The sequence below is a fragment of the Bolinopsis microptera genome, chromosome 6, assembly GCF_026151205.1.
Source record: "Bolinopsis microptera isolate Bmic1 chromosome 6, MBARI_Bmic_1.0, whole genome shotgun sequence".
Classification (NCBI taxonomy): domain Eukaryota; kingdom Metazoa; phylum Ctenophora; class Tentaculata; order Lobata; family Bolinopsidae; genus Bolinopsis; species Bolinopsis microptera.
The window spans coordinates 5885214-5950566 of NC_087077.1; the positions used below are offsets into that span (position 1 = coordinate 5885214).

Below are 65353 nucleotides of genomic sequence, written 5' to 3' on the forward strand. Positions count from 1 at the left end.
TTAGCTGTAACATAATGTCTGAAGGTTGGATATGCTTTAAATTTTTGGGACACTTTCCTTGTAAGTCTATGAGTAAGTTTACCAATTTTTGTTGCAATTTGAGGTCGGGAAGGATACTTAATATCTATTTGTTTGAAGAAAATTGTGCTGGCCGAAATTAGCGCTAAAAAACCATCCTACAGTCGGCACGCGCAGCTCACTGTCGATGGCGCACTACCTACTGTTAACAAACAAGTTTCTGTACGATTTAAAGTTTTTCAAATTTTATAGCAACTTCATTTGCAATTTGACTGAAATAATAACTTATGCAAAACTTCTGTGAAGTGTCACTTCTTCTCAAAGTTCTCAAGAATTCACCCCACTCAGAATCCAAAGTCCTCAGGTATGTCTTCTTCTATCTCCTCATCTATTCCAGAAGTATCGGCAGCTCCGTCCAGAGCCGGCTCATCCAGTCCCACATTCCTCTTGATCTGCTCCAGCACAGTATTGTTGACGTAGTACGCCAGAGAAGCGTTTGGTAGTCGCTGCTTCAGCTCTTGTACCAAGTGGTACGCCTGGGAAGATACGTCTTTATTGAATTTTCATTATATTATAATTATAAACTCTCTTTCCTTTGTCGATAAAAATTAAATTAAATTTTAATATCCAATATTTATTTTTTGTAGATATTTTAGGTTGGTTTGGCAGGGATTGATTAGCATACAGAAATCAAATTCAAATGAAAGGGAAAATTTCCGCTCGAAAACTATTTTCCTTATAAGCAAGTTGGCTCCCTGTTATTGTTAAAGAGAGATTTAGAGCACTTACTCCAAAATTGTCGGAGTTTAAGTTAAAGTGAAAGTGAAAGCTAACCTTCTGAAAATCGGCAGTGCTAGCGTAGTGCTCGATCATAAAGCCGTATATGTCCCCTGACCTAACCCCAGTGTCCAGGTCAGTCTCTTCCAGCAGCACCATACACTGTCTCATTGCTTCCTCAGTGTCTTCTTCGTACGATCTGGAAGGGTGCCAGCATTAGCTGATTATCTTTATATTGAATTTGATTCGGGTAAAGGAAGTGAGAGTCTCTAGTCTCCACTCAGTCAAAATTCGTCAGATATCAGAATAATTAATACTCAAAAATTATTATATTGTTTGGTTAATGTTAGTAATACAGTGTACAACAGGTTCAAACCTCCTAGCCTGAACAAATTTCTTCAGTAGAGATATTCTCCTCTTCAGGAAGTTAATCTTAGCCTCTTGAGTGGAAACGTCCTGCATTTTCGCTTTGTTCATACATTTCAGGGCTTCAGAAAGTGCCCCCAAAGCTTTCTCGTAGTTCTGATACTCGTCAATCTCCACCTGATTGTGTTTGATAATTTAGCTACATAAACATCTCATCAACGGTCAGCTTCATCTTTCAAATTACACAATACTCGGCTGATAAAATTATAAGCAAAACCAAATAAAAAAGTTAATCCATAAACTGCTTCACTAAACACTCACAATCAACAATCGTCAAGAAAAAATGGTGGTGCTGTTCAACTTCAACTAATTAAATATAATATCAATTAAATATATACTTGATTCTAACGTAATTAAATAGATATCTATTATCTATTAACCTGAGCACAAGCATCGTAGAAACCAGACAATGACTCCAGGGCTTTGCCTTTAGTGTAGAAAGTTATGATGTTCTTCATGATCTCGGGATCTTTTCTCCAATCCAATCTCTGAAATGGAGTTGCCGGTAAAATTGAAGTAATTGTTTAAATTTCATTGAAGCAATTAGCAGCGCTGGTCGCTTTTTGGCGCGCAACGAATAAGAATATTTCTAACTCTAAGGAGTACTCTCGATTCAGGTAGTTCACCAAAAAGTTCAGTTTCAGCTTCAATTCAGTACACACTTTCGAAATTTGTATAGTTTTATAATCTCAACAAAGTTATTTTTGCTGTGGTAAACCCGTGCATGTAACGTATTATATGTGACATGTGTCACAATAATTGTATTATACAAGGTGGTCTAAATTTTGACTATAATTATGTGTGAGTACAACACACTAAACTAGGTTGTATGTAGTATTAGTATTATATGACTATTAGATTTTAAGAATAACGCAATTTATAAATCTTGTTTAGTAATAGTTTTCATTTCGAGTACATTGACAAAGCAGAGCCAGAACTGTTTTGTTATGAATATCATAGAAAACACAATAGATGAACCGAACCTTGTGAAAAAAGAATCGTGTAAATACAGCAAATATGAAACGTACTACATTAAAATTATTATCCCTAATATTAGAAAGTAAATATTCACATGAAATATGCATCAAAATAAAATATATAAGTCTCATGAATTCAATGCATTGTTGTATTAGCTCAGTGATAACCGATACCAGTGTAACTGTAAGTGTCCCTAATAATATCATTAGTGACCATCAATATCAGTTTAGGCTCACAGTTCACACACTCAGTACATGCGATTGAGAAATGTCACAGAGACTCTCAAATTGTCACAGAGACTCTCAAAGTTCCACATAGACTATCACAGTCCTATTTGAATTAATGACAACGCAGCCGACCTCACAGCTTGAGATATAACCTCGTGGTTTGGGGCGTCTTTAGAGGTACAGTGTGTGATAATCACACAACTATTTGTTGCGTGCATATGCACATATTCTTCCTCCTGAAATCCTACAAACACATCACCCCCGTCCCCAATAGGAAGGTAAACTGTTCCGTTCACTTGCAGACCACCCTCCTTCATGCTAAAATCCTGGTTTGCGAGCTCACGTCCTATTCTCTTGGCCTCGTCCCCTGTTATCTTAAGAGCGTTTTCGTGATCCGTCGAGCACCACATAGCCCCGTCTTTACCAAATATCATCCCTGAATCACAGAGCCCGTTAGTGGACGCCAGCAGAGATTCCAGATCCTTGTCCCAGGGATTTTTCGGCATAGCGGGAGGGTGCAGCTAGGGAGGAGTTAGGGTGCAGTTAGGGTGCAGCTAGGGAGGGGAGTTACTATTTGATTATACCACTAATTTTAGTGCGTTACTAATTGTGAAATCACATTACAAAGCTAGTATTTGCTAGAACTAATAATGTTAAAGTAAAGTAAATCTATATCAAGTTATAGAAAACACATGATACACAACCAGGAGCAACGTTTGACGTTTCATAAAGTAATAAGCATAACAGTCCAAGTTATTAAGGTTGCAGAGAAGCAACAAATTATAATAATCATATCATGGTTAGACTGTTAAGAAGCTACATTCCTACAGAGAGAGAGAGAGAGAGTGAGAGAGAGTGAGGAGTACCACATCTGCATTCCTACAGAGAGAGAGAGAGGAGCCCCAAATCTACACAGTGGTAGTGTATATATATATAGATATTATATATATAGAGATCTACTCTAGCTTGGCAAAGGGGGTTATGTAGGGATTCAATCTGGTGTAGTGGGGATTCAGTGGGTACAATTTACATGGCCAACTATTTACGAGAATTCGTAAATAGCGTTTTAAACTAATTACAATAAGTTACAAATCTATTGAATATTATATAATAATTATATTAATATTATATAATATTTTGAGTTCTAGTGGATAGATTACTGAGAGTACATGACACTGACAGTGTAAGGTGATATAGATGGGTACCCCGGACCCCCCCCCCCCCATCACCTCGACCATCTATACAATTAAGGCTTCATTTATTTTCACTTTCATTACAATAACCGCCGTATCTTTATTTACTACAAGCATTACAGTATCAATATTAAGTTTGATAACTGTTTTATTAAACAAACAACCTGACAGTTTATAGTAGTTGAACTGAAAGGTCTTCCCAGCCGGTTATTAAGAAGAATTACAATGTGAACTGTGAAGGAAATCTGGGTTGAATAGCGCGTGGAGAAATTATATTCAAAAGAGCGACACAAACGGAACACAAACGGAACACAAACGGAACAAAATTACATCACAAGAACAACATCAAACACTTCAAAAGGACAACACCGGGGTTATAGCTCCTGTACCGCACAGGAATATAATTAGCCATGAAGTCACACTGTTCTGAATATCTGACATATTTAATATACGTGACACATTTAACGAGCGGAACGGTACTGTAATCGCTCACTTCATTCGTCAGGATTTCCATAATGACTCTAAATTACACTTGAAAGCGTTCCTAACACTGAAGATTAACATTTTTTCTGATACGAAGCCCCCCTGTTTTGTAAATGTGTGTTAACTGTTAATTCTTACATTTCTGACTATTAGATATTAGAGACAAAATATAAAAGCGTCCAACTCCCGAACGTTTCAGCGAAGACCGAGAACACACTGCTCAAGTGTTGAGAATTGAGATAATATAACTCTCAATCTTGTGAAATATAAATGTGATCCGAATTCGGGCAATTTTGGATTAATTGAAACCAGCTATAGTAAATGTGTTCCAGTTGGACTACAAATCGATAATTAACCTCCCATATAATCTGTATTCAACACGGATTGTTACTTGGAGCGCTCTATAGGGCCGTAAAGTCACATCGGGCCTTACAACACACATAACCCCGGCATGCGCAGGGATTATATTTCAATTTTTCCCGCGACGCGCGGGAAAAGTTTATAATAATTTCGAGTGCGAAGCACGAGGGATTATTATGAAAATAACCCCGACGTGCTTTAGCACGAGGGGTTATTTTAATATAACTTAAGCGTGCCGGTGTTATGTGTTATAAACCCCTCCGGGTTAGTGCTAGGACCAACAAATTTGACATTTTACTCTTAAATATAGCTATATGAGATCATTATGGAAAATATGAAATGGAATTGGGGACTACCAAATAAATACAACTAAGGTACTATGACTTTTGAAATTGGCGTTATATCTAAACATTATTCCTCAGTCAGAACGTTGAATGAATATGAATATCGATAAGGGGCGTCGAGTTAAGCCTGGCAAGCGATAAAAGCTAATAATGATATCGTGTCATGAAGTTTATCAAAGTAGACGACTATAATACATGGCTTATATCAAACACGACAAAATTAACCGAACCGGACAAAATCAAATGTAACCGTCGAGACAAGTTTTGGAACTGGTCCAATTAATGTAAGAGTTTAAGTAATGTAAGCAGTGTGCTGGAGTTTTGCCAGCGCCTGCAATTAGACCGATACGTAGATCGAGTGTATTTATAGTTCTTACGTTAAGCCATAGGTCACGTGACATTTTTTACCAATGCGCGTCGTAGTAGTTAGTCACGTGATACACGTCATCAAAACACGTGACAGTACGCGGTTGAAATTCTCATGGAATGTCAAAACAAAACAAATCTTGTTGAGCCAAATTAGCGGGGCGGGATTATAAAAGCTGTGCCGGGGTTATTTATTCAGCGGGAAAAAACTAACAGCGGGAGCCGGGATTATCAGAATCTATTTAGCGGGAGCCGGGATTATCAGAATCTTATTCTATCCCGGAGGGGTTTATAACCCCATAATATGATGGTCGCAAAAAGCTGCCAAAATATGCAAGTATTTCGGTCAAACAGCACACTGATTACTGAGCGTACATCTCTAAAATAAGCGGTAAATTAGATAGCCCGTTTTCATGACAACTAGCCCGTTTACAAAGGCAAAGGAGCTGTTCTCGAATCAATTTGTCAAGAAAACAAATAGGAATCAGCCAAAACAGCATGTTAGTGGTCAGTAAAGCAATCCTTTTCGTGATAATAGGAAAGATCTGATCAATTCCCATTTGCTGATTCATCAAATACCCACCACACCCAAAGATATGGCTTTTTAAAATACAATCATTAAAAACTTAGAAGTTTGTTGTCATCGATAAATTAAACTCGAGACAGGGTCCACGGTGGTGCTATTTGATGTGGAAAAATTAGGAAATTACTGATTTTGAAATTCCTCGAACATATTTTGACAAAGGGTTTCTACTTTCTAGCTTTTATATATGAAATCCCTCGGTGTCAAATTATAACGTGAGTTTCAGGAAAATGGAGAAAGTGTAGTTCTCTAACAAGCCCGATTGAATTAATATTTGTAGAAATACAGTTAGTAGAAGTTTAGAACCTCTATTTAAGTATTTACTGGACGTATAGGGGGAAAAGTACAGTACACACGGTACATAGACAACATGAAATGCGGTCGGATTCATTGTGTGGACGGCCGCTCAATTTCCTGATCTATGATCTTATGATGGCGTCTTATTCCGTATTGATATGCAAATCATTTCTATTTCTATGCAACCCTAAGCTTGTTGCTTATGCAAGCTGACACGGATCTGTGCATAATACTGACTCTAAATAAAGTGCAAAATATTTACATATCCGCCATTACACTGTATCTTCCACAAATAAGTAGGATCTGTGCAGTGTGCATGGTGAAAATGGACAATTTGCTTGACAATATTTTACTACACTGTCCTTCCCTTAGCTTCTTTGGAACCCTGTTAGAGTAAAACCAAATTATTGAGAACCTTACATAATACTATTGTATTAGTCCCGGCCGTAGGTACTAGTTTACTAGTGTGACCCGTACCTACGGCCGGGACTCCGCTATCGCAGTTGAAATACAAAAGTGACAGACAGACAGACAGACAGACAGACAGACAGACAAACAGACAGACATACATACAGACAGACAGACAGACAGACAGACAGACAGACAGACAGACAGACAGACAGACAGACAGACAGACAGACAGACAGACAGACAGACAGGCAGACAGACAGGCAGGCAGGCAGACAGACAGACAGACAGACAGACAGACAGACAGACAGACAGACAGACAGACAGACAGACAGACAGACAGACAGACAGACAGACAGACAGACAGACAGACAGACAGACAGACAGACAGACAGACAGACAGACAGACAGACAGGCAGACAGACAGACAGACAGACAGACAGACAGACAGACACCCTGGGATTATTAGTATTGATTGTTGTGTGATGTATCTGCAGGGTCTAAATTCGAAAGCTCAGTAATATTGCTCAGTAATTGCTCAGTAATTGCTAGTTCATCGACTACTGATAACACAAGGATTGGATACACCTCAATATTCCAATCAAAGTTTATCTCCTCATCTCCGCCTAGATAAATTCGAGCAGCATAAAAGCTCATTACATCGGCTTATCCGAAATGAATGAGTTAACAGGCAGGCAGGCCAGGTCACCAAGCTGTGATTGGTACAGGATTTATCCTGGTAATTATGCTCGGAGGATATCAGTGACGCGATTCCCACTTCAGTGTAAGCTGCAGTGTAGCTGTAATAGTCTACCGCCATTCGGAATGAGTGTTAACTTGCTTACCAGGCAATCATGATTTCCGCTTGGTACTCATCAGGTCTCTAAGAAAGCCAACAGTGTGCTGATATGCACTGTCATATGTACTTCCTAGAAGCAGCACACGGCCCATTTCGGACTTGCACGAGTTATAATTATATATTTAACGCTTATATAAACAGAAAATATAATACTCAACCGTCGTCAAATTGTACTGTATTAACTTTATAACAAAAATCACAGAATTAAAAGAGAATATCGCGCCTTAAATACCAGTTTGTCCACAGTCCATATAGTTCATAGGACAGTACACTGCAAGCCATCGAGGAATCTGGGAATCAGCATAGACCGTATAATATAACTGAGCATAGCATGGCATGACCGAGAAAAAAATACTTTTGTTACTCTTTTGTTTCCTTTAAAATTGATTTTTATACGTCCAGAATCTCATAATAAAGTATATAGTTTGATAAAATCAGTTCAAACTGGGTGCATCTAGCGGTCAGCCTGCCATAAATTTATCAAATTTAAAAATTACATCGAACGCTGTAAGAAGATGACGATCAGACCTCATTATATAAAATTATATGCTTGAATGATTGAAATTGTACTGTGCGTGAGACCTCGAGCGCGCGCGCCGGCCGCGCGGCAAACCATGCCACACTGACTTATGAAAAAATATATTTTCACGCAGAAAAACACGCCGCGTGTTACAAAATACAATATTTATACTGTGACCGACATCTTACCTGTAAATAGTTCGCTGCCATAACATATATTTCTTTTTGTCTGGACACACCAGCGAAGAATATGATCTTTTCAGTGTCCCCTGATTTGAGCAACGCTCGCATGGCTTTGACTCTGTTCCCAGCTTGTGTGAACTTCTTGGTTGCAAGATGGTATGCTCCTTGCAGCATACAACATTCTCCGATACGTTCGAATAGCACTTTCCTAAAAGATTATGTATCTAAGTAATAAGAAAGGTTTATTTTAACGTTTGAATCGTATCTAGAGAACTGAATATCCCGAAATCAATAACATCACGGCAGGTTAATCTATAACAGACTGATTGCAGCAAACAAACTTTAAGTTTGTTTTAAAATCGAAATTGCAAGATCGTAAAAGCCAATAAAATATTGATAACTAACTTGTACTCGGGTTCTGCATCCTTATCAGGACTTATCTGCTCAGCCAAATCCTCTGTTATCGAGATATGCTTATCTATACAGATATCTAGAGCTTCTAGATACTTCTTAGCAAGTAAAAGCAGATCTACAGCTTTGCTGTATTGTTGGTGTTCCAAGAAGAATTGAGCGCAAGTGTGTAGTGTTTCTGGCTCGACACTGTGATATATAATGGGTTATGTGTCTTTTTTAAAGATTGAAACCAAACAATTAATAAAGACCCGATCGAATGTAAGAAAACGTATCACATTTTATAAAATGTTGCCTAAATATAATGCTAGTATTAAATGAACACACCGTGGATATTGTAATGAAAGTGAAAATGAAGCTTTCACATTGGAGACGGTCGACTGGGATGCATTCATATCACCTAATATATCATGATATCCGATCATTTCCACTTTAACATAAAATTAACCAACTTCACCAACCTATCATCCAGATTGCTAGTGATGTGTTGCAGGGCAGTGAACTGCTGGTGCTCAAAGGCCAGCTCCAGGGCCTTGCCAACCTGGCCTGCTTTGTGATACAACATTATCGCTTTATCCCAGTTAGAGCCTGTTTCTTCGTAGTAATGTGCACATATCGTCATGTCGTCTTCCGTGCTGTGATACAGCATGTTTTACCATACACGGGGGTGAATAAAATAATTGAGATGGACTGACTTCTCGTTTTTCAGATAACACTATATTTTGATATATCCTTTTTGGCTGCTTTTATGGCCTTTTGACAAGAAAAATTATTCAAACAATATACACATAATATAACAATTACCCTATATAAAAATTCAATATAAATTCAATAGAAAACTAAATAAAATTTATAAACACCCTTTAAGTACATAGTATAAGTAAGCCAGTTTAAAGAACTGGCTCCAAATTTATATCTAATTCTGCTATTTTTACTGCACTACTACCTTTCAACCCTCTCTCTCCTCTAAGAGCTATGACTGTTGTTCTCAATAGGTCAAATCTTACGCTCTTCCTAATAAATGTCATTTTGATATATTGATGGAACTTTTATTTAAAGTCGTGATAATTGAGTTATAAAAATATGAGCCTAATAGAGAAGAGTGGTTACTTACGGTGGTAACTAGTAACTAACCTGTACAGTATGTTTCTGAGTGGTTACTTACGGCGGAAACTAGTAAATAACCTGTACATAGCGTAGCTGGGTGGTTACTTACGGTGGAAACTAGTAACTAACATGTACAGTATGTAGCTGAGTGGTTACTTACGGCGGAAACTAGTAAATAACCTGTACATAGCGTAGCTGGGTGGTTACTTACGGTGGAAACTAGTAACTAACATGTACAGTATGTAGCTGAGTGGTTACTTACGGTGGTAACTAGTAACTAACATGTACATGGCGTATCTGAGCCGTTACTTACGGTGGTAACTAGTAACTAGCATGTACATAGCGTAGCTGAGTGGTTACTTACGGTGTTAACTAGTAACTAACCTGTACATAGCTTAGCTGAGTGGTTACTTACGGTGGTAACTAGTAACTAACCTGTACATAGCGTAGCTGAGTGGTTACTTACGGTGGTAACTAGTAACTAACCTGTACAGTATATATAGCTGAGTGGTTACTTACGGTGGTAACTAGTTACTAACCTGTACATAGCGTAGCTGAGTGGTTACTTAAGGTGGTAACTAGTAACTAACTTGTACAGTATATATAGCTGAGTGGTTACTTACGGTGGTAACTAGTTACTAACCTGTACATAGCGTAGCTGAGTGGTTACAAACCAAGGGTATTCCTATGGGTGGAAATTCAAGTTCCCCTATAGCTGATCTCACTGTTGGCAAAAAGGAATTTAATTATATGAAACGTTTACTTCAGGAAAAGAAAATGGGATTAGCAAAGATATTATCCAATAATAAACGATATGTTGACGATTTATCTATTATTAACTACCTTTACTTTCATAAATTGATTAAAGATATTTATCCTAATTCATTGGAGATGGAGCGAGCTGGTTCCAATAATAAAATCATTAACTACCTTGATTTAAATATTAATATTTCCACAGAAGGACTAGAAATATCAGTGTATAACAAAACTGATGATTTTAATTTTCATGTTGTATCCCTTACATTTCCTCACAGTAACATCCCAACCGAGGTTGGCTACAACGTTTTTTCAAGTCAAGTTCTTAGATATGGTAATGTTTGCACTAGATTGGATATCTTTACCTCCCATCTTCACAAAATATTCAAAATTCTAATTGATAGAGGATATAGCCGTGATAGACTGATTAAAGGCATTAAACGTTGTCTGAGGAAATATGATAACGTTTTCAGGAAGTTCGGTATTCTAGATGACCGTAACATTATTAAAGAACTCCCCTGATATCTTTTGATTTATTGAAACACGGGTACTAACTCTGCTAAACTGAACAAATTCTGAAACTTAGGTGAATAAGTGTACAACGTGCTAAACCGAAGTTCAGACTGACCAGTGAAAATGGGCGAGCGTACCAAGTGTCATTTTAATTAGAAGTTTTAGTCAGTGATTTATTATTGAAGCTTGTAATTACAATATCTAATGCTCCTATAAATACTTTAATTAATTGTTTGTCCCGTTATTCTTTTTCCTTCCTCTTTTCCTTGTCATCCCCTTTAGTTTTAAGATTCTTGCTATAAATGGCTACAGCTAACATTATTAATGCTAAGTACCAAACAACAAGTGGGAGGTGGATCGTTGGTACCATTAAATCGATTTAACACCGCAATTCCAGTCGCAAGCCTGGGACCACTACTAGCATATAGTCTCAACATCTACAAAGCTGCCATATAGCCTGACTGACAATTTTCTCGACTGACTGACAATGTTTCTTCTTTTTCCCCATTTAGAATACAAAGATTAGTACATTTTAGCTTATGATTAATATTATATTTTTACCTATAGTTTACTTAGATTACGGTGGTAACTAGTTACTAACCTGTACATGGCGTATCTGAGTGGTTACTTACGGTGGTAACTAGTTACTAACCTGTACATGGCGTAGCTGAGTGGTTACTTACGGTGGTAACTAGTAACTAACCTGTACATGGCGTAGCTGAGTGGTTACTTACGGTGGTAACTAGTAACTAACTTGTACAGTATATATAGCTGAGTGGTTACTTACGGTGGTAACTAGTTACTAACCTGTACATAGCGTAGCTAATAAGTTCGCTGTCCAGCTGATTAGCTCTACATATTCTGGTAGCGTTAGTGTAAGCCTGAGCTTTGCCGTAAAACTGCACTGCTTCAGCAAATCTCTCCTGGTTCTCCAGCTGTCTTGCTAAGTGGTAACACGCCGCCCTGAACAAAACCACTAGTAATATTATCTAACATTTTGTAATGAATTTGAAATTTATGTTGTATAATAACCAAGCTCTTTATAAAGTTAATAAGTCAATAAGTTAAAATAAGTTAATAAGTTAATGAGTTAATAAGTTAACCTGTCGTTAGTATTAGAAGCGATGGAGATGGCCTCGTCAAACCTCCCACAGTAGCACCATATCCTTACAAACGACATTATATCTTCAGCTGCCTGTAAATAATGATTAAGCTATATTACAGATTAATACAGATTAAAACAGATTATCAATGTGCGTTTTCGTGCTATATAATACGTCATTATTAGCTCACATTTACGACTGGATTTTCTTTGAAATTAATATTAATGGCTACGCTTTAAAATTGATTCAACGTAAATTCTGTAATACTACTAAATACTAATACATCTTATAGTTCTTATCATAAACACGTTGCTCAGCCCAAAAAGTATAATTGCATACAATCAATTTGTAATACCTAATTAACCATTTTCCGGGACACTAATTGAGGAAAAGGGAGTTCACGACGCGACTGGAGTAACACTTACTGAATGTACTGAATGTACTGAAGTAACTCCAAGCGGACGGTTTTCATTGCTTAACTTGCCAGTAATCAACTTTGTTTTAAACGATAAACTCCTTTCACAAGACGCTCCCATCGCACTGATCCAGAATATTTCCCAACGCTTGAGACCGCACAACTACCGCACAACTACCGCACAACTACCGCACAACTACCGCACAACTACCGCACAACTACCGCACAACTACCGGGAAAATGCTGGCTAGTTATGAAGTGGAACGGGAGATCTTCACTTACAATAAACAAGAGTTTATCACCACTGGTAATTCAAGAGTAGAATGTTATACCAATTATACATGTGGATTCTGGTGGGGAGGTGAAGCATATTTTTTGACACGTCATCATCTTTTTCGATCATCGTTTGTGATGCTGAATGTAATAGTTTGTTCGATGTTGACTTTCTTACGATTTTCTAAGCGAGCGGTAATAAAGTATCAAGACGGAGTGTTCTCTGTGGATCTCAGAATATTGTCATCAATGGGAAGACTATCATCAAGGCTGGTAGTGTACTGCTAACTTGCTAATTTATTATTTCTATTCGTTTCACATGAGTCGAATTAGTAAATGAATTACTTCGGGAATTAGAAATGAATTGATTTTGAACCTGTCAAGAGTCAGTGCTTGGCGTTTGAAGGTTTTTGTTTTCAGGTTGCATGATACGTGGGGATTTAGCAAATATCAAGCTTGGTAAATACTGTACTCTAGAGGAAGGAGTAGTCATTAGACCGCCCTTCAAAAAGTTTATTAAAGGTTTTTATCTTTTATTTCTTGTCCTGCAGCCGATTTAATTTCGTTTAAATACATAAAATAGAAAAATTATAATTTCAAACTTGGACAAGAGTCTTAAAACACCCTGTATATAGAAAAAATATCAATATTTGAGTTCATTTTAACTAACTACTCTCCAAAAATTAAAAACTAACTATGTTTAACTAAAATATGATAAGAATGTTGATACTGTGATTCACCACACAACCCCCCAGGGTGTGCATTCTTCCCGATACAACTAGGAGACTGCTGTCTTGTGGGGGAAGGGACCGTGGTACATGCTGCTACCGTTGGAAACTTCATCAGATTCGGCAAAAACTGCTACATCGGTCAGTTTCCGCTTTTAATTTTATCAGAGTATCAGAGAATGCTCTAAAGATACAATGTTCATAGTGGAAGTCTGCAATCTAGCGCTCTACTTTAACTAGTTTGCTGCAATCTAGCACTCTACTTTAAGTAGTTTGCTGCAATCTAGCACTCTACTTTGAGTAGTTTGCTGAAATCTAGCACTCTACTTTAATTACTAGTTTGCTGGAATACACGATATCAGTTCAGATAGAACCGTTTGAGCGTTTGAGAGCTCCAGAGGCACATATTAGGTGCGATGGGTGCGGGATCGCACAATTTACCGTTTTCCGCACATTTCCGCATAATTTATTGTTTTCCGCACACTTTGTAATTTTCTGCATATTTCCGCATAATCTAGCATTTTCCACGTAATTTCGCATAATTTTGAAATTTTCGCGTCAATATTTTCGAGTGTAAAAACCAAAACATGTTAAAAGTCGGGCCCTTTTAGGACCGTGACTCAGGCCCTTTTAGGACCGTGACTCAGGCCCTTTTGGGACCCTGACCCAGGCCCTTTTGAAACTCATACCTAGGCCACGTGACCCAGTTACCACGTGACCGGTGACCCAGGCCCTTTCGGGACCCTGACCCAGGCCCTTTCGGGACCGTGACCCAGGCCCTTTCGGGACCGTTACCCAGGCCCTTTCGGGACCGTGACCCAGGCCCGTTTGGAATTCATACCTCGGCCACGTGACCCAGTTACCACGTCACCCAGGCCCTTTCGGGACCCTGACCCAGGCCCTGTCGGGACCGTGACCTAGGCCACGTGACCCAGTTACCACGTGACCCATGCCCTTTCGGGACCATGACCCAGGCCCTTTCGGGAACGTGACCGAGGCCCTTTCGGGACCGTGACCCAGACCGTTATGGAACCCTCGTCGTTACCGTACTTCGATCATACTTGCAGCCCTTTTATCGGGTAATGAGCTCTATTCGTTGTAGCGTTGGCTTTATATAGTGGGCTTAATGGATCTTGGATCGAATGGTTTACAAGTACTGACGATCAATGCCAACAAGCGTGTCACATATTTGCGATCACGTATGGGATCTGATCGACTCTATCAAGAGGCGTCTTCAAATAACTGTCTCCTGATCTCTACCAGATCAAGTCACTGTTCTCAGATAATTGAATCTCAATATAGGTTCAATCATGGTCTTAGTAAAGAACTACACCCTCAGTAACACATAAACAGACCTATTTTTGATAAGAGCGGCGGTTATACGTTTAGAATTTCCAAAGTCCTTCAGAAAATGCAAAAGAAAACCGCACAATTCCCGCACAAATTTCGAAAAAATCGTCGCACATTTGCCGCATAATTGGTAAACATTTACCGCACCTTACCGCACATTTTACCTTTATAGTCGGGTGCGGTACCGCATAATTTCGATTTTCTACCGCACCTAATACGTGCCTCTGGAGAGCTCTGTCAACGCTCACTCTCATGAAAATGGTTTTTTCCACTTCAAATTCTCCGCTTTACCAATACCTTGTAGGAAGGCGATGTATAGTTAAAGACTGTGTGGTAGTTGATGAAGGAGCAATAGTGAAGGACGATACAGTCATGCCACCATTCACCAGGTGGGCTGGGTCTCCCGCTAAAATAATTGAGGAGCTTCCTGAATCCATGGCATACGTTAGTTTGGAATTGTCAACTACTTAACTGCATTGGTGCTCTTATCAGAAAAAATGCAGTGTTTTGATGAGTATCAGTTTTCGATAGATATCAGCAATTTAAGATTGAAATGTCCTATTATTCTATTTAATTTGACATTTTTCATAGTAGAATCTATTGTTCAATAAGTTTTACGAAATTTTCCAAGTAAATATTTGAACACAGGTGCTTGGAGAAGACTCGCAGGAGTACTATGAAAAGTTCGTGCCAGGAGCGGACGTAGGACCTGGATGGGGCTCCGCTGTGAGGAGGATATCCGCTGTTAGGCTTTTATCTGGCGTTAAAAAACCAGAACCTGTCAGTCAACTTCCAGGTTAGAATTTACTTTCAATATTATTATTGTGAGGAACAACTTGTTGCTTTATTTAATTTTATTTGCTTCTTTTAGTAAATTTATGTCAGCGAATTCGTGAATAAGTGAACATATTTTCAGGAGAGAAGGCGGTGCAAGAGGATGGTTAGTGACATTTAGTGAACATCAATCACTGAAGTAAGAACTTGAAGTTATGTACGCCGACATCTCCACCATAGCCAGAACAATTTTACGGGAAATTTGACGTTATGAATTTGAATTTTGGCAATTATTAGAAACGATTATTATATACCATGAAACGATTCGTCTACCCGCCTATTTTGATTGTTTAACTTGTTTGATGTATTATTATTATTACAAGCATTAAAATATAAGTTATCAATTAATATCGAGTTATTAACCTGATTAAACTAATGAACCTGATTAACTATTTAAGTTACTAACCTGATAAAACTGGAGAGCAGAGTTATTTAATTAGTTAATTAGTTATGAACTAATTAAGTTACTAACCTGATAAAACTGAAGAGCAGAGTTAGTTAATTATTTAATTAATTATTAACTAATTAAGTTACTAACCTGGTAGAACTGGAGAGCAGAGTCCATCTCCCCGTTACTCTCCAAATACTGTGCCCACCATCCCAGTAACTTCTTATCTTTACTCTTTATAACGTACGCCTCAAGCTCCTGCACGTTTTCAAACAGCATGCGCGGCACTTCAAACCTGTGTGTCTCGCTTTTTTCGTATCTGGGGGGAGTAGTTAGATTCTAACAACTGTCTAAGTTAGAGCTACTTAGTATTTATTAATAGTTTGTAGTTAGATTCAAGTTGTTGTAATGTTAGCCGGGGGATTTCCAGTTATTAGATAAGAAAGTCCCAGGACGTTCTGTATCCAGGGGCTAGATTTGGTTAGTTCTTCAGGGGTTTGTTACAGATTTGGGGTGAGGAATGAGGGTTAGCGCTTTGGAAGTTTAGAGAGAGTCAGGGTTATCAATCTGTATTCTGTAGCAGGTCGCGCTAAGATAACCAAGTTATCAAGATAACAATAATAAACCCGTTGATAGCAGCCCCGATATCGCCGCTGAGTTCACAGTGACGCGCAAAGTTGTAGTAGGTAGAGCGGAGGTGGATCCTGTCGTGTCTCTCCGCAACTGCTATTGCTTTGCTCCACTGGTTGTTTGCTTGGTACAGTTTGTTGAGCAGGTCGTATCTTCCACACGATGTGTACAGTTGTTCTGCCTCTTCCTGGTAAAGTTGGTTATTTTAATTACTACTATATTAAGCGAAAAAACCATTCCCTTGAGCATTACACTAAGTACGAAAATGGAATGATTTTTTATTTTATCTCAGAAATTAGAGCCATTTAAAATCCAAACATTATTTTCAACTCACCCTGTACTGTGTACATTACATATTTTAACAAGAATTTCGCCGCGGTTAAACCACGCACGATCAATTTTCCCTACCATGCACTTGTACCATTAATTCTTTTGAGTGAAAAATGTGACTGGAAAAAAGTGCACCATATTTACATACTATGTTTTTTATAAATGAGTGGGATTCGTGCATGGTAAAAATTGACAATTTATTTGACCAATGCAGCGCCGCGCATCAACAATAAATGAATCCAGAAAATTGCGGAAAATAACTTTGCGAAGGAGGAATTTCACTGTAATTAATTAACACATGGCTAGCGTCGCGCGCAGCATAACAGACGCTTCCTATACACTTAATTATAGGGGAGTGGTCTATATTTCGAAGGAGCAGACTTTTGTCATCATCGCAGGTCCATCGGGCCACCTCATATATCCAAACCCGATTACTTATTCCCTACGATCTTTTTGCCTTCGGCAAGAGCAGGGAAAAAAATTGATTGCGGGAAAAACGAGTGAATGAGGTAATATCATATTATCGATCTCTCGTTAACATATCTACTAAGCAATTAAACACCTCCCCGCCAGTATCCACCTTATTTAATGGGGCCGGGGACCTTATTTAAAGCTCTTACCAACATTCCCAGTTGTATAGCCAGCATTGCGACACGTGCATTAAGTTCTGTCTCGTGCGCACAGTCACGTAGCGCTTGCGCTCCTCTGGCGTGGCCCATGTGTCCCAGACAAAGTGCGGCTACGTCTAGTCTTCTAGTCTTCACGCACATCTTAGCCATGTTCTCCCACACCGTCTCACTGGAGGGTGGTTATCAGTCAGGTGGTTGACAGTCACGTGGTTGACTGTCACGTGGTTGACTGTCACGTGGTTGACTGTCACGTGGTTGACTGTCACGTGGTTGACTGTCACGTGGTTGACTGTCACGTGGTTGACTGTCACGTGGTTGACTGTCACGTGGTTGACTGTCACGTGGTTGACTGTCACGTGTTTGACTGTCACGTGTTTGACTGTCACGTGGTTGACTGTCACGTGTTTGACAGTCAGGTGGTTGACAGTCAGGTGGTTGACAGTCAGGTGGTTGACAGTCACGTGGTTGACAGTCACGGTGGTTGACTGTCACGTGGTTGACTGTCACGTGGTTGACTGTCACGTGGTTGACTGTCACGTGTTTGACAGTCAGGTGGTTGACAGTCACGCGGTTGACAGTCACGTGGTTGACTGTGACAGTCACGTGGTTGACTGTCACGTGGTTGACAGTCAAGTCACAAGTTAAGGGTGTTCATTGAACATTGTTTACAGATTAAATTATTATATGAGTTCAGTGAACACTATTTAATATATTTTGTTATTTGCTATTTATTGACATAATATTACCTTTTGATGAGTTTGATGGCTTTAAAAGCTTCGTCCAGGTTTCCTATTGTCAAATGATAAGCGAAATCCAACATTGCCTGCCTCACCTGCAAGAACAAATAATGGAGTTATTATTAGAATTGATATTAAATTTATCTTAATTTATAGGTATCAGCTAAATTTATGCAGGATTATTCTAAAATTTTAAAACTAAAGGAAAACTGTTTGTAAACAAATTTAGATCTCACTGAAGGAGAGATAAATTAATATAAGTGATTGGCAGCTAGGAGAAATAATATACCTCAAGGTTAGACTTCTCAAGTCCGACAAAGTTTCTCATCGTAACAGCAGACACTCTCTCCTTCAGCCCTTCTGTCCGCGTCTGAGGGCATCACAGTTTAACAATGTTAGTTTATTGTGATTTTATCGTAATTATGTAATTATGTAATTATGTAATTATGTAATTATGTAATTATCGTATCTTAGCAATTAATGCTTTTAGATCTAAAACACGATCTTTTGATATCTCGAAAAGAACTTCATTTCTATGACGTGGGACAAATGTAAGTTTTTTGAATAAAAATAAAAATTGGAACGTATTATCTAATGTAATTGTCTAATGTAATTATCTAATGTAATTATCTAATGTAATTATCTAATGTAATTGTCTGATGTATCTAATGTAATTATCTGATGTAAGTATCTAATGTAATTACGTAATTATCTAATCATCTAAACCCACCTCCCCTGTTGTTTCCCCATTGGACACTGTACTGACCGTGCCATCTGCTTTCTGTATATCTTCGGGCTATACATACATTCATTAATAGAGAAATATTCAACACAACATTCAATAATCTAAGTTAACAAATGTAACAAGATTATGGTGCTGGCAATCAGCGCGAACGTGCAGTTTCTGTGAAACACGTGCCAAGACACGTGCAGTTTCTGTGAAACACGCGCCAAGACACGTGCAGTTTCTGTGAAACACGCGCCAAGACCCGTGCAGTTTCTGTGAAACACGCGCCAAGACACGTGCAGTTTCTGTGAAACACGCGCCAAGACCCGTGCAGTTTCTGTGAAACACGCGCCAAGACCCGTGCAGTTTCTGTGAAACACGCGCCAAGACATCAAAACAGTGAAATAAATACACGTGTGTCTGGAAAACTAACATCGAGGAGCTTAAGAAATATGCACCGTGCGCAGCTAAGAGAATCATGCCACATGTTGCATAAAGAAGGAATGTGCATTGCACGTGCAGCGTGAGAAGATGCATGCAAAAGGGTTGAGAGAGGTTGATGATATCATGACAGTACCGCTTTATGAAGATAACCATGATGAACGAAAAAGCATATCATTATTGAGAACTATTTTTATGAACGTTGGACAAAGTCGAAGAAAGGTCAGCAGAAATCGAAAGAAACAATCGAGGGTAATATTCGAAGGTAATCATCCGCAACATAAACATTTAACATATTAATGTTAAACATATAATATGTGGACATCATTTTACGACTAGTGCTAGTGTTTATGTTGCAGATGATTAAGCAAACTATTAACTTAGAAATTTGAAACATCTCACCTGCAATATAAAGTAAAACGAAGGTACGCTTACACCCAACAACTCTGAAAAATATTATTATGATAACCTAGCAACGTAATCAACATTTCAATTATCTCGTTATTATGTGATGTCGCAAGTTGAATAGTAAATTATTTTACTAAAAAGGTTACAGGTATTGCCGGTTACTAGCCAGGTTACTAGCCAGGTTACTAGCCAGGTTACTAACCAGGTTACTAACCAGGTTACTAACCAGGTTACTAACCAGGTTACTAACCAGGTTACTAACCAGGTTACTAACCAGATTACTAACCAGGTTACTAACCAGGTTACTAACCAGGTTACTAACCAGGTTACTAACCAGGTTACTAACCAGGTTACTAACCAGGTTACTAACCAGGTTACTAACCAGGTTACCAAACTATAAGGAACCGGGTTACTAACTGTAAAAGCCAGGCTCCATGGGAAAGCTGTCATGAAGGAGCACTCCGTTATCGGAGGTAGCGAACAGGGAAACAATCCTATCATCCAACTCTGGCGTCTTCTCCGCGGAGGACTTGGTCCGGAACACACCTGTTATTGTTACAAAAGTGTCACGTGACATATTATAGTATATATGGTGTTATCCTTCGTTTTATCACTGAGAGTTCAGCGAATAGAAAGGGAATTTAGAAACAATGATAACTTCATATTATGTTGTGTTGTTAGTTCTTGGTACATCGGTACTAATCTTAAAATGCTCTAAAATCGTTAGAATCAGTGCTAAAACTTTGATATTTAATATTTTATACGAGACGTGACAAGAAATAGGTTAAAATATAATAAACAATATGTTACCAGAAGGGGTGGGTTTCTTGATGTGAGTTTTCTCATTAATCTCCACTGACAGAGGAGAAGCCTGTACCACAAGTAGCCGGGGGTCTAGAGGGTCCCAGAGCACTTCCTTGGGGTACCGCCTGGAGACGTCCTCCGAGTTGCTCTGCTCTACTGCTGCTGCTTCCACTCCTGAACAAACAGTCATGTGAACAGTGAAGGTGAAAACGACACGGTTACTATAGTCACACAATAGGTAATATGGTAGGTTATAAATTTTAACAGCCGTTATGGTTAACATTTACATTCCCCGAGTCTTTAAACCGATGATAGATTAATTACACCAGGTATATCAGCTAAATAAACTGGAGAAAACTGGCAACTACACTGACACAGCAAAAGTTCGACAATTTTCTATCAGACGACGGCAGAGTTCCATGTATATAGTACATACGACAATATCACATGTTACATGGTACATTAACAGGCACAACAACGGAATATAAGACGTCACCATGGTCTCACCAGTTTTCTCATCGGGATTTACAAAACACCCGGTAATGAGATCCTCGTAGTCCATGTCTGTTTTAAACAAAAGTTATTTCATTTTTACTAAAAAACTACGCTTGATGGTGATTGGTGAAGAATAAACAGCCTTTCAAAATTCGGATGTTATCATAACTACATACCATAAAATATGAGAAGATAACCACAGAATGCAAAATTGAAACTATGCTACTAGCAGCAACAATTATTTAAAGTTTTCAATGCTAACAAATGTGAACTAACCAGCGCTGCCGTTGTCGCTGATAGGCTGAATAGTTTGTCCCGCGGAAAAGTCGTACCCCAACAAGATATCTTGCTCTACATACCAGATTAACAGCCTAGAATCAGGCTCTTCGTTCACCTGCAGAGCGGAACTTAGTCAACATTCATCATATCTTTTAGTTTACCAAGTTTAAGTATCTTTTAGTTTACCTAGTTACTTTAATATCTACAGCCATTATAGAGTAAACATAAACTTTACCAGTCAACATTCCAACAATTCCATTAAAGTGATAGCATTTCAGTACACCACTAAGTGATAGCATTTCAGCACACTACTAAGTGATAGCATTTCAGCACACTACAATCTAAGATTCTCCCCAACAAAACCCTGACTCCCAGCTAAACATGGAACCAATCCTCTTACCTTTTTGAGTTGTATTGCTATCTTGGTCCCGTTACAGTTCACCTTTACATCCGTGACTAAGCTGGTATCGGGCAGACTCTCCGATATGTTCTTTGGGGAGATGTACTGTCTGGATTCTCTGAAAGTATTGAGATTTGTAGTGAGGACTCTATTTACCCACATTTAAATTAAATATTTGTGTGCCACCCTCAAGTATTTATGGTAGCAGTATTGATATTGATAGATAGCACCTATAAGTACAGTCTACTATACGTACCTACGAGAGATGTCCCAACCCTTCACAAAGCCGTTGTCAGTAGCAACTACCAGGTAATGTCCACATATGTCTATACTGATGGGGATACCCTCCTGTTCTGCTAGGTTCATTGTCTGCTTTATCGTACCCTGTTAGAATGTCACAGTGTTACAGTATTATAATGTTACAGTGTTACAGTATTATAATGTTACAGTATTATAATGTTACAGTATTATAATGTTACAGTGTTACAGTGTTACAGTGTTACAGTGTTACAGTGTTACAGTGTTACAGTGCTACAGTGTTATAGTATTACAATATTATATTGTTACAGTGGTACAATTTTACTTTATTGCATTGTTACATTTCTTTAGTGTAACACTGTTCCAGTTCTTTAGTGTAACAGTGTTACAGTGCGATACGAACAGATTCTAGATTAATATAGAAATTGAAAGCTAAGACGATATAATATATGAACCTGGAAGTTCCTAGCAGTAATAGTGGTGGTCTCAGCAGTGAAGATGGTCTGCTGGTAGATTGCAGTGAGGGGTGAGTCTATATCAAACGTGCCTGATAACAGTTAATAATAGTTAATATAGGGGTCGGTTAAGAGTTGCAGCGTTTGCAAAATCGTACAATTTTCCTCTCCTGCATTTGTAATATCAAGTAACCATGACCCATGTACAAATTTGTAATAGATATATCAGAAAAGTGGCAGGAACTCAGGAACTAACCAGCAAGTCTAGCAAAGTTCTTCTCCTCGTTAATCTCATACACAACAATCTTCTTGCTGTTCCACAATACCACGTGGTCCTCACTGTTACACACGCCCCGTATGTGAACATCAGTGCGGATAGAGAGGATGTTGGGTGGATCTAGTGTCTCTAGTTGCACGTGGTAAGGACTGATCTGTACTACCGCGCTCTGCACAAAAGGGAGGTGTGTTACAATTGCCATTGTTAGTATGGTTACTATGGTTACTGATTTTGTGGTTACTGTTTCCACGTTTGTCACGATACAATATTATGAAAATAACAAGTTCTCACCCCAAATAAATATTAAATTTGACATCCAGATTTAGTGAGGAATAAACCACTTAAAACTAAAGTAAATGTCACTGTAACCTGAACACTGATGCTAGTGCTGATAGGCTGCTCGTTAAGTATCACAACATCACTGATATTATTAGCAGCCAGCAAGCTGTGAGCAGGACTCCACTGTATCTGAATGAAACTGTCACTCAGGTCAATTGTAGGCAGGACTATCCAGTGCTCCTGGGCAAATGTACCGGGTCTGTGCTGCCACATTGCTATCTTACCGTTCACTAGTCCTCCTGTGTGACTTAGTGATTAGAACTACCTTACTCGGGATTATTATGACCGGGATAAAGTGGTGGGTTTAGGGTAACTTCGCCATATTTTTCCCGAACCACATTTTCACCGGTCGTTAATAAGCCCGCCTACTCAGCTTTTAGGGTTCCCAAGGGGTATGGGTGCTCATATTTTAATCGTTGTCTTATATTCACTAAAGAAGACTATTGGGACACTTGTCATATTGTAGGTTTTTCGACTTCATTTGGCTAAAATTGCAAAAAATTCACCTTTTTGCCCAATTCTTGTCATATATCCTTATTGTCAAATTTGATTTAAATAGGCCAATTTTTAATTTCTTAGGTATTGACTATCTCTACATAATGAAATAGGACTCAAAGTAAAAGTAACAGTTAAATTAAAACTTGAATTAATTAAAACTGATGAAAGGGATGATCCAGATGAAGATAACGAAGATGATTACAACTTATTGGAAGACTAAACAGCTCTCCCTTTATCTTAATATCGATCTGGTTGTTACGCTTCAAATGTTAAAAATTATTTTCCATCTAGTTTGATTAACCACGAGTCATTATTTCTGTCTACTTTCAACAATTATTGATAATTCGACTTGTTTCACAAGTTTTAGCAATTCGAAAATTTCTAAACTTGCTTATCTTTAATAAGGAAATTTACATCTGAGACAAAATTTTTGAATCTATAATTGAAAGGTTGGACACCGGTAAAATGGCGACCGGGAAAATGTGGTGGGTTTTGAGCAATTTCGCCATATTTTTCCCGAACCATATTTTAACCGGTCGTTAATAAACCCGTCGTAATAATCCCGAGTAAGGTAATTATGTAATTAGTAATAGTTAGGTTATTAGTAAACAGCGCTGTGGGCAGTAAATACAGTGTTTTAGTTGAGTATAAATTGTGTGGTTTTGCAATTGTCGTTTGTATAACTAACATGTTCCCCCTGACAGCCAATAATCTTAAGTATTAGGACACTTAAAAATACAACTTACCAGCTAATATTCTCTTGCTAGCACTGTAACTGAGACAGTTGATCTGATCAAGTGCTCCCCCCAGAGAGAAGTTGTTGTCCTTATCCAGATCCCACAGCCTGACAACATCCTCCCCAGCTACTGTAGCCATCAGACCTGGTCCTGTCCACACTACGCACGTGATAGAGCTCTTACCACTCAGCTTCACCTGTCAGGGGAGATATTGTTCAGGGAATCATTCGTTGTGATGCCGATTTGCTAGTTCAGGAATTATTAAAATTTATTCTATTTATTACAATTTATTCGATTTATTTTATTTTATTGTGATGCCGATTTGTAAACAATATTTTTAAGAACTACGAAAGATAACGAAGGTCACGTTGCTAAAATCAGAGTATATACTACACTGTTACCATGGTTACTATACTATTATACTACTCACCTTCATCAGTTCAGTGAGTGACCCATCAGCAGCACAACTAAATTGAATTAACATCATGGTCGTAGTTACCACCACCAGGATGTTCTTAGCCTCGTATATCAACATGGCTTTTATCATAGTTTCCACGTTAGAACACTCTCTCAACACCAGTTTCTCATCTATGTGGAAGATGACCCCGTCCTCAGACCCTATGTAACAACTCAGTGACTCCGCCGCGTACATCTGACCAGGCTACACAGTTACCACGTTAACAATTTATTAACATATTAATTTTTCTAATTAACAATTAATTAAATCATTAACTTTCTTAATTAACTAATTAATTAACTGATTAACTTGCCTAATTAACGATTAATTAACAAATTAATGTACAGACGATGGAGCTAGAAACTTTTCAAATCAGATTTGAAAAATATTTAAATTAACGTTAGAATAACATAATGTTATGTAGTACTTATAGTAGAAGTCAAAATGACAGTTTACCTGAGACAATAAGGAATTACCCATCCCACTTTTGTTCCAAGTTCCGAACATGTCTAAAGCAGTCTCATCTCCCTCCACGGCAGCGCGTGCTAGCGCGGTGTAGTTACTGAAATAATACACAGTGCAGTAGTGCAGTAAAGGTAGCGCATGCTAGCGCGGTGTAGTTACTGAAATAATACACAGTGCAGCAATGAAGTAAAGGTAGCGCGTGCTAGCGCGTGCTAGTGCGGTGTAGTTACTGAAATAATATACAGTGCAGTAGTGCAGTAAAGGTAGCACGTGCTAGCGCGGTGTAGTTACTGAAATAATGAACAGTGCAGCAGTGAAGTAAAGGTAGCACGTGCTAGCACCGTGTAGTTACTGAAATAATATACAGTGCAGTAGTGAAGTAAAGGCAGTGCGTGCTAGTGCGGTGTACCTTACAAGACATATTTATAACGTACGAAATGTGGCGGTTTTCCGAAAATTTCGCCATATTTTCGGACCGTCAAAATTTCGGTCGTCGTAATAGAATCCGTCGCATTATCTTTTAGCTTATTTCAATGACTGTGCCTTCACTGCTTTATTTTGTTTCTAAAAAGTAATATCAAGTAAAATAAATAAATAAATTCTGGCATCTTGGGACAAATTATCACCACACCAATGACGAATTGAATGTCAAGCAATACAGTTTAAATTTGCATTAAAATACATGTATGTGCTAACATGAAAGTCTTACAGTCTTAATACAGACTAAGTTTGAATATGATTTTACCGCATTTCAGAAATTTCCTTACTGCTTACTGTCACAAAAAATGATGAAAAATACCCTTATTTTCTGTGACGTCCGAAATGTGACGGTTTTTGTTCAATTTCGCCATATAATCAGACCGCCAAAATTTCGGTCGTCGCAAATTGGTCCGCCACAAAAAAGTCTTGTAAGGTAGTTACTGAAATAATATACAGTGCAGTAGTGAAGTAAAGGCAGCGCGTGCTAGTGCGGTGTAGTTACTGAAATAATATACAGTGCAGCAGTGAAATAAAGGCAGCGCGTGCTAGCGCGGTGTAGTTACTGAAATAATATACAGTGCAGCAGTGAAGTTAAGGCAGCACGTGCTAGTGCGGTGTAGTTACTGAAATAAATACAGTGCAGTAGTGAAGTAAAGGCAGCGCGTGCTAGTGCGGTGTAGTTACTGAAATAATATACAGTGCAGCAGTGAAGTAAAGGCACAGTGAACTACTTATAGTATACTTCTAGTAAAGTAAACTATAGACATAGTACAGTGAAATGTTTACTTTTTTATTTCAAAGAAAAGCCATCTACATAATACATATATGACGACGAATTTGCAACTCTAATTCATAAATTCTGTTAAATCTGAATTTGTTTATTATTTATAAAAGTAAAAGTGAAAGTGTAAGTGAAGACAACAAACTTGTAAAAGGGATCCTGTCCTCCGGGGACAGGTCTAAAGGTACAGTGAGTGTAGCTGCTTCTCTTCTGGTAGTTTTGTAGCTGGTGTAGTTGTCCTTTAGAGTCGCATCGCCACGCAATCATAACACCGCGCTGGGGGAGGGTAATATTGTTGGGGGGGGGGGGAGGGGGATACTTTAATATACTTTAATATACTTTAATATACTTTAATATACTTTAATATACTTTAATATACTTTAATATACTTTAATATACTTTAATATACTTTAATATACTTTAATATACTTTAATATACTTTAATATACTTTAATATACTTTAATATACTTTAATATACTTTAATATACTTTAATATACTTTAATATACTTTAATATACTTTAATATACTTTAATATAATTTAATATACTTTAATATTCTTTAATATACTTTAATATACCTATCTTTTTGCAAGCCTAAATCAAAAATTGCTGCACACAATAAGCTTGAAATGCAATTTTAATCAATTCCGAAAATTCTATGCAAAAATATTGAAAACTGAAGGAGTTATTTAAAAGTCATTTTGGCTAGTATCCCGAACCGAGATTTGTGCAATTTTGTTCATGGAGGTCTTTTTACTTAGTATCCACTATTCAACAGATATTGAACTATATCTTTCACTTAAAGTTAGTCTTCTTCAAAAATATTGAAATTTGATAGAATTTTGGACAAAAGCTTTCAAATTTGGTGCTTTTGTTATCGATTATCGCGACAATTTTCGAGAATTATCGCGATAATCAACTAATTTTTATTATGGTAATTTTTATTGATGTCTCTATAGCGCAGACGGGAGAGGTATATCATCCCGATGATGTGGAAGATTCTCCATAATATGGTACCAAACTGCTGTGATATCAAGTTCAAGGTGACCCCAAGACAAGGTGATGTAGCTGTCATACCCTCATTGTCAAAGTCAATGAGAGTGACCCCAGTCACTGTACAACAGGTCTTTTGCAGTTCAAGGACCGAAGCTGTGGAACAAAGTGCCTCACACAGTAAAGGCTGATTCATCCTTTGACATGTTTAAGTGTAGTTTGTCGAATTTTCTTGCTTTGATACCGGACAACGCTCCGGTCGCCGGCTACAGCTGCAGTTGGTCAAACTCACTGGTTGACTACTTGCCATCCATGTGGTCAGATATCTGATGACCCTTCCGGCTCCACGGATGAACTCAACGAAGTAACGAAATATGTAAGTAAGTAAAATGGCTAACATTTAACATATTTTTCGAATCTATTTCTCTGTTTGTAAAGTTAAAACCCAGTTCAGAACGACAGAACTTCTAAAACTTTTCCATCTGATGTTGGGCTACCTCGCTTTTCAGAATAATTTCAAGAGAGAGAGAGAGAGAGTGTGTGTGTGTCTCATTAGGGGATTTCATATTTTGAAGGTGATAGCAAGTTTACAGTTACACCTTCTGTAGCTCAGCCTTGGATACCGTTTCTTGATATGACTCTTGTTACAAACAAACAGACAAAAACAGTAAAATAGTGCCACATATCCTGAAATGAGTCGTATTACAAACACATAAAAGTGAAAGTGAAAGTGAAAGTACCTCATCTCCTGATATGAGTCGTGTACCGTTGCTGCTCCAAGACAAGATATTAACAGGTGCCTTGTGTCCATCACTTGCGCAGCTACCTTCATGCTCATGTTCGTTCCATAGAGTGATGTCACCTGTAACGTGCAATGTTTCACGTGATCATACACGTCAATTGTGTCATGTTAAAACTAGTAGTCACGTGGCATGATAGTGAATTATAATGTCAATGTACATATTACGATGCATGTAAATGTTTGTAATGTATACAACTTGTTTTCAGGGACCTTTACTGATAGTTGAAATCCGACATATGACGTCATCTAGCGTCATCTGGCGTCATCTAGCGTGAAATATCGCCAGATGATGATAGATGACGCTAGATGACGCTAGATGACGCTAGATGACGCCAATTAGCGACATTGTCGCTAAGTGCACGGCACCTTTCGAATGTCGCTATCTAGCGCCATCTAGCGCTATCTAGCGCTATCTAGCGCTATCTAGCGCTATATGACGCTATATGACGCTAGATGACGCTAGATGACGCTAGATGACGCTAAGCACGCAGCACTGACGCCAGGCGACAGATAGCGCTATTTTCATAAAATTTCCGCCCTTTTTTTTGCGACATCTAGCGGTATCTAGCGCTATCTAACGCTATATGTCGCAACGACATCTGACGCAGCGCTATCTAGCGCTATCTGGCGATATCTGGCGCTATCTAACGGAGAATGTCGGTTTGTGACAGTTTACGCTAGATAGCGCTAGATAGCGCTATCTAGCGCTAGATATCGCGGCGACAGCTAGCGCTAGATAGCGCTATCTAGCGTAAACTGTCACAAACCGACATTCTCCGCTAGATAACGCTAGATAGCGCTAGATAGCGCTATCTAGCGTAGAATATCGGTTTTTGACAGTTAACGCTAGATAGCGCTAGATAGCGCTAGATAGCGCTATCTAGCGCTAGATATCGCGGCGACAGCTATAGCTATGGCTATAGTTGTTAAACGTTAAATATCTAACGTTGGTTATAGGTTTTATTTTTAACGTTGCAAAACGTTTATTATTTGACGTCAGATCAAGGTTACCTTACTAACTAAGTAACTATAAGCAGAGTTTAAAATTCAACTACATTTGAACGTTGTATGTAGGTTACATATAAAACGTTGTTAAATGTTAAATATCTAACGTTGGTTATAGGTTTTATTTTTAACGTTGCAAAACGATTATTATTTTACGTTAGATCAAGGTTACCTTAGTGGTAAGCTTACTCATAGACTTACAAGGAAAGTGTCCGAAAAGTTTAAAGCATATCCAACCATCAGACATTATGTTACGGCTAAAAGCAGCGTATTTTGCCCCATTTTGATCACTATATCAACTCCGATATCCACCAAATTTTTCGGACAGTTGTGAAAGCTCTATTGGAAGGTCGTCGCCAATTTTCAGAATGATCTTATTCAAGGAACTGAAGATATATCCAAATAATACGACAAAAATCAACGAATTTGGTCAAATTTGGTCAAATTACGCGACTTTTACAGCTAATTTTGCTCCAAAAGCCGCGCACCATCAAATATGGCACCTAGCTGCGAAACTCACTGATCTTTCCAAAAAGGTATGACAAATTTTTCTATAGACTGTGAGAATTTTCGGTATTGCGAAAATTCTCACAGTCTATAGAAAACAATGGTACAAAAATTTTTAAAATCCGAGCAAGTTTATTTTTATGGTGCACCCCCTAGTATAGTAGTACGCTTAGACACATGGCTATGTGAAAGAAGATGATGTAAAGATCTTAATGTTAAATTAGCATTTGCAAATTAATAGTATTGAAATCTCGCACAGCAAGTTATTAAAAGAATGTAATGAGAGTCGAGCCGAATTTATTGTTCAGTAATCACATTTACAATGGGTTTACACATTACATAACCGTTTAAATTTCAAATTAATGTTCCTGCACGAATGAAAAGGCCTCATAATCATATATCGTACCCACGAGTTTTCAGTTTACGAACTACGCGCAAGTGTGAAGTGCAAGCGCGAAAGCTTTATGACAGGCTGAGCGCGGCCCAGTAACAATCCTCGGGATTGGAATTATTTTGGATAAATACTTTACAGCTTTGAGCTTCGAGTAATCTATTTGACGATGTTTGTTGTAGCGCGATGCACTACTGGGCCGCAGCCAATAATGCTTCTTGCAACCACTAGTGCTTTACTAAACATAGTTGGTCAGTACGTTACTGTACGAACTTTTAAAAGGTGTCGAACTGTACAAATTTTAAAAAGCTGTCGAGGAATTTTTACCGAATTTTTTAAACAAAATTTTGTTTTTTAATCACTTCAGTCCGAAAAATTTGTTATTTTTGTCCGGGAGGTTACACTTCAGATTTAAAATATTAACATGCATCCGCACGTCATCGTTTTCCGCCATTTTAACACAAATTTTCGCACTTAGCTTTTCGAAAATTTATGAGGCGAATTTTTCCCAAAATAATCCCGAACTGAAAAAACGTGCCGAACTGTACGAATTTTTTACGACTTTTGTACGAACTGACCAACTATGTTACTAAATTGGCGACGCGATATGCACCATGACTGGGCCTCGCCAAGCTGTGAACAGTGAAGGATTGACATCGTGAATCAACGCGATGCGTTACCAGTTACTGTGAGTGTGTCGTTGCTCTAACCAGAGCCCTCTCGCTTGCAGTAGCGCGCGACCGCCGTGAAACAAGCGCGTCACGCAGTACGCGTAGGCACATGGCTATGTGAAAGTGTGTCGCGCCGCGCATCCAAAAATGCTTCTCGGTATCCAATAATGCTTTTCGGCGAAATGCACCACTGAGCTGTGAAAGATTGGCATCATGAATCAACGATGTTAGTAACTTGTATAAATTTTGTCGAAATAGTACGTGCCGCTTTCTTCCGATCCCGAAATGTTAAGGGTCGACGGTCGTTTACATATTAGTATTACGTCATCAGCTGAGGAGGTTGGGGTTTTCAAATGATTATTGATTACGCTAGTGTAATATTGACATAAATATATTAGCTATGGTAAAACTGATTACGGGGTATGTGAACGACCCCTCATTGTTAGTAATCAGTTCCATACATAGCTATTAAGCTATTAGTATCATGTCACAATCACACTAGCGAGCGTAATACATTGGAAAACCCCGGCCGGCGGCATCAGGCCCCTTATATAATTATAATATGTAAACGACCCCTTGATTAAGTGATATTTAATATTTTGTTCCACTCAGCCGAATATTTGATAAATCGAGTGTAATAGTTGGGTGACTTCGACGAGCCGCGCAAGCTTATAGTTATAGTTATATCATTCTCATTTAAATTATAATTAATTTTCATACACAGTAAAAATTAATTTTCATATAAAATAAAAATAACAGAAAAGATTGGGTGGCACACACACACACACACACACACACACACACACACACACACACACACACACACACACACACACACACACACACACACACACACACACACACACACACACACACACACACACACACACACACACACACACACACACACACACACACACACACACACACACACACACACACACACACACACACACACACACACACACACACACACACACACACACACACACACACACACACACACACACACACACACACACACACACACACACACACACACACACACACACACACACACACACACACACACACACACACACACACACCCACCCACACCCACCCAGATAGCGACATCTAGCGCTAAATAGCCTGGACTGTCACGACCCAAAATTCTTCGCTATTTAGCGCTATCTAACGCTATTTAGCGCTATCTAACGCTATCTAGCGCTATATGTCGCAACGACATCTGACGCTATATAGCGCTATCTGGCGCTATATAGCGCTAGATAGCGTGAACTGTCGTAAACTGACTTATCCCGCTATCCAGCGCTTGATGTCGCCTGCGTCAGATGTCGTCGCGACAGATGTCGTCAGATGTCGTCAGATGTCGCTAGATGGCGTCAGATAGCGTCAGATGTCGCGGCAACATATGACGCTAGATGACGCTAGATGTCGTCCCTAGAATTTTGATGAAAATAGCGCTATCTGTCGCCTGGCGTCAGTGCTGCGTGCTTAGCGTCATCTAGCGTCATCTAGCGTCATCTAGCGTCATATAGCGTCATATAGCGCTAGATAGCGCTAGATAGCGCTAGATAGCGCTAGATAGCGCTAGATGGCGCTAGATAGCGACATTCGAAAGGTGCCGTGCACTTAGCGACAATGTCGCTAATTGGCGTCATCTAGCGTCATCTAGCGTCATCTAGCGTCATCTATCATCATCTGGCGATATTTCACGCTAGATGACGCTAGATGACGCTAGATGACGTCATATGTCGAATTTCAACTATCAGTAAAGGTCCGTTTTCAGGCCCTACATAATATCACCAGTCACCAGTCACCAGTCACCAGTCACCAGTCACCAGTCACCAGTCACCAGTCACCAGTCACCAGTCACCAGTCAACAGTCACCAGTCACCAGTCACCAGTTACCAGTCACCAGTCACCAGTCACCAGTCACCAGTCACCAGTCACCAGTCACCAGTCACCAGTCACCAGTCACCAGTCACCAGTCACCAGTCACCAGTCACCAGTCACCAGTCACCAGTCACAAGTCACCAGTCACCAGTCACCAGTCACCAGTCACCAGTACACAACCATTTCTACTGACCATTTTCCCAACCGACTGACAGTATTTTTCTGGTTGGGTGCCACGACATAGTTGTTGGAGCACAATTCTTTTCTATATTGATTTCTTCGACAGGCTCTCCCTGTGCAGTTGAATATTAAGCTTATTGTGGAAAAGTAAATTATCCCTACCACACAATTATAACAGGAAATGAAAAGATTTAGGTAAGAATCTACCAAGTAATGAGATTTTCTGTTTTAATCATTAGAAAATTAAAATTTATGATGTAATACTTGTCTATAAAAGTAGTTACCTCATCGAAGAACAAAGAAACAGCTCCTTGAGCCTCGTTGTCAGCATCATCTATTTTAGTAGCGACAGCTAGAAGAGCAAATGTAGGGTGCCATTGAATATCAGTATGAACGCTGTTAGTGTTTGTCCCTGCTCTGTGGTCAAAGAACACTGACATAACCTAAACAATTTACAAAAGTTGAAATTATGAAAATTACTTGTATTGTAAATTAAAATGCGTGAGTTTCTCAAGTTGAACACATCTCTCGATATTGTTATCAATAGTAATTGCAAAGCACTCGAATCAGCAAGTCCGGTAGTGACCTATCGGCCCTAATTAAATGAGGAGATAGCTGCTCTGTTGTCTGCTGGCTGTGATCTTGACGAAGCAGGCTCTTAAATTCTGAGAGTCTGACCATTATGAGCATGGTTGACAGGAATTCGACCCCCATATTGTGCCATTCAGTTTTCGTACTCAAAACAAAATTCAATATTGAATTCGCTAAATTTCAAGTTTGGATCATTTTTGATGTAACTTTGAGACATCATTTCTATAATAGTTAAATCTTAACTTATTCTTGAAAATATAGTTGTGCACTAAATAAGAATACTGCTGCTCCACCCAGTAAACGACCGGGGGTAGGATTTGGCCGGGGCCGGGAATGTCCAAATTTTGCCAGGGCCGGGAATTGGCCGTTCTGGAATTTGGCCGGGGCCGGGGCCGAGGCCGTGAATTTAATAAATCCACGGCCAAGTTAGAACTTTTCAGGACTTAGGATATGAACTTATTTGTAAAAACTATCAGAGGTTACAAAAACAAAGGACTGCTCTTGAAAGTTGGCACTCTGGACATCATCCTTTCAAAATTGAAAATCAATTTTAAGATTTATATGAAAGTTTTAGGCCGATTTCGATCAAAAATTCCCGGCCAAATTCCCGGCAAAAATTGAAAATCGGCCGGGGCCGGGAAGAAATAGCTCCCCCGGTGCCGGGATTTCACGGCGCCGGGAATCCCGGTTGATTACTGGCTCCACCTTACACATGGGTTTAATCAAATTTCACCACTTTTGTAAATTACCAAGGTGTAAAATATCATACAAATATAACACCTTTCTTTTCTTGACAATAAATAGCCATCTGTCACTGTCTAATTTTACTGACATACAATTTTTAGACACCCCCTAAATATAACATTTAAAGAAAAATAGGTAATTTCTTAGCTTTACAAATTGCACTCGTTCCAACTCCTGCCAATATGAAACTTTTCGGTTGTCTGTTGACAATGATACTAGTTTACCCAGCTCTTTTGAGTGAATTGAAGATTTTGAGCACTCCTGACACCAATCCTACACCCTGTGCCTTGACATGCTCCGGAGTTGCAAGATACAACGAATATGGTGACTTTGCATGTAATAGCAGAGTGCTGGTAAAAGGGCATACAAACTTACTGACATGGTCGGTATATAACTGTTGAAACAAGGGATGATTTATATCGAATTTTACATGTAAATTGTCAGGATTTGTATTTCAGGTGCTAATTGTTTTTCTTAACTCTGCTTGAATAAGTATCCATTGGGGAAAATCATAACTTTCAAACTCACTTTAAAATAGAGTTGTTCAAAAAAATCTTCCCTGAAAATTTTAAAATAGTCTTCATCACGTAAGAGTAAGTCACCACCATGGTTCGGTTACCAATCGCCCTTTATCTGAAGACCAAGCTTAAAACTTCAAAACTTTAAAACATTAATCAACTTTTTTTGCGAGGCTGGCGCTTTCCAGTAAGTAACTTGTCGAAGAAAAATGACAATTGTGCATTGACAAATACAACACATGAAAAGAGAAAATAAAATACATGTTTTTGGTGCTTGACGACTGTTCATGTTACAAAGGTTTCCATCTGGTTACAATATTATCTAATTCATCAATTTAGCGTACTAGTCTTCTGAGTGGATCAATCATCAATATAAGTGTTATTTTTATGAAACAAGCTCAATGAATTACCGAATGATCAAATTCAGCAATTCAAAACAAATAAAATTATGATATCAGCTGATAAACTCACAGCTGATTATTTAATAGTTTGACACCGAATACATAGTTGAAAACAGATGGTACTTTACATTAGTAAAACAAAGTATTATAGTAAAACAAAGTATTTTATTTATTAGCAGTGCAATCAATTCATATGATATAATTATAAGAATATAATAGTATGTCACACCTATTTAACTGTTACGTTTGAGTAGTCGTGCCATGGCTAAATCTAACTAGGACCAGTGGTGTCGATTAACATTTAATAGGTGAGTCTAAGTGACACAAATGGAAAATTTTAAGAGAAGACGGATCAAAACACAGATCCAATGACAAGGAGACCCCACTGCAGGACCATACATGCTATTGGCTTGTGCATGGCCCAAAAGGTTCCAGTTGTCCAGGAAACTGTACGTAGCTGGTCAACTATAGTTTTGAATTAAGACTAGGCTTGATAAGTTCTGGGGTTTTTAGAGGTAAGATTTGATGGTGCCAAGTTTGTTCAGGCGGACATGGAAATTATGCGATGAATATATAGGTATATAAAAATCTTATCAATATAAAATATATCCATTAATAGATCCAAAGATTCACACGGCAGTCAGGGAACTTCCAGACAGGATGCTTTTGAAACAGGTATAATTAGCTCGTTTGTAATTAATTGTAATTAATTGTATGCAAGGGATGGGATGCTGGTCATTTACATTCAATAAGCAAGTAAGAGTGCGTTGTATCACGTGGTGACCCCCACGGTCGCTTCACTATAGTAGAGTTTCGACGATACAGGGGGAGCCGCGCACTCGTGCGCGGCGGGTCATACAACGTATGACAAAGAGTGCGGCATGCTTTTAAAGTATCTTTTTATCAAATCAAAAGTTCGATAGTCGATGGTGCTGTAGATGTGTTGAGTAAACATCAAAATTTATTAATTTATAACTAATAACTAAGATGTTGGAGGACTTCCGCGACGCGCCGCGCAAACTAGCATTGTTGCTTCGCAGAGCAACGATCTGGAAGGGTTGAAATCGTCAATACTATTAAGATTTGGAAGACTTCGCCTCTTCGACGCGCAAATTAGCATTTTTGCTTCGCATCGAAGGGCCAGGGAAGCAATATAAATAATAACTTTTTCTACAATAAAAATTTGGTTGTAAATCCAATATATAATATGGACGATTTGCTGTGCCGCGCGCCGATTTACTTGGCATATCGCTGTTGCATCGTTTTAAATTAAATAAATGACATCCAATTTATTATAATTTGTATGTAAAATATCAATGTACAAATGTAAAATATATAATATAATATGATGATGATGAAAATCTTAAAATAACTGGCTACAATGAGCATTTTATTAACAATAAATAGTAAAGATCAAAACTTCAATTTCCAAAAGACTAATAATTTTAATTACCTACCTAACAAAATTACACCCCGTTAAAACGTTATAAAACATCAGTAATTTAGTACAAAATTAAAGATCTTAACAATTTCTACACTTCAAAATACTAGAATAAATGTTCATAAAACAGAATATTTGACTTTACCAGTCACTTGACGTTTCAAAGTGAAACTGAGGTTAAAGATGCAGTTACAAAAGGCCACTGGTTCTCAATGGTTACTGAAACAAACTTTTTCCAAAATAAAAGTTTTAAAGCAGTCCATATCTGCTTTTCTTTGAACTAAACAGCTCAAATAGAAAAACTCATTCCATTGTTATTAAAACAATATTTAATTTAAAGGTGTTTGTTATCAAATAAGCAAAGTCCAATAACACTTTACTACACTTCAATATACATGGTATTTCATTCTTTATCATAGTAGTAGCAAGATTAGCAAAATTGGATGCTATAATAAATCCTTATCTTTTCGAAAGATTAATCTTTCGCTTAAGATGTAGCCCCTCGCTTTCTACAATTTCAACACACACACACTTATAAACATTTCGTCCCTTGAACAGTTCAGTATGATGGAGCCCTGCTCAGCTGCTAGATCGACCATGGACCTACCGCTGTTACACAGGGTGATGATTCGTTCAGCTTGACATTGTAGATTCGCGTCCACAAGCTCACAACTTGATAGTAGGTGCAGTGCTGTTTGCTCATCCGAGCCACAGATGCATAGCGGAGAGGCCACTGCTCTGTCAACTCTGAAGAGAAACGAGTTCAGTAGATTGTTCTTGTACATGAGACTCATAACTAATACTTCCACTTCGCGGCTCACTCCAAAGGGGATAGGAAGGGGGTTGCAGGAGACTCTTGGAATTTCAGACCATCCTTCCGTCAGTAGTAGGTTTTGTAAGCTCTCTTGCCAAAGAAGCTCTGTGAATTGCTGCATCATTCCTTTAGTGTACTTATAAATCTTTTTGGGTAGTAACAGAACTTGTTCTAGATTTCTCTGGGTTAAGTGACAGGTCTGACCTTCAGTGCTGAAATGTTCTACTTTCCATATTAAGAATTTCTGCACGTCTCGGAGATGGAAGAGTACTGTTGGGTTCATTTCATCTAGTTGAGTTCTCACGAAGTCAAAATGAATGTCGTCTGAGTCATGGAGAACCTTAAGGTAATGTTTGATCGAAATTACTCTCCCCATTGTTTGGTAAAACAAATTTTAGTAAAACAAATTTAAATTTTGGTATTTATTAATAACAATCAAAACATATCATATCATAAAAATAAAGCCGCGCGTTGGTTGACTGCCTCAGTATGGTGAATAATTTAAGCTTGAAGGTGCCCTGCGCATTTACAGAGCATTATGCGGCGATCACATGATCACGAGGACCTGTGAGCGCCAAATTTAATTTAAACTTTCTTGAAATCGTACATCACTACGAGTTACTCATGCTTTTGAATTATAGGAGTGCGGATTGTCAGGTATTTCATTCATTCATACTTAATCGGTTTAAAGCTGTATATTTAGAGCTCACTATTGTTTGAACTATGAAAGCAGAACGTAAATAATGGACAATATACCGACGACAATACCAAGGACCCGAGTGCCGCATTGACTTTTCCGGATCCGTTTTTACCGAAGGCTTATCCACCAGTTACTCATGCTGCATGTATAGTCTGATAATATTTTGTTTTATCTCTAGCAAGCATTCTGTAAGTTGGAGTGTCGTATTTATTATAGAAGAGCCAGCCAACCTCCGCATTACAATCTTTTGTATGCCAGGTTCGTTTATAAAATCTAATCATATAATAAGATTGATCCAATAGTCTAAGATGAACGGTTTATCTTAGCTCATCGTTATTAAAATCCTAATGGATGAATTAATCAAGTAATGTTCCCTTCCAACACAACTAAACAACAAACAAATGCTTGCTCACCAGTGGTGACGCAATCGTAGGGGCATGCAGTTGGTTCAGATAACTCTCACCCCGACGACAGCGTCGAGAAATTATCAAATTATGCATTTGCGCCATACTGGACACATTTTATATTTAATATTTTGTGGTTTGTAGAAATTAGTGTCATCTAAAGTATAGCTTAACTGGCGAGCAAGCATCGTCCCACTCGGCGGGGACGAAAATACCGAGTCCAATCACAGAAAGTTAACCAAAAGATAAAAACAAGAGCTCGGATATCAACAAAAATCACACGCTCCAGACGACGGGGGAAGAGAGGATAGGAAGTAAGCTGCTGGGCTCAACAAATTTTGATAATTGTAAACAAATTTGTTCTTGTGCCCTATAATAATTTGGTATTGAGGTATGACCCTGTACTGTGCGTGATAGTGAAAATGAAAGTGAATGTGAATCTGTAATGCGAACGAAATGAGTTATGGCCAGACGATTCTTCAATTTCAAAATAATAAAGTCAAAGGATTCTGTTTTAAAATACAAGCTCATTCTTATCAAAGTTTAATTCTGTCCATTCTAATTCTTCGTACCTGGACTGTATCTTGAGTAGCTCACTTTTCAGTGTTACTTTAACTAAGTTCGTTGACTTAGTAAAGCTTATCAAACTGTCAATTTTTCGACAGTCGTTCCACATTTTTGTTGATTGATAAATGAAAGAGGAGGATGGGTTCGGGGTGATGAACTGGTCTGAACGTCTTTGTGATGGTGATCTGTGGAGTAAAGATAGGAGTGAGATTGGAGATTCTAATCTGACAATTTTGAACAGTTCTAATAGACATGTGTATTTGTACAGGTTGTGGACGGTAAGAAGGCCGTTCTTGTTAAACAACGGCTTTGTATGCTCTTTTTCAAAGAATTCTCTTCCTAGGATTTGTTCGTCTATACAACGTGTTCTGGCACATGTTCTAAATTTATCTAGATATGCTTCAAGGTCACCAAATAGTATTCTGATACATTTTTTCTGAGTGATGAAGATAGGTTGAAGCATATTATTACTCGACCCACCCCATACCGATATTCCAAATCTTAGGTGTGACTCAAATAACGTGTGGTACAATTCTTTATGGTGTTTTTTCGGGATAACGTGTCGTATTCTACTGAGTCTTCCGATCTCACACCTAAGTTTCGAGTTGAGGGCTCTTATTTGAACATCCCATTTTAGCTTTTCGTCAATAATAACACCTAAAAACTTGGTCTCTTTAACTTGCTTTATTACCGTATTATTTAGAGTTAGTATATATTCTGATTCGTTATCTGCCTCATTATCAGTAGCTGTACGTGACGGATTGAAGTGAATGTAGCAGCATTTCTTTATATTTATATGTAATAGATTGCATTTCATGTACTGGTGTAACAAACGGAGAATTTCGTTTGCTCTTGCATACAGTTTTTTTCTACATTCATCTACTACGAATATGTTTGTGTCATCTGCAAATAGTATGAACTTGCCCAGATCAGTTGTTCTAAATAAGTCGTTAACATATATTATAAATAGCAAGGGTCCGAGACAAGAGCCTTGGGGAACTCCAAAGAGAACAGGCAGCTTGTCAGACTCTTCGCCCAGTACAGAGACATATTGATATCTATTAGAGAGATAACTAGCGATGAGTCTATTGGCGTTTCCACGTATTCCATAGTTGTCTAGTTTATTAAGTAGTTTTTCATGTGAGATCGTGTCAAACGCTTTAGATAGATCAATAAATATTCCAAGTACATGCAGTTTTTTGCTAAGACAGGATTCTATGTAATTCACTGAGGAGTTGAGGGCATGGCTTGTGGAGTGATTTTTTCTAAATCCGTACTGGTTCTCGTAAATCATTTTCTGGGACTGAAAGAAGCTATACAGTCTGTTGTAAATAATTTTTTCAAATATCTTACCAAAAACAGCTAAAGTTGATACTGGCCTATAGTTTTCCAGCAATTCCTCATTATCCTTCTTATAGATCGGACTGATTCTCCCAGTCTTTAAATCATCTGGGAATACTCCATTCCTCATGCATTCACTGTATAATAAAGATAGTATAGGACAGATCACTTTAGACGATTCTTTAACTACATGTATTGGGATGTCGGATGACTTCCCATTCTTCAGTTCAGATATAATCATTCTAACCTCGTCAGCTGTACAGTCATTAATGAAAATACTGGACGTGTTTGCTCTAGGCAGGTAGTCATAAAAACTAGGAAGATTGTTAATAGTTAGTTCTCCAATTTCATTATATGCCCCGTTTAAATTAGACGCTAGAGAAACAAAATACTTATTAAATTCATTGGCTATTACTCTACGATTGGTTATCTTCTCATTGTTTATAGTAAACAGTGGTTTTATTTGCCGTTTCTGTTTGCCCCGTATTTGATTAATCAGTTCCCATGTCTTCTTACTATTACCGTTTGTGTCTGCAAATTTTCCCATGAAATACTTAGTTTGAACATCTTTGCGATCTTTTTTAACCATCCTTCTATAATCCTTATAAGTTTTGTATCTAGAACGTTTTTCACAACATTTCAAGCATTGACATGTTCCACCTTTATAATCAGTTTCACCGAGTTTACATTTTTTCTTTCTAACTTTAGCCCAATTGTCATAGAGTTGGTGCTGATGCTTGATTTTGGCTATAAGCCCAGGTGTGATCCATGGGTTATTTTGTGTAGTTCTTTTGGAAGACTTAGGGGTTGCCAACTTACACGTTTTATCGATACTACTTTTGAAAACATCATGAAATACCGTGAAGTTGTCAATTACTTTATTCTCTAATTCATGTTCCAAGTCCTTTACAAAAGAGGTAACATTAGACTTACAGTAGTCGTAATATTGTTTATATTTTAGGTTACTCTTAGTGGATCCCATACTCTTTTCAAATATTTGAAAGACTGGTGAGTGGTGGGATATACGATCAGTAAGTGTGCCTGAGGCTATTATACTCTCTACATCGTTAGTTATAATATTGTCAATACACGATACTTTACAACCTGGCTTCTCATGAGTTGGCAGAGATATTAGGGGAAAAAATCCTCTACTGAACAGGACTTCCTCATAACGTTTTACAATCGCATTATCCTTATTATGTAGATCAATGTTGAAATCACCTGCCAGGTAACTGCATTTCGGCAAATTATCGAGAATTGCTGAGAGTTCTAATAATGCAACATTTACATCACCACTTGGAGGGCGATACACTACACCAACAGTGACCGGAGTATTCTTGCTGCTTATCGTAACAAATAGAGTTTCTAGGTTTTCAGATATATGGGACAAATTGCCATTTACTGTAGCACTGAGGGTATCACATACATAAAGAGCGACTCCAGTGCCTTTTCTTTTATCTTGCAAAGTGTTTTGGTAGAAACTATTGTATCCAGTCAGTTGGTAAAGGTCACTTAATTCGGGGCCTTCATTTGTTTCTGCTAAAGCAATGATCGAAAATTTCATATATCTCTGTAGTTCTATTGCCAGAGTATCAAAGTTAGATTTATTACCATCGATATTTTGAAATAATAATGATGAGTACTCGTTCATTTGGTTGCAAAATGTTTTATTAAATTCTTTAACACTATATGGGTTACAGTTATTGAGTAATCGGTTGATGTTTACAAGTGTTTCATCAATGTCAGTACTATTATTTTCAGAGTCAGTATCTTCATATATAAACGGATTGTAACGAGTACTTGCTAAGTGTACACAGTTAGGGCAGTAAAAATCTTCATATATTTTGTTTGTACTGGATTTAGTATAGCATTTATGGTGCATAGCACAGTCACACCTACAACATTCAGCAATGAATTGGCCAATGGAAATGAATTTTGTACAGACAGGGCATACCTCTTTGGTCAATTTATTCATGGGTACGGTACGTAACCTTCCCCATGTTGAGTCGCAGCAGCAGCAGGAGAGGAACCACCCATCGTCTGGGAGTATAAGCGATTGTCAACTTTATCCGATCTCTTCTTCCTTCTATCAGTCCCTCCATTCATCCTTAAAAGTATTGTATTACGTATAAGAACCCCCAGTTTTGCTGTACCACTCCAATTGAGGTGTAAATAGTCCGGTCTCTGGTTTCGTCCAATGTTCCTAGAGAATTGCTGGCTTAGGAGCCCAGCCTCATCACAGAACATGTCAAAACCAGGTACCAAAGTCACACCAAAGTTGGAATGGAGCAGCTCCTTAAAAATTAATTCATTATAATGTGCAACTTTACGATTTAGCTCAACGAGTTTGGTTGGCAGCAGCGGACACACAAATATATTTGCTTTGGGGTTAAGCGCTTGGATCATTTCTACTTTCTGAACAAATGGTTTAAAAACATTGTTCTTTATATCAGCGGTATTTTTGATCTCAGGTTTCCTGATATCATTTATACCACACATCAAGAGAACATTCCTGTATCCACATGAAACTGTAGGATTTATATCCCCCACTACCGGAGCAAAATACTGTTTTCCGGGGAGCCACTGCCCAAATGATTTTTTGGGGTCCAGCCCGAATTTGAGACCACCAGTATGCGAGTCTCCGATGATACATGTAGAGTTCCTGTTTCTAAAGCTAACTGAACGAAAAGTTAGGCTGTATCTCACCCCACCAGTTATTGCCCCATCCTCGATACAGTGGCTGTAGAACTCTTGGCTGCGTCGAGTCATGCGATACATGGATCTTGGCACACATGTATGGTCATGAGCCATATGATCCGTCTTCTTATCAAAGAATTTGATGTTGCACTGGCCTCCAATAGAAACAGTGAAAATTTCGGATTCAGGGTGGATGGTAGTTTCATCATCCGAGTGTTTCGGTAGGGAGCCATCCTCTTTGAAGCGATTGATCAGCAGGCTATTGATCTTCGGTTTTTCACCACTACAGAATGCACCATTGATTTTGTCCACTAGATTGGAGAAGCTAGTTGAAGCTAGTTGGCCATTGGATGACTTGGAGCCATTATACTTGTATGGTTCTCCCAAAGAATACACAGCACGAGCTCCCTCCACAACAAAATCCTCGTCAAGTGATTGGCAGGCAAGGAGGAGAGTTTCCTGCTCTTCTGTGGTAATAAACTCTTCTATAGCGCCTACAACTGGTTCTTCTTTTGATTGGAGATGCTCATTAGCTATTAGGTCTGGGCCAGGGGCAAGTGAAGAACTGGTAATTTGGACGTTTAAATGGTCAGAAGAAGCCAAAGAATTTCGCTCAAGAGTGTTCAAAGACTGTCTAATGGCTGTTAGCTCCTGATTCGTCTCCAGAGACTGCTTGGTATTTAGCTCCTGGAGATTCTTCTCTATTTTTTCCATGAGATCGTTGGTCTTGGAGGAAGATTGAGCACTTACTTGAGGAGTAGAAAAGTCCTGCAGTTGCTTGTTCAACACTTTAATCTGTTCTGTTAGGCCACTATCAGACTCAGAAACCTTTCCGAGTGAAGAGTCAACTGAAGTTTTCAGCTGCTTTAGATCTCCTTCCATCACTTCAACCCATGCTGGAGCAGTGCCCTTGTCACTTACCAGTAAGTGCTTGATATGGAGGTCAAGGTTCTGGATGGCAGCAATGCTGTCGTTTAGACTGTCAAAGTCAACCTTTGCAAGCTTTTCACCAAAAGCTGTGATGGTATTAAGCTTCTCTGTGGCAATAGCTGTCTCACACTGACTGTTAGATTTTTGAAGTGTCAGAGTGTTCCTACACACATAACACACATCTTCAGCAGTTTCGAATGTGGGGATTGGTGAAACCAAACAAAAAGGGCAGTGCCAATTGGTCATGCTGTTGACATTTTTCTGGTTGAGTCCATTCATAGTTAGACAGTCTATGTGCCAATATTGCTTGCACTTTACACAGTCAATCTTCCATGACGATATTGACTTACTACATGGACATTTCGTCTTGTCCCTGTGTGAACTGTCAAACTTTGGGGGTGTTACATCACTGTCTACAACAATAGTTTCACAAGATACATCCTTTCCCTTCGCCTCTGGTCCTGGAGTGTTGTTCTTGATTCGGGACTTTGCCTTTTTGTCCGCAGGAGTGGTGGTACACCCAGAATGACTTCAAGAATGGCCCCGTGTACATTGAAAACAATATACTTTATATAATATAACCTAGTCAATAAAGTTGACATACTGATATCTGGATATTATCCGGTTGGAAGAGACAAGGACAAGTGAAACAAGGAAGTTAGGAGTAAGGGCAAATTTTCGGCGTCAACGCCATCTTCAGGCTAAAATTGTTATAAATGTTAGTATATAATAAATGCTTCTATACTAGTTAAAATGCTAAATTAAAATTACACACACTGAATACAGGTTACATCAAATGGTATTGTACATTACATTGAAAATAGTGATGTACACACGTTTTACACTCTGTCCAAGTACATAATATCTACTGAACAGCAGGGTCGTGTGCTATTTGTTTAAATTTGTCTTTGAATATGTTGTAAAAGAAATCCCTTAAGCTTCTCGCACTCTTCTTTGTTATTGATACTAGGTTTAAATAAATTAATGTAGTAAGCTTCTGTCACTTTACGTTTAATGGTGCTATATAAGTTAATTTCTAAAATATCGAAGGAAATATCTGGTTCTATGTTATCGTGAAACTCTGAATAATGAGCAGCCAACGCATTATCAGGATAGGTTAAAGGCCTGTTGACTGCTCTTCGATGCTCTGAAAATCTATCGTGTGCTGTTCTACTCGTTTCCCCTATATATAGCTCTTGACATAATTTACACGTAACTTTGTATATGACACATTTTGGTTTGCAGTCGTGATTTGTTGTGATGAGTGGACATATGATACAGTTTGGTATGGTGCAGTGTGGTTTGTCGTGTGGTCGTGATGAACATAAGATCTCTGAGAGTTTCTTACCTGGTGTGAATATGAATTTGACCGGTAAGTTGTGTGAGAGGGCAAATTGAGTGACTTCTTTGGAAAATGGCTCGTTGATCACGACCACACGACAAACCACACTGCACCATACCAAACTGTATCATATGTCCACTCATCACAACAAATCACGACTGCAAACCAAAATGTGTCATATACAAAGTTACGTGTAAATTATGTCAAGAGCTATATATAGGGGAAACGAGTAGAACAGCACACGATAGATTTTCAGAGCATCGAAGAGCAGTCAACAGGCCTTTAACCTATCCTGATAATGCGTTGGCTGCTCATTATTCAGAGTTTCACGATAACATAGAACCAGATATTTCCTTCGATATTTTAGAAATTAACTTATATAGCACCATTAAACGTAAAGTGACAGAAGCTTACTACATTAATTTATTTAAACCTAGTATCAATAACAAAGAAGAGTGCGAGAAGCTTAAGGGATTTCTTTTACAACATATTCAAAGACAAATTTAAACAAATAGCACACGACCCTGCTGTTCAGTAGATATTATGTACTTGGACAGAGTGTAAAACGTGTGTACATCACCATTTTCAATGTAATGTACAATACCATTTGATGTAACCTGTATTCAGTGTGTGTAATTTTAATTTAGCATTTTAACTAGTATAGAAGCATTTATTATATACTAACATTTATAACAATTTTAGCCTGAAGATGGCGTTGACGCCGAAAATTTGCCCTTACTCCTAACTTCCTTGTTTCACTTGTCCTTGTCTCTTCCAACCGGATAATATCCAGATATCAGTATTTCAATCATGAGACTAATAAACAGCGAACTACTCCGTTATTAAATAAAGTTGACATATGATACAATTGCAATAATTAAAGGAGGTGACATAATATTGTATCACGTGGTGACCCCCACTGTCGCTTCACTGTAGAGTTTCTACGCTACAGGGAGCCGCGCCGCGTACTCGTGCGCTGCGGGTCATACAACGTATGACAAACATGATATGCGCATTGTTAACACAAATAAAACCGCCGCCGCCCAAAATATCAAAGAAACAAGAAATTTTTAATGAAACAATAAATTTAATTTAAGCACATTTACAAAGATGTAAAACAATTCATAAAATATAATGCCCATTTGGTGTATGACTTTTTGTCCTAATATGAAATGGCCTACAACCAAACCACAAATCGATGTGACGGCGACACGTCAGATGCGCGCAGAGTTTTCAAGTTTAGCACGCCTAATGTAATAAAAACGATCTGGGATGGAATTTAAGTAAAACAAGTACATTGTAGTATAGGCGAAATTCTTGTTGGCTTTCTAGCCCAAAAATAATTGTGTTGCCAGCCTTTGACGCCTTAATGCCTTATTCCATAATACCATTTGAAAGCTTAGAGGATGCCCTACAAGATACAAGAAGAATCATTAGGGGTATTTAGGGGCCACACTCATAGACCACACTCATAGCTCTACGAGGGTACAGAGGGAAAAAAATTGACAGCAAATATGAGATACCACTATCAGAAGTCTTTTATAACCTCATCCCTGCCCCTATGATGGAGTAGATGTGTATATATTATATCTGATTGTTGATATTTCATATTATATAATATTGGTAGCAGTGGACAGTTTCCGTTACCTCTGTATTGTGCTCTGCCAATTGCAAATTTTATTTAGTTTTCTATTGCATTTATATTGAATCTTTATATCTAGGGTAATTGTTATATTATGTGTATATTGTTTGAAATTCTTCTATTGCAACACTTGAATTACTTTATTGTATATATACTGATTGACATTTTATTTTGATTTAGGGGCATTTTATTTAAAAAATTTTACCAATTCATTGGCATAAACTCTGTTTTTGGGGCTTATGCCCAAATATGGGTAATATATATGTGTTTGTTATAGCCTTCAGCTACGAGTAAAGCACCTCAAGACTGGTTTTGTGGCCTGTGTTAGGAATTTTGAATTTTTGGGCATTTTGGGGCTATTCAAAAATCCCCAATTTTCTCAGTTTTTGTGTATAATAGTAGGGTCTTGAAATTGGTTGTGTCTTGAAACCAGGTAGGGTCTTGAAACCAGTTTATCACTCACTCACAAAATTGCCGATCCAATATCTATTGAAGTGGCGAAGATTTTCTAGACAAATGACATATCGATATTATTGCTGCAGCAGATACAAATTCCAAAATTATTATTTTTCCAATACTACCGTTTGAACCATTACATTAACGAGAAAAATTCAATCCTCAACTTAACTTTTACTGTTTTTAACTGATATGATGACATAAACTTTTAACGTATGTTGTTACATAATTTTTCTTAGTGTGGTGACTTGGGGTCCATAAATATAACAATGAAACAAGAAATTTCAATGAAACAAGAAATTTAATTTTAGCACATTTTTACAGAATAAAAAGATGTAAAACAATTCATAAAATATAATGCCCATTTGGTGTATGACTTTTTGTCCTGACTGCTAGTTTGGTTTATGAAGGACAGGTAACTAACGGGGCAAGGAATGCGCGTGCCTGGAAGCTTTTGCACACACCGAAACGCTAGTTCAGTTAAGTTTTTAGAGACAAGGCTCAGATTAGGACTAGAAGAAAAATTGTTAGCAGACATTAGAGGTTCTGTAATACAAGCTGATAAACCAAAATGAACAACTGAGGTAGGTAGGTAGCCCTGGTGGGTGTGTAAACTTTACGGTCTGCTCTCTCCAAGATTAGCCTGCTTCTCCATTTTACTGTGAAGCCTAATTTCTAGTTTTTTCAATAAATTAGAATAGAATCTTGTCTTCTATTCAGCTCACTCTTCTGAAACCTCTTCCTCTACATTTTCAACCTCATCATCAACTTCATCATCTTCATCATCAACATCATCACCCATGGCTTCATCGTTGGTGGTGTGTGCAAGATTTATCCAATTATATTTCAGCTTCATAAGCCTTCTGACATCGACAAATGTGAGAAAGTCATACGCTTTAGAAAGATCAGAGACATAGATCAGGAACAATTTAAAGGTGATTTATCTGTTGCTCTATCTGAGTTGGTTTTTGAAGAAAAGAGCTTATCTGATGTTGTGACTCAATTTAACAATGGGTGTCAACATATACTAAATGTACATGCTCCAGAATATCCCAAAACCATCAAAGACATTCCCACTGCTCCCTGGTTTGATGGCGAATACAAATTTGCAAGAGCCGAAAGAAGAAAGGCTGAGAAAGCCTGGAAAAAGTCAAGTCTCGAAATTGATCATGATATCTTTGTTCATTTGCGAGAGCACTGTTCAGAGCTGACTCTCAAAAAGAAAAAACTGTTCTTCTCTAATACTTTCCAGAAATACAAACACTCACAAAAGAGCCTTTACAAATTTGTAGACACTTTCCTGGATAAAGAAAAGGACCTCACTTTACCATCTTCAGAAAATCTTCAGGAAACTGTAAATGCCTTTAACCAGTATTTTACTGAAAAAATTGAGAAAATCCGAACATCATTTCCCAACACTACTGTGACTAATAGTTCTCCAATCTTCAATGGCCAGGCATTATCTGAATTTAGAAAAGCTACTATTTTTGAAGTCAGAGAATTGATCAAAGAATCTGGCATCAAAACCTCATCGATTGATCCACTACCTAAAGAACTCTTGTCAGAGCACCTTGAGCTAATCCTCCCTACCCTTTGTGATATTATCAACGTTTCTCTTTCAACCGGAAGTATGGAGGGAATCAAGTTAGCACATCTCACTCCCCTGATCAAAGGAGATTCCCTAGACACTGAGAACTTAAAGAATTATAGACCCATCTCTAATCTTACATTCATCGGTAAACTCATTGAGCGCTTCGTATTAAAATGCCTCAATGAACATCTAGCCAAGAATAATCTCAACATTGACCACCAGTCTGGTTACAAAAAGCATCACAGCACAGAAACACTCCTCATTACCATAGTCAATGACCTCCTCATAGCCACTAATAAAAACACAGCAACAGTTGTAATTTGCTTTTAGATCTGAGTACTGCATTCGACACAGTTGACCATATCAAATTGATCAATATATTGAAGTGTGAGATTGGGATTGCGGGAACAGCCTTGAAATGGTTCACCAGTTTCATCCGTGGTCGTTGTCAAAAAGTCAAGATAGGTGACCTAGAATCTGAAGAAATTGTAATAAAGTTTGGTGTCCCACAGGGCTCTGTCCTTGGCCCTGTGTTGTTCAATATCTACATCCGCTCAATTTACTCTTCTGTAAAATCGAAGCAATTTCTGATCCATGGCTATGCTGATGATCACCAGATCTACAAGTCATTTTCATCTGCCACAGAATATCAAGTCCTCAGCGAAGACCTGCCCTCCTGTTTTAGAGAAATCGAGACCTGGATGACGAACCACTTCCTTCTTCTGAATCCAACTAAAACTGAAATTATAGTTTTTGGTTCAAAACGTTTATTGTCAGAATTAGAAATTGGTGGTGTCTTCCTTAAATCTTCTGTCTGTATAAGACTTGTTAACGTTACTAAAAACCTTGGCTTTACATTGGATTCCTCTCTGACTCTTAATCCTCAAATAAAGAAGCTTAAAGCTGCAAACTGCCACAAGATGCGGAATATTGCAAAGATGAAACCATTCCTCTCTGAAGATCAAATGCAAATCATCGTACAATCTCTTGTTATTAGTTCCCTTGACTACTGCAATGCACTTTACTATGGTACTAATCATTCCGTTTTGAAACAGCTACAATCTCTGCAAAACAGAGCATGTCGCTTAGTTAAAGGTCTAAAGAGGAGAGAAGAAGTTGAGCCCTACATAAAAGAACTTCATTGGCTCAAGGTACAAGAACGTATTGAATTTAAAATACTCCTGCTAACTTTCAAACTGCTCCATGGACTAGCACCTTCATACCTGTCAAACCTTGTCAAGTACATGTACAATCCCAGTGGTGGCAGAGATGTGTCTCTTCATTGCCCTATAAACAGTCCACCAAGAGCCTTCTCTTCATCTGCTCCAAGATTATGGAACAACCTTCCTCAAGATATCAGGAAATGTGTAAACATCAATGACTTTAAGGGAAAACTAAAAGCTCTGAATCTGTTTAGAAAGTCCTTTGATATGTACTGAGTATATAATACATTATCAGAAGATTTTAAAATCTTCATCCTATAGCAGGTCAATTTTACGCTTTAAATCAAATTATTCTAGGCTTCTAATTTTTTTAAAGGATTTTCGGGCAACATTCAAGATTTTATTCTTTTCCGTGTTTCACTGTGTCGGCCAATAAAATTGTAGTGTAGGTCAGAAAAGGAGGCTCTATCCCGGGACACCAACATTTTTTGGGTTGGCACCCAGGAGAAAGCTGCCTTATTCTTTGTATTTTGTCTCAAGTATTTTAGCATCTTCTTCCTCTCTGTTTATTTCACCGTCTCTAGACTTGTATGTTGCCCAGATAATTTGACATGACTGTATTGGATTTTCTGTAACGTCAGTTACTGTTCTGCAGTAAGCTTCTTTTTTTTTTCTTTTTTTTTTTAAATTTTGCATTGTATATTGAAGTTTTCAGATTGTTTGTATATTTGGAGTTCTATATATAATTCTTAAAGAATTTTTAATATTTTATGATTTTTCATCCTTATTATCTTGTATATCATTTTGTTAGTCTGATGAGTCTCATACATAGATTTCTTGTGGTCATCATCTATGTTTTGTTAGAAAACCTGCTAACCTTTTTTGGATATCTTCTTGTTAGGTGTATCTGCCTTATTTAGTCAGGATTTTACTTGCAGCTTTAAACTTCCGTTTTTACTCCTGTCCAAGGCGAGATGCACGATCTCTACTGTCATTTAGGTATCATTTACAGCTGAGCATAAGGGTTAAATTTAAATTATTTAACCTTTTGGTGCTGTATAAAAATAACATTAATTTATTATTATTATTATAAAGGGTCTCAATAAGAGGTCTCGACTGCCTAGGCGTCAAACCTTGGCAGTCGGTAGTTTTCCTCTGGCCCGGGATCAGCTGACCCTAGGGACCAGAGGGTAAAGGTGTAGAGACTTTTAATTCAATAAAGTGAGACAGTAACACTAGTGGATGATAGAAACATAAACTTCAAACGAGGAATACAAATCAAGTCAGACAAAGCCTCCTGGAGTTTCTGCCATCCTGTAAATGGTATATAAGATTAACATCAGTCCTCTTTTAGTTTTTCTTTCTGTTTCTTCACGGTATCCGGCTTTATTAGGCGATCTTCACGGATACCAGAACATGTAGCAGGAGAACTTATTCGTTAGGCGTTGGCAGCTGTTTAGAAATGCTTCTTCTGTAGATCTTTATAAATCTTCTTTCTTCTGTGTATAAATGGCCATATGTGAATGATGATTAAATGAGATGGGTGTGATATGAGGATAGATTATGCAATCCTCTCAACTAACTTAAAAGCCAGTGGTAATGAACCAAAACAAACAAATCAATACCAGCTCCACAAAGAGTTATGCAGGCTAAAAGGCTGCCTCATAAAGGAGGACTTCAGAGGGAGGTTAAACAGGTGTCTCAACTGACTAATATATATCCCCTTTTCATTTTTTTTTTTTTTTTTTTTTTTTTTTTTTTTCAGTTATCCTAAACACAGTTCAGGTTACTGACCGGGACTTCGGATTTTTATATTATCATTTTACAACAACCCAGGGGAACCAGGCTATTGGCCGGGACTTCGGTCTTTAAATTATTATTATTATTTTTTTTTTTTATTTTTTTATTTTTTTTTTTAAGTAAACATTTTTATAAACATAGCAAAACTAGTCAAATAACTTAGTTTGCACTTTAAAAATCCCATGAAACTCACACGCACTGATTTTAAAAACTAATCTGCAAAAGTAAAAAATAAAGATTCTGACTCAAAACAAAAATGACATTAAAATGTATGAAAAAGCTAAAAATATAAATGATAAATCCATAAATAAAAAATAAATTCGATGTTCACTCTTTAAAAATACTAGTCCCTCTCAAAACACATACGCAGACTTTGAGAACTAGGCCCTCTCTTAGTCAAAACATCAGCAGGCATCGTCCTTGAGGGCATAAAGTTAACAGTTATTTCACCCTTCTCAACCATTTCCCTTAGTGATGCCATGGTAACTATCAGTCTTTTTTCAATGGGGTCCTTTGTCTTCTGTACAAGCTCTAGAAGTCCTTTATTGTAAATAAAACAGTCTATGGTCACATTTAAAGAATCTCCCAGTATTTGTTGTAGTGTTTGCTGAATAAAAATGGTGTGATCAGCCGCTTTCAGGAGTGCAAGGCTTTCAGCGGCTAAAGTACTGTAACAGACTCTGTCCAACTTTACAGATTTCCAACAGACAGGGTTTTTGACTCTACCATCTTTATCCGAAATAAGTATCAGATACCCACACTGACTACCATTGTTACTAAGATTTCCAAACGATGCATCACTGTATGTAAGTAGTCTTACTCCATTCTTTATGTTAGGCAGTTCTCTGAAGGTCAGTGGGGCATCTTCATCAGTTTTAAGCTTTTTGACTATCTTGTTGTGAAGCATTATGTCTGAGACGTTGGGATCTTTCAGATTATTGCTCAACTGACAAGCATCAAACGAAATATCTGGTCTGGTTTGGACAGATAACCAGATAAGTTGTCCAACACCTGATCTGTACTGTACATACTCTTCGTGAGTCAGAGCATGTGTTTTCTGGCTTCTTCTGTTACTTGATAGTCCTATGGTCTTTAAAGCACTGATATAATCTGACTGTCCAACAGTGATTTCATATGAGATTGGATCTTGTTCCACCTCAAGTCCAAGATATGTGAATCGCGATGCTTCCTGTGACTTAATCTCAAATCCATGCAGCACATCTTTGTGAATATTAGACTCAAAACCTTTGGTCCCTGCATAGATGAAGTCATCTACATGTACAGTCATTATTCCTGCAAGATCTTCTTTGTCAACTCTTGAAAAGAACAGAGCATCATCATATAAACATTTCCTTAAACCAGCTTGTTCACTGTGGTCTTTTACATTTCTGTACCACATCTTTGCAGCATCTGACAGTCCATAAACACATTTGTTCAGCTTCCACAGTATTCCTGGTTTATAGCATTCCTTTGGAGGGGTAAGATAAACTAGTCGCTCAATTGGTTTACCTTGTAGAAATGCTGAGGTTATATCAAGAGAATGAATAGGCCACTTCATTGATGCTGCTACTGTGAATAGAAGTCTTAGAGATTCTTTTCGACAAGTAGGACTGACTCTTTCGGTACTATCAAGAGGAATTTCCTCAAAACCTCGAGCTACCAAACGGGCCTTTTTCTTATGACCATTGTCATTTGTGACCCACCTTGTCGAAATGGGGACAAACTGATCATCTACTTCGTGAGCCTCAACCTCTTCATACACATTGTTTTGCTTCCATTTTGCGATTTCGTCAGTCTTCTGTGACTTATAGGGGTCAGTGTTTAACACTTCGATACTGACCTTCTTCTTCTCATACTTTGACTTAGCTTTGCAGAACTTCTGCTCCTTTGTAGACATTGATTCCTCTAAATTAGTTTCGTTGCTTTGTGGTATATTATCTGTGCTTACAGTATTATTATCATCCTCTTCAGCAGGAGCAATATCGAAAGCGTTCAACAGAACATCATTTTTCAGCATTTGAGTTGCATTGTAAAATTCTTCAACAGTGGGATTAGGCTCATCTGGTGGATCGGTCCCACTTACTTCGGAAACATCTTTTGAGTACAGTTCATTTACATTGACAACATGAATCCGGTGGCATCGAACAATATACCCACCATGTCTTACAACTACAACTTTCTTGTCCACACCTATAACTGTTCCTGGTCCTCGCCATCGCTTATCATCATTTCTTTTGTAGTATACCATATCACCCGACTGTATCTCAGTGTACACTTCTCTAGTTTTTGATCTAATGGCTCGTCTGATCATCTCACTAGCTTCGCTTTCCATCATTCTTTTTCGAGCACTGTAGATGGCAGAGATGTTCTTGGCAACAGTTTCACTTGGACTCTCATCTTCAACAATCGTTGGACTAGCATAGGGATCATCAATAGAAGTGAGAGATGGATTTTTGCCAAAGATTAACTGATATGGCGAGAAACCATTTACATTTGCCAAAGTGTTCTTGGCATGACAGGCCCATGCTAAAGCAACTTCAACTGAGCATTTAGTATCTTCCATGATCTTTATCATACTGTTAGACAAAAGGGCATGGTGCCGTTCTACAAGGGCATTGCTCCAAGGTGCTTCAGCTCCAGTAGTGATGATATGAACGTTGAATTTCTCACAGAGGTCAACAAAACTTTTGTTAACATATTCCCCTCCATTGTCACTCATGAACTTCTTCGGTGGTCCAAAAGTGTTGATCCAGTGTGTAAAGACACTTTCCACAATGGTTTCCTTGTCTTTTGACCTGATAACTTTTGCAGCAGAGAATCTGGTTTTATGGTCAATCATGTGCTGGATGTAAATGTTTTTATTCTTGTCGTACACCTTAATATCCATGGCAACGGTATCATTGAAGTCTTTGGCTAAAGGCATACAGACTACTGGACGATTATTCGGTCGCTTGTATCTCTTGCACACATCACAGTTAGACGATACTGTGTCAATCTCTCGAGCAATTTCCTTGGTAAGCTGTCCTGCTGTTCTTAAGAGTGACTTTAACTTTTCAGGTGGGGGATGGGCGAATTGCTTATGTAGCTTAATCGCTATCTTTCTTTTGTCAGTACTTTCCATGGTCAGGTTTACAATTTCCTCTCCTGATTTACATAAGCAGACTTGTTGATGGATAGTATTCTTGCTCAGAGGGATGCTACAGTGTCCTGATTCATTGAAGATGATTTTCTGCTTTACACCAAAAGCCTTCACTGTGTCATCTCCAAAGTCCAATACCATTCTAGCATCTTTCATTGACTGTTTGCTAATCAGTAATGGAATCTGATCATCAACAACTTGTGCCACAATGTTCACCTGTTTGTCACATACAACGGCTGGGAATGTGCAGCATGTCCTTGACTTTGATGGTGCATTATCTCCAAATTTAAACGATACATGTTTCTCTTCATAGCACACCTTAATGAAATCTTCTGGAGACAGCGACTGAAGATAGACTTTCAACCATTCCTTTCCACAAACCGTTTTGTTGCATCCACTGTCAAGAACTGCTAACCCAAAGTTGTCACTGGTAAATTGGTCCATAACATTTGAGTTCTCTTCTTGGGCAGGAGCATTCATAAAGAGATTTACATTCTCACTCGTTACCTGATTTCCACTTTTGTTTATTCTGCGGCGTTCTGGACAATCTCTAGAAAAGTGGTAAATCGACTTGCAAACATTACAAGTAAAATGCCGCCCATATTTGTCTGTTGGGTTCATTTTTCTGTCACTTCTGACACCCGCAGCTACCTGATGTTGACTTTCCTGCTGTTGATTCTGTTGTCGGTATCCTCTGGCTCCTCTACCATTTCCTCTTCTAAAGCCATATCCCCGGTATCCTCTTCCCGAATAGCCACTTCTTCCTTGGCTGTAATATGCATGCTGCTCCATTTCCTGAGCATTCAGTACTTCATTTTCATTTTCGTATTCATCATACATATTAAACTGATTTTCAATACAGGAGTTACCAGTATAAAATGTAGAGTCTTCTTTAACTACACCAATCATTCTCTGGTGTGAACTTTCTGGATCTTTCATAGTTGTGATCTTCTTTATCGTTTCTTTCATGTTAGTGTATGTTAAGTCGCCACACATAGTAATGGCAACAGAATACTTGTAATCACTAACATTACAACTTCTAAGTAATTCATACGCTAGAACAGGTTGTGGAAGCTTAATATCATGCTCTTCCATTCGTTTTACAACTTTTTCGAATGACGAAATAAACTCCTTGACATCTTGGCTTCCTTCCCGACTTAACTTTCTGAACATGTCATAAGTCTTGAACTTTTCCTTAGCCAAATCTTCAAGATAAATTCCATCAAGGACCTCCAGGAGGCAGTCTAATCCCGATGTCTTTACTTCAGCACCTTCTACTGTGTCTGTTCTGCCATTTTGTAATACTTCAAGTGGAACTTCCACTGCCTCAGACTTAGCCTTCTGAGGTAACATAAAAACAATACATCCTGCTTGACGCTTTTCTTCGATCAATGTGGTTGCCGACCACAATTTCACTTCTTTCTTGAACAAAAGATAAGAATCTCCTAACTTAGGGATAGGTGGTCCACTACTGTTCACTTGATTTTCCGACATTTCCTGCTATCACTTTTAATTCAATAAAGTGAGACAGTAACACTAGTGGATGATAGAAACATAAACTTCAAACGAGGAATACAAATCAAGTCAGACAAAGCCTCCTGGAGTTTCTGCCATCCTGTAAATGGTATATAAGATTAACAGAGACTATGTGTATCTACAAATCTTTCGAGGTTGTTTTTACAAGAGACAGGGCTTGCTACGCAAGGGAAGAAAACCGGGAGAAACAAACACAAATTATACAAATAAATATTATAAAACCTAGCAAAAAGAAATTCAACTATCCTACACTACTACAAATGTTTATTACATACTACAATGTAATACACGATAAATAAATGCTGTATAATCAAGAAACAGGGCTTGCAGGGCAAGGGACGGAACACAGGGACTGGCTACAGAGTGTATAAAACAGTGATTCAGCAAGTACCAATGAAACTAATAAATCAATGAAACTAATAAATCAATGTTTTAGCTCATTTTACAAAGTCAAATATTTAAAACAATTAAAATTGTATAGTGCTCAATTTGTAAATGACTAGTTGATCTTTGCTATTGGAAGTTTGTCAAGGACTGGCAGCTAGCGGGGCAAGGAATGCACGGGCTTAGGGGCTTTTGTGCACACCAGAACACTAGCTCGGTAGATTTTTGGAAACTAGAAGGACTGAAAACTAAAATTGTTTTTGATGGAGGCTGAGGCATGTTTTTGAGAGGGACGGTATAATAGCTTGTGGTAACAACTGGCCTTTACTTTAATAGGATGAAGTTTTAGTTTTAGGACAGGAATAAGGCATTAAGAAGATTTGCTCTTTGTTTACAAGGCAGAATATAAGCGATGTTGGTTATAATATGTATCAATATCTAGATCTTCGTTTATCAATTTTCACTAAATGGGTTTAAAATTTTAATAGGGAGGGAAATTCATCAACTTTATTAAGTACCTATCAAAAATAAATCTTATATCAATGTAATATATTAAAAATCATAATCCTAAGTCTAATAATAAATCTGTTAAGAACACTTTCTCACTACACTGCGCTCACACACGTTAGTAAGACAAAGGAAAATGCACACCCAGCTAATTTTCAATTTCAAGATAATCATTTTGGATGTGTGGACCCTAGGGTAGACTTAATGTCAAAATTTAGATTAGAGCATTCGAAATCTTTGTTTGTCCAATCAAGATCAGCATGGTTATGCTGGTTGACGAGCAGTGATTGCTTCATCCTAGACTTCAGGCAGGCCACACTTAGACAGTAGTCACGTATACCAAGCTTAGGCACAATTACGTTCCAAATACGAGTCGTTCTGCTATTGAAGTTGTCAGGGGGGTCTGCTTGGCTTAGTATAAGGGTGGGTTTCCTACTTGAGCAGGTGAAATTTTCATGGAGGGAAATCGGAGCACGGAATTTCATGATTTTATAGAGCTCAAGGAAACAATGGTAAGTGTACAGGTTTTGGACGGCAAGTATTCCTTGTTCCTTGAACAAAGGTTTCGTGTGCTCTTTCAAAAAAAATTTTTTGTTCAGATTTTGGTTGCCAAACGGTCGAGCACGAGCACAGGTCTTAAATTTATCTAGGTATGCCTCCCTGTCGCCAAACAGCACCCTGAGACAATATTTTTGTGCTTTGAATACAGAACTTATACGAGTTTTGGCTGCCCCACCCCAAACCGTGATACAATAGGAGAGGTGTGATTCAAATAGAGTGTAATACAACTGGCGGTGTAAGAAATCTGGGAGGGAGCAGCGTAGGCGGCAGAGAGTTGATGTTGCATGGCTGAGAGAACGCCTAAGTGATTTTATATGTTCTTCCCAGGTTAGCTTTTCATCGATGACGACTCCCAGAAACTTAGCAGATGCAACTTGTTTTATTGGAAAGTTATCAATGGTTAGAGTATATTCAGAATTATTGTCAGTCTGGGAGGACGATGCTGGTTTAAAGTGAATGAAACAGCATTTAGACAAGTTGACATGGAGTTTGTTTGCTCGCATGTAGGAATATAAACTAGCTAAAAGAGAATTACCACGCATATATGCCTCCTTTTTAGATTTCCCAGTCACAAATATATTGGTGTCATCAGCGAAGGTGACAAATGATCCCAAACTGGAGCTGTTGGCGATATCATTAATATATAGGAGAAATAAGAGAGGTCCAAGAATCGAACCCTGAGGGACTCCAAACTGTATTTTCAAGGCGTCAGATTTCTCACCAACAACTTCAGTATATTGTGATCTATTTGTTAAGTAACTTTTTATAAGATCATTTGCCACCCCACGTATCCCATAGCCCTGTAATTTGACAAGTAATGTACCATGATCTATTGTATCAAAAGCTTTGCTAAGGTCTATGAATATGCCTAAGACATGATGCTTAAGTTTTAGAGATTCAGTTATAAGGTTTACTGAGTGATTAACTGCATGTGAAGTAGAGTGTGACTGCCTGAAGCCAAATTGTGTTTTAGATATTATACCCTGTGAGCTAGCAAACGAATATATTCTTGAGTAAATGATCTTTTCAAAGATACCCATTGGGTATTGCTGAATCTGACCCACAAAATACCACAATCAATACAAGAATATACAATATTTAAACAAACATCATGTTTATACAAGAATCAGGGCATGCAGAGCAAGAGAAGAAGAATTAGAGAAAAACTCCAACACATGTATACCCCTTAGTCCAGTAAATAACAATAATTACTTGTACACAAAGCTGTATTTAATATAAAATACATAACAAATACACAGTCTACCCAATATACGAGTTAAAAATTGTATAAACAAGAGACAGGGCTTGCATAGCAAGGGAAGAGATATAAGAGGACCAGGTAAAAAGAGTTTATTATGTAGTATCCAGTGAAGAATAAACTAAATATAGAGTATCTACAGTGTATTATACTCTCAATAATATCATATGTCTAAGACCATCCTGAGAATTCTGGCTGATCCAAGCAGAGCTGTCTTCTGGAGATTAGAGATGCTCAGATTGCAGTGGACTGCATCGAGGTGTTTACGAAAGTTAATGGTGATAGTTCCTAATGTGCTTATCACCACAGGGACGATTGTGACCTTTCGTAAATTCCAGTTCTTCTTAATTTCTCTTTTTAGGTCTTGATATTTCAGTATCTTTTCTTGTTCTCTATCCAGGATCCGGGTATCTCCTGGGACTGCAACGTCAATGATGGTTGCTGCGTTGGTTACCTTGTCTACCAGGAGGAGATCCGGTCTGCAGTGTTCGATAACGTGGTCCGACTGGACATGGAAGTCCCACAATATCTTGACTTTTTCGTTCTCCAGCACCTTCTCTGCCCGGTGTTCGTACCACCTTTTACTGCGTGGGAAGCCGTATTCCTTGCACAGACTCCAGTGCAATGCGGCAGCTACTTTGTCATGCCGACACTTATATTCTGTCTGTGAAAGTTTTGGGCACCCATTCAGTATGTGGTCTATTGTCTCGTAATGGTTTCTGCAGAGTCTGCAGAGGGGAGAAGAGCCAGGTGTTTTGTCAATCCTGTGCTTCACATAATTCGTCCTAAGTGCTTGGTCTTGGGCTGCTATCAACAATCCTTCTGTCTCCTTCTTCAAGTCTTGTTGAGTGAGCCAGTTCCAAGAGGTTAACGGGTCCGCTATACCCATCATCTGCCTTGGGAACTGTCCGTGCATTATTATTATTATTATTTAGGTCCAGTTCGTCAACAGGTATTGCTTTCTGATAATACCGTCCTCTGTGTCCTCTCACTGGAATCAATACTGTCTTAAGTAGCTCAAACCGCAAACGACGTCTTAGATTTGCCATAATGAGGCTTTTGTCCTGGCTGCCAGATGTGTTGCCACTCGTTTACGGAACATTGTAGCCTGTGGGCCCATACCTCCAGTGGTCGAGAATACAAGGCCATTGCAGGTTCCTTTTTCAATCTGTACACAGCGGTCTCCATATTTCCTTTATTTCTCTCTGTCATGCTTACTGTACATCTTTGCTGGGGTGTTGTGATTAGCGTTGGATTTGGCTCCGGGGTGTAAAACCCTAATATCAAAAAATGCCATCTCCATTGGTGACCACAGACCTCTAGCTGCTATGTCGAGCCTTGCCCCATCATCCAGGATGGTACCAGGACGAAGGCTTTCTCCAGTGCACGGCTGGAGTGTAGCCTCTAAAACAACCTCATTACAGATTTTTCAAGAATGCTTGCAACAGTGTTTCTCAGTCGGTTGTGTCTGCTGTTGACAAAGCCTCCTTTCTTGCAAATAAGAATGTGGTTATAGGTGTTATCTTAGCTTGAAACACTATAATATTTCTCCTTTCTTGCAAATAAGAATGTGGTTGTAGGTGTTATCTTTGCTTGAAACAATATAATATTTCAACATTATAAAAACCATTTTTCTTGTAGCAAATGGAATTTGAGAACTAATGGATTCATCTTTGGAGTCAGATGAACTCAGTGGTGACCTGAGTGCTTCTCGTCACATAGAGATCCCATCATCATCAAGAAGCAGGTATGTCTTCTTTGGGTTTCTAGTATTATATTAAGTAAAATACAATTTAAGTAAAATACAATTTTTGTTTTCCACAGAAGAATCAATACATATTGAATTATAAATATCCGATAATTCATTATTATTATATATCTGTGAATAAACTAAACTCAGATTAATCGCACGCGCAGGGTATTATTTGATACTTTCATTCATAAATCAAAATCTGTATAAACAGTAATCTCAGATTATCTTGGTTGTTGTCTTACGTAATACAACATTTTCTTTTTTACCCTCTAGAATAATAACAATTTGACAATATTTTAATTTAAATTCCACTCAATTTCACTCTGATAGTGATAAAATTTAGGAATGGATCGGGTATCCGGCTGCTAAAATAGTAGTTGGGAAGGCCAAGGTGCTTGGCCGGATATCATAACAATGATTTCGGCTCATAATGGGGATGGGGGGGGTTTGAGTCTTGATTGCGGGTGATTACAGCGGGGGGAGGGGGGTAAAAATTGCTAAAATGTTGATTATGTAATATGTGAACGACCCCTTACAGACAGAGCTGTTGCTGCAATTTTAACAATTTAAAAACTTGTTTAGCTTCCTAACAGTTTTGTCGACATAATACCAATTAATTATCCAGTACTTTCAGTAAAGATATATATGCTGTAGGATGCATATTTACCAATAATAATGGGAAAAAATAAAGTGTTCTCTAATTCCAATTTTAGTCTCCTTATAATGCACCGTTATTATCTATCTATCTATATTCTATATCTGCTAGTTCAACCATACATGTTTCAGTCACACTACTCACCAATTTCCTCTACAGTACGAGAGACGCTAAAAGACAGTTACGAATCGTAGAGTCAACAGAGACGATCAGAAGTACTCTATCACCCGAGCTATGTAGCAGCTTGTCATTTGGGCCTTTGTCCTCCACTCACGATCAGACATGCTTCCTACAAGAGGTTTTCCCGTTCCTGTCCGTGCAGAATGATGACGAATTTAACTCGGAGAAGCCTCTTAACTTCAATAGCCTGGACCTACGCTTGAAGCAGTCCATCTCTATTCCATCCTCAGTTGATCAGTACAAAGATAACGTAGTTGACATGAAAAAAAGGGCTGAAGTGGACGGTGTCTTGGGGCCTGCTGTCGTTAGAATGGACCCTGGCAGGTCAATGGGCTACTTTGTGTACAGTCAAGATAAACTGGATATTGAAGGGAAGTCTAATTTCAGCACTTGTTGTGCCAACACTGCGCTCACCAAGGGAAGGTGGATGTATGAAGTCCTCCTGTTAAGCCGCGGAATCATGCAGTTAGGTTGGACCACGCCTAGCAGCTTTGCTAACTTCACTACACAGGAGGGTGTGGGAGATACTGAGAACTCTTTTGCATTCGACGGAAAGCGAATCAAGAAGTGGAACAAAGGCGCGCACGATTACGGAGAAGAGTGGAACGTGGGGGATGTTATTGGGTGCGCTATTGATCTGGACGTGGGTGAAGTGTCATACTATCGGAATGGGGTGTCGCTTGGTGTTGCTTTCTCCAATGTCAAAACAGGCACCAACTATGCCTACTTCCCTGCAGTGTCTCTATCCTTCGAGGAGCACATCAGGATCAACTTTGGAGATCGACCATTTAACTACAAAATCGATGAATTTGAACCTATACAGGCATATCCTGCTGAAGAGTTGTACTGTGTTGATCAGTACCTCGTTTCAATAAACAATATCCTGAAAATTCACCTCAACTCTGCCAAACAGAGCAACTTATATTTCAATCAAATAAGCATGGCACACATATTTGATAAGATCGGCCATCTTCTTGGAAACCCTTACATAATCCACTCTCTCATAGTGCCTTTCATCACTGACAAATGTCAGCTTCCTGAAAAGAGGGCAAAGTTCTTTGAAGCTCTAACAACGTTTTTGGATGACTGGGAGTTGAATCATTTGGTGGACGAGCTGTTTCACACTGTTGCTCTCATCTCTTACTGCTGCATTTACTCCAACCAACCTACCCAGAAAATACAACTGCTCCAGTTGGCGATTGACATGTTGGCAGACCCCAAGTTTAGCGACATAATAGTCAACTCGCCGCTATTTGGGCACAGGTTCATGCTCTTCTTACACTTCAAAGGTCCAGATGGACAACTCCTCAGCTCTGTAGTTCCTCATGCTTGGTGGCCAGGTAATGAGGAACACAAGGAATCATTTGATAACGCCACAAAGAACATCTATGGAGCTATAAAACAAGTAGAAGCTATGTTCGCCAAGATGTTGGACATTCTGATTTCAGGGCGACATCTCAAGAAGTTTTTAGCTTACTTAAATGAATTCATCCAACAGATATTGGCAGTTGCAGTCTCTTTGTCAAACCTCCGGAACATACCTATCCATCAGCAAGCCTTCATGTCCAATCTTTTTCTCGCTATTTCAAGATCCCTCGCCGAAAACACAACACACTTGTCTGCCTCGAAAGTATTCATCAAACCAGCTTATTATACAACGAAGAACATGCAGTCAGACTTCTCAGACCTTCCAAGAGTAGGAGGCAACCACGGACATTTGAGAAAAGAGCACAAAGAGTACCTGTCTAACCTGGAACAGGGAGATGTAGATGACATGTCTCACATTCTCAACAATACTGCTCTTCTATTCCACCTTGGAGTTTACCGGAGACTTCTTTCTGCTGACCTCTTCTGTAGAGAAATGACAGACCACGCTGCACATCTGAAAGCAGTACAGGAGAAAATCAAGAATTGTCCTGTTGATGAGAAGGAAGTATTGGAGGATCTTAAACAGTGTGAAGCTGTGTTAGAGAAGGACACGATTACTACCAGCAGAATGACGGCCTGGATCAAGACAGTTATTCTCAGTGAGAATAGAATGAACGATATAATTTGGATGCTGAGGACATTGCTGAGGTCTGTTGATGTTGTGGAAGACGCTGCATTCTACTTCATGCCTGAGTTCTACATGATGGCTATCCTGAACATGTACAGGGCTCTGCAGGAGTGTTTTCCTCAGAAGGCTTTGATGAGACACCGCCAGGCACCAGCTCTCTTCAGAGAACTTGCTCATTTCTTTGCTAAACATATTTGCAATCCTCTCATCAAATCTATCGACGTGAAAGACCATATTCTTCAGTCCTCTGTGATCTTTGTGAACTATCCCCAAACACTCCAAGCTCTGGAACGCCTACCTGAGATAGACTGTGGTAACTTCATGAGTAGTATTGTGGCTAACTACAGCAAGGCTAACTACGTCCACCTCTCCAGGATGCTGATTAGGTTCTGGAAGGGGCACGGGTTTGCTTACCGGGACCCACCCGAGTACTATAACAAGAGACACGAGGTGTTGTTGCCTGGTGTACTTGCCGGCACTGCGATGTACATGAGTGTATATGAGATCGAGCCTAACCCATCAGTAAAATACCAGAACTTGTTTAGCACATTCCTCGCTCAGGGAGAAAATGGAGCTAAGTTCATCAACATCGTTTTTAACCAGCTCAACTCATGTCTCACCGAATTCATGAATTCTCGCAAAGACATTAGAAAGAACCACAATACCTATACCTCCCTGGTGGAGCGGAGTTGTTTGATGTGGTACGATCTCACGATAATACTTGTGAGGTTCCTGGAGATGATCTCGGCACTCTCTCCCCAGGTTATGATCGCTAATCCTGAGTCCATGGCTTATGATCCGACTCCTGAAATAAACATGGAGCGATTAGTCCAGCTTGTGATCCAAATCATGAGCAGGAACAAGCAGCTAGTCATGACAGAGGAGTTCTTCATCATTCAGAGATTCAGCACCATTGATATCTTGAAACTGAACTGCGCAGTTACTGGAATAGTCGTACATCTCCACAGAAATGCACCGCATTTGACGGATATCTTTTTAAAGAAGCTGATTTCAGAAAGAGGATTCGATATGCTCGTTTTCCAGAACTTTATCAAAGCCACTATATCAGTCGGGCAAAGAAGGTCACGATCAGATTTCGATTACATCACAGTAACAGAAATCCAAGAAGTTGAAAACCTTCTCAGTAAGATAGAAGAACTTCACAGATCGTTGATGGTTGAATCTAGGCAATCAACAATAGCAGAGGATG

General features: G+C 38.5%; 4 protein-coding genes across 8 annotated transcripts in view; 3 read left to right on the forward strand and 1 right to left on the reverse strand.

The window, feature by feature from the left end:
• Nucleotides 1–276: 276 nt before the first annotated feature.
• Nucleotides 277–33417, reverse strand: LOC134816717 (intraflagellar transport protein 140 homolog). Of its 5 annotated transcripts, none has more exons than XM_063825684.1 (32): nt 33257–33417; nt 32986–33085; nt 28261–28382; nt 26672–26802; nt 25257–25362; nt 24774–24995; nt 24353–24539; nt 23139–23347; nt 22749–22938; nt 22493–22584; nt 22036–22163; nt 21780–21897; nt 21377–21494; nt 21113–21169; nt 20612–20779; nt 20219–20347; nt 19796–19839; nt 18956–19021; nt 18515–18595; nt 18235–18320; nt 17480–17657; nt 16526–16716; nt 16050–16218; nt 11912–12003; nt 11616–11771; nt 8894–9067; nt 8427–8621; nt 8028–8229; nt 1602–1709; nt 1172–1338; nt 853–994; nt 277–554 (listed from the first exon to the last, which is right to left on the reverse strand). In XM_063825684.1, the coding sequence occupies exons 1-32, from the start codon at nt 33410–33412 to the stop codon at nt 363–365; spliced, it is 4476 nt and encodes a 1491-aa protein (XP_063681754.1). In that variant the 5' UTR covers nt 33413–33417; the 3' UTR covers nt 277–362. The 5 variants fall into 5 exon arrangements, with proteins under 5 accessions (XP_063681754.1, XP_063681753.1, XP_063681756.1 ...); XM_063825683.1 differs by having other exon boundaries at nt 24774–25004; XM_063825686.1 differs by lacking the exon at nt 21113–21169.
• Nucleotides 12567–15622, forward strand: LOC134816794 (dynactin subunit 5-like). The gene is made up of 7 exons (XM_063825788.1): nt 12567–12633; nt 12789–12872; nt 13020–13121; nt 13355–13468; nt 14982–15121; nt 15326–15473; nt 15594–15622. The coding sequence occupies exons 1-7, from the start codon at nt 12567–12569 to the stop codon at nt 15620–15622; spliced, it is 684 nt and encodes a 227-aa protein (XP_063681858.1).
• A 16654-nt stretch (nt 33418–50071) lies between the features above and the next one.
• LOC134817345 (uncharacterized) lies at nt 50072–50590 on the forward strand. Its single transcript, XM_063826481.1, has one exon. The coding sequence runs from the start codon at nt 50072–50074 to the stop codon at nt 50588–50590; it is 519 nt and encodes a 172-aa protein (XP_063682551.1).
• A 10513-nt stretch (nt 50591–61103) lies between these two features.
• LOC134817618 (E3 ubiquitin-protein ligase RNF123-like) overlaps nt 61104–65353 on the forward strand; it is a 5030-nt gene continuing 780 nt past the window's right edge. Inside the window, exons 1-2 of the mRNA XM_063826849.1 lie at nt 61104–61246; nt 62067–65353. The exon at nt 62067–65353 is cut by the window's right edge and continues 780 nt beyond it. Coding sequence (XP_063682919.1) covers nt 61161–61246; nt 62067–65353 — 3373 coding nt within the window. The 5' untranslated portion in view covers nt 61104–61160. The remainder of the gene's footprint in view (nt 61247–62066) is intronic.

Excerpts from the sequence above, each read along its gene's own strand:
- LOC134816717 (XM_063825683.1), bottom strand. The coding sequence starts at position 33,412 with ATGTCAGTGTTCTTTGACCACAGAGCAGGGACAAACACTAACAGCGTT. Across the intron at positions 28,383-32,985 it reads GTCAGTCGGTTGGGAAAATG|GTGACATCACTCTATGGAAC; the intron begins GTCAGTAGAAAT and ends TGCACGTTACAG. Across the intron at positions 555-852 it reads GCACTGCCGATTTTCAGAAG|GCGTACCACTTGGTACAAGA; the intron begins GTTAGCTTTCAC and ends GTATCTTCCCAG.
- LOC134817345 (XM_063826481.1), top strand. The coding sequence starts at position 50,072 with ATGCGGAATATTGCAAAGATGAAACCATTCCTCTCTGAAGATCAAATG.
- LOC134816794 (XM_063825788.1), top strand. The coding sequence starts at position 12,567 with ATGCTGGCTAGTTATGAAGTGGAACGGGAGATCTTCACTTACAATAAA. Across the intron at positions 13,122-13,354 it reads CTTCAAAAAGTTTATTAAAG|GGTGTGCATTCTTCCCGATA; the intron begins GTTTTTATCTTT and ends ACAACCCCCCAG. Across the intron at positions 15,122-15,325 it reads TTCCTGAATCCATGGCATAC|GTGCTTGGAGAAGACTCGCA; the intron begins GTTAGTTTGGAA and ends ATTTGAACACAG.